The sequence below is a fragment of the Carassius gibelio genome, chromosome A22 (assembly GCF_023724105.1).
Source record: "Carassius gibelio isolate Cgi1373 ecotype wild population from Czech Republic chromosome A22, carGib1.2-hapl.c, whole genome shotgun sequence".
Classification (NCBI taxonomy): domain Eukaryota; kingdom Metazoa; phylum Chordata; class Actinopteri; order Cypriniformes; family Cyprinidae; genus Carassius; species Carassius gibelio.
In genome coordinates this window covers 7,071,207-7,143,295 of record NC_068392.1, presented here as the reverse complement: position 1 = coordinate 7,143,295, position 72,089 = coordinate 7,071,207, and the positions used below count along the sequence as shown (strand labels likewise).

At 36.6% G+C, this 72,089-nt stretch overlaps 1 protein-coding gene and 1 long non-coding RNA gene across 2 annotated transcripts in view; both read left to right on the top strand.

Annotated features, from left to right (window-relative positions):
* LOC127942731 (uncharacterized) overlaps nucleotides 1-665 on the top strand; it is an 8,515-nt gene extending 7,850 nt beyond the window's left edge. The window contains exons 2-3 of the long non-coding RNA XR_008149383.1: nucleotides 1-58; nucleotides 365-665. The exon at nucleotides 1-58 is cut by the window's left edge and continues 52 nt beyond it. This is a non-coding gene — a long non-coding RNA (uncharacterized LOC127942731). The remainder of the gene's footprint in view (nucleotides 59-364) is intronic.
* Nucleotides 666-11,557: 10,892 nt separating this feature from the next.
* On the top strand, nucleotides 11,558-38,985 carry LOC127942726 (opioid growth factor receptor-like). Its single transcript, XM_052538649.1, has 6 exons — nucleotides 11,558-11,741; nucleotides 13,225-13,350; nucleotides 31,663-31,701; nucleotides 34,948-34,989; nucleotides 37,434-37,925; nucleotides 38,070-38,985. The coding sequence occupies exons 2-6, from the start codon at nucleotides 13,263-13,265 to the stop codon at nucleotides 38,078-38,080; spliced, it is 672 nt and encodes a 223-aa protein (XP_052394609.1). The 5' UTR covers nucleotides 11,558-11,741; nucleotides 13,225-13,262; the 3' UTR covers nucleotides 38,081-38,985.
* The last annotated feature ends 33,104 nt before the right edge of the window (nucleotides 38,986-72,089 follow it).

Genomic DNA, 72,089 nt, shown 5'->3' with positions numbered 1-72,089 from the left:
CAGACGGTTTCACGGTGGTCAGGCTGATCAAACGCAGCCCAGATGACGGACTCTGCAGGTCAGTGGAAGTGGAGAGGTCAGAAACACACACAGTCTCATAAACACACTCTCGAACACATTTCGAGTCAGCGTGAAATCCCAATTGACCTGATTTGCTTTTCCTCCCTGATTCCTGATGCATCATTTTCTGTCACATTACGGAAATAATATGGCTTGTAAATGTCGTTTCATGTTGACTTTGAAGCACACAATCTCATACACCGTGCTTTCACAAATAAATGCACACGCAGCAGGTGTGACGGAAAAGTGCCGTCGCTTAACTTTATCGCTTCTTTTCCTCTCGCTTTGCTTTTTTTTTCTCCAGATCCCTTGAAGATCAGACACCAAGACAGGCTTGTCAGTCAGCAGGAAACATACCACATCTAACCCTTGAGACACCTTCCCACAGGAGGGAAGCCGTGAGAGAGACTCCAGGGTGTACCTGCAGCTTTATCTCTCCTTTCATAAATCCACCGACTGCCTGACCTTTGACCTCTGGTATCTGTAGATGCCACACCTGTAAGGCATCACTCAGTTCCGACTGACTGCATTTATTATCTGCATTTATAACAACTTTTTATAAACCAATGGGGTGAATCTCAAGGTTGTGTCCTCTTTCCCCCCAAATAATCTTGAAAAAAAAAAGTTACTAAAAAACAACAAATTACTTATTTACTTCTGCCAGACGCACTCCCGCCAGTGCTGGTTGGGCAGCTGCAGAGTCATCAGCTGGGAGCCACCCATCCTTGATGTTTTGCTCTTTTAATCCCGGAACATCTCTAGGTGGTCTCTCCACCAAGCCTTGTCTTTTCTGCATAGCCAGAGCCAAAAGCTCCATTGCTCTGCCTCTTCCATCAGGTCTTTCAGGGCCTTCTGTAGCTAGGGGCCTCTGACTCCGAGAGTCTTAAGGAATCCCTGCATGTGTGTTCGTGATGGTGATTTTAGTGGCATTGTTCCGCCTTTAGATGGCGACAAGAGACTGTTTTACGAGGTTTGCAGTAAAGACTTTTAAGAGAAAGAAAACAAAGAGACTGGAACAAAAGTTATTTTTACTTAGCAGCTTGCAGTTAACAAAGGCACTGAACAGCACCGTCATCAGAAATCGCCCTTAACAGATGAAAGGAGAGTATGACAAAGATATCGCTTTCCTCTGCGGACATTCAAACTAAAGTTTTATATGTGAGACTGAGGTGAATGAATGCTGTATCAGATGCTGGTAATCACACTCGCTGAGTTAATCTCTCTACATAATACAGTGAGCTTTTAATACAGTAATGCAATAAGCTTTCAATGACGCTACTTACCATTCCTTCATTACTAGTTCTAAAGGGACGTTTTCAGATTAGTAACAGAGGTTTCGAGCTCAGCTGCTCAAACTGAGATTTGAATCCGTGGCGGAAGGAAGTAGTTCTGCACAAAAGAGTATTAAAAGACACTCAGTTTTTGTTTTTCTTATGTATTTACACACACGAGCCGTCAAACTGTTGTACAATTAATAATTTATTAATAGTATAAAATTCATAATAAATGAATAATTTATACAATTATTTTATAAATGTATAAAAAAATATAGAAAATATTTATGTAAATTAATCTATATAAATATGGTAGAATTGGTTGAACCCCAATTCTTCTCAAACTCATTACTTTAATGGCAAAAAAAGAAATAAAAATGTATGCAGATTTAAATGACAAAACCAAACATTACATTACATTGTTTTTGAGAAATCTTAAACTGTGAACTTGGAAAACTGAAAAGTAAAATGAATGGGCACATTATAATGATGATTGTTTATTCTAATTGCTATGCAAAAAGTCTTAATGATCCTTATATAGGGCTATTTTTATTTTATAGAATTTACTTTTTTCCTCATCATGTTTTTAAGGTGAAATGTGGATTTTCATCCATTGAAATAAAGAAACAGAAAGTGGAAACCACTAGGGTCATGCCACCAACCACTGAGTGTCAGTTAGTAGCAGCTTGAAATCAGTCCGTAGTCAAGCTTCTACTTCAACACACGCTGGAGAGTTTCTAGGGAGGAACATTTTGGTTTTTAGCTTGATGAATGAGGAAACCAGGTGCGAACCCCAGTCACCTAATGCACTTGTCTAAGAGGTTGTTTTGTCAAAACCCCCCTGAGTGGAAAGGAAAAGGTGTGCGCTTTGTTTTGGTAAGGTTAATGTGAGCTCCTGCTTTCCTCCGTGAGAACAAAATGAGCCCCGTAAATATCACAGATCCAGACGGTACACAAACAAACACGTTCTGCCAAGATCTAACAAATTTTAATTAATTTTAACTAACAGAGTTGACAATGCGTGCAAAAGACCTAGATACCTTATCATGGGTAATGCATTAAACTTGTAATGCATTTTTCCCAATTTAGATTGGTCCAAATAACCATTTTCCTTTTATTAATTTAGTTATGAGGGTTGCGAGAAATAAACAGTGATTCACATTTGGTTCTGATTCAGGTTTAATTAAATATATATATATATATATATATATATATATATATATATATATATATATATATATATATATATTTATTTATTTATATATATATATATATATATATATATATATATATATATATATATATATATATATATATTATTTATTGTCTTTGTGTTATTGTATAATAGTTTTTTTATATACATTTTCTCCATGAATAATATAAATATAGACTTGGGGTCAAGTTCTTGTCACTGGATCAGTTTTTAATTAAAAAGGCATACATGTCACTGTTGCAGAATCATGGGCAGAGTATCAGGAGGATAATTAAGCTCATGTTTTGATTGTTTAAGCATAAGTGATTTTAATTGATGAACATTAGTTTGTTTATTTCTGTAACAAGGTTTTGCAGCCTCGTTAGTGTGTGTGTGTGTGTGTGTGTGTGTGTAGCTTTGTTCCTACACATTATGTGTCTTCATGCACAGAGAGTTGCAAAGCAATCATTAACATTTTAATCATTATTTTTTTATTATTATTAGAATAATAATAATTAGGTCCAAATTTAAGCTCAAACTAATTATTTGCGGTTTTGTAGATATTTATTGTTAATAGCTTATTATTCATAATAAGTGTTGAAAATTGCATCCCAAAAAGCTTAATTTTTATTACTGAAATAGAATAGTGTTGTTGTTTTTTCTTCTGTTTTACAGTAAGGAATACTGCAATATAATGATTTTTATTAAATCAGCATTAATAATTATTAGAGTTATTAATTCAGCGTTATAGACAGTGCAACAAACTTCCAATATAATATAATATAATATTTAGTTTTTTTTTTTTTTCATGTTAGTAATAAGAAAATCCAAATTATCCCAGTTATAAGGATAGGATTAGTTAAGTAAAATGTGAGGAATTCTCATTTATTTTCAGTTTACATTTCTTAAATGAAATATGACTGTGTGACCCCTTTACAAAGTTGCCGAAGGACAGAATATGCCTCTTCCTCATTGAGTTCTTTCACACGCACACACACATCCGTTTGGCCCATGTTGGCTTGGATCACATCTTCAATCCCCTGCAGGTGTGCGTTTGCTCTCAACGGGAGGCCCATGGTGTGAAGCCTCTCTTAATGCCTGACTGGACCTATCAAAAACAGAGACACCTCTTTCAACCATCTCAGCTTGCATTTTTCCTTTTATTTAACCACGTTTTTCCTCCTCTTATGCCCCAGCTGTCTCAGAGGAACGGCTTTGGTATTTGCAGCAACCCGACCTCATGGGGCAAAACCAAGCAACATGGATTTCCATCCCACCGCTGTTAGCCTTTCCAGCTGCCTTTGTGGGTTGACGCTCGTCTCTTTTCGGTTTCCCATCAGTTGCCAGTGTGAAAAAGACACCAGCAGACAGAAAGAAGTGCGCGCCTGTGCCAGAGGATGAGATTCGCTGATAAGACCCCTGTCGATTCCACAGGTGGTCACTGATCGGGGCTGAGAGCTGCTCCAGTTATCATCGTCTCATTATAGCCCCCTGACAGCCACTAGGAGAGAGTAAGAAAGAAAAAACCCAAGGAAGAGGAGAGGAGGACCGTCAGGAAGACAGCGAAAGAGAGATAAATGAAAGAGAATCACCTTCATCCATTCGTTCTTGGCCCAGTGTGAGTCCTCCTGCCATTGCCTCGTGAGAAGACCAGGCTGAGGTTTCTCATTATATCACATGGTGATATTTTACCTCAGAGTCTCACCAAGACCAAAATATCCCCTGTTCAAAAGCTGCCTTCAAGCCAGGTCTGAGTTATTGCAGTTACGCGAAGAATCCACATGTTGACTGTAATAATCTTCCCTGGAGTAGTTAAAGGGTGCCGATGCTACAAAATGCTAATGCTGCCAATAATAACATTTTTAAGCAAAAGTCGCTATTTGGTCTCTGATAAATCTCTTTACTGTCTTTACTTTACAGGAAACCTTGAGGACATGTGAAATACAGTATCTAACTTGATATTTAACTTTGAGATGTTTCTCTGAAAACTCTTTGGCAAAATACAAGTGAAAAACAAATGAGGCAATGAGTGAGGTCTTTGGATGAGCTTTAGTATCTTGACAAATCCGAGCAAAGTTTGTTGAGATCTCTCTGGAAACTCTAGAGAAGACACATGTGAGATTATAAACTTTTTAGACTGCAATTTCAAACAAGAAGGACAACCGACACACTCCTAGGCTACGTTCACACTGCAGGGCTTAATGCTCAGTTCCGATTTCTTGAAAAAATTCGATAAATTTTCAATTAAATGCGACCTTTTGTGATCTCCTGTGTGAACGTGAAATGACCCAGAAGTGACCCGCGTAGAAGAGTATTCAAAGTATTCAAAGGTGAACGACGTCACTCGTTGTTTGCGGAAGTAGCTAACGTTAAACATGGATGTTTGTATTTGGCTCGGAGGCTTTTTATTTTTCGCTGGCATTGGAGCCAGGATCGTCTGTAACCACACCCGGTCATTTCGCTGGAAATGTTTTCGTAAACCACCCGGTTCCGATAAGAGCCTTCGAGTTTGGCCTGAATAGAGCGGTCACCCCAAATATTAATTAAATCTGTGACCTCGCTTCCCTTCCATTGACTGGTCTCAGCAGCATCGTCCGCGATGGTTGTTGTTTATCTTCTCGTTCCCGCCTACTTCAACGCAGAATTATGACGTTTGTAGCGTATCAATGACGTACGGGTCGGATACATGTGGCCTGGCCGTTCAGACGGAGGTCGCATTTCAAAAGATGGGATACGTATCGGATTCAGGACCACATACCCAAGTGGCCTGGGTCACATTTGAAAAGATTGGATCTGTGTCGTTCAGACTGTCATGAAAAGATCAGATACAGGGCGCATAGGGGCAAAAAAATAGGAATTGGGTCATTTCAGTCTGCAGTGTGAACGTAGCCCTAGAGGACCATTGAGGTTCAACCCAAAGGGGGTCCTCTCTAACAACTGCACTTTAGCTCTAGCCATCAGTTAAAAATTGTAATGTTACAAAACGCTATTGATGCTAATTGTAGCTTGACATCATTAGCATTTACGGCTAAAGGTAATGTGTTGGTTGTTATAAAGGTCAAGCTCTTCTAAAAGGATATGCTTGCTGTTTAAAATTTAGTATCTTTGAAAACCCCGAGGTAAATCTTATACCAGTCTGGAAGAGAGGAAAATCGAGAAGAAAATGAGCCTGGGAAAAGAAAACTTCTTGAGGGTGAAGTCCTAAACTCATTCGGTTTCACCATCAAAGAAACCGCTCATCTTTCTTCCTTTTTTTACTTCCTCATATCTTTGATATTCAGATGTGAGGAACTGTGAGAAATGCATCTTTATATTTGTTTGGAACTTAGAGAGCAAGTGAGCTGGATGGAAATGTCAGCGGCGTAAATACCAGCATTTGTTCTCCTCCTCGCGATCAATAGAGAGTATCATTGTATTCCCTGTATCCCTCCACATAGCTCAGGCATGTAAAGTTTCTAGAAGTTCCCTTTGATCGCCCTGGCTCCTTTTCAGATTTGAGCATGTGTGTTTCCTGATTGTGTCCTTATCTGTGCAGGATGATGAAGAATCATTCAGAGAAGACAAGAGACAAACTAAGATTTATTTTACTGTATGTGTAAATTCAGTCATAATCCTGTGTTCTCTTCTTTTTCTTGTTGTAGAGCAATGAAAAGACTAAACTACACCAATAGGGTTATAATTTCTATTCACAGAGCAATGAAAAGACATGATGGAATGAGAATAACAGAGAAGTTAACAGTACCTATTAACAGAGGGATGAAGAAAAGTGATGAGAAGAGTACGACTGAGACAAGAAAATACATAAAGTTGTCCTTTTATGAATAGAAGAGACAAGATGAGACGTGACAAGAGTGTTAGTCAAATAGCCTTTATTAGCAGAAAAATAAAGAGACTCTTCTCATCCTATGAGAGCTGAGATGAGATCAACTGCGAGGTTTTACTCTCTTATTAGGAGAGAGCCGAAACAAAAAAAGAAATAGACAGTGGGGCCTAGTAACCAAGATTTATTACAGTAGAAAGGCTCTGATGGACAGAACAAAAGAAACACAGAGGAACGCGTCTCAAAATCCAGTCATTTCTCCCCCAAAACTGTCGTATTCAAGCCACTTCTGCCTGTCCTCATAATTCTCCTCGGTGCATCCCCCATAAAACACATCGCCCATTATAATGGGAGCTCATGCGATAAGAAATAGTGGTGTGGAGAGAGTGTATGAGAAGAAAGGGTGTAGTGATACGTGTCTGTTTTAACCTGGAGTCTGGGTCTTTCTGGTGAGATATCAACAGCACCACCTACTGGAGGTTTTGGGGGTTTTGTTTTGACACACTTCGTTTGGACTTTTTCTTCTTTTGCATGCTATTCAAGCATTAAACCGACTTATGCAATCCCCTTTTATCTCGAGAAGAAAAATATTTATCCAACGTGCAACAACGGCGGTTTAAAAACAACGATTGGTTTAAATTTCACACTTCAGAGGCGAACTCAAGCTTCCGTTTAATTAAACCCGCGCCGCTGTCCTTGTCGGAGTGATGAAAGAGGGAAAAACTCGACATGTTTGAATCTGTAAAAGGTCCTCTGGGTTGACCCCCGCAGCCATTGAGTTTTGGCCCACAGTGTGGGAGAGAGATAATTGGCTCACTTTTCGTTAGCTAATTTGCGTTTTCCTCGTAATTGTCCGTTTTCGTTATTAATTTGGACTGTTCGCGATGTGGTAATGAGCAGTCAGCAGTCACATGAAGGGGCCGTGGGTGGTGGAGGACACGCCAAATGAATTATATTACAAATAAAAGGATTTTCACAAGCAAGGTGTGTGTGTGTGTGTGTGTGTGTGTGTGTGTGTGTGTGTGTGTGTGTGTGGTTTGGCATGAACTTGTGTGGCTCTCTGATGATTTTCGGTTACATTTATGATGTGGGTCAGATGTGGCTACACCGTCGTTCTGCTAATAAACACACACACACACCGAGAGAGAGAGAGAGAGAGAGAGAAAGACAGAGAAACATGAGATATTGCGTTCCAGCATGTATCCCCAGCCCAGAGGAAACTCAGATGTTGCTCTTTTATTTTCTTTTTTATCCCAGTGCCGTGTTCTATTTCAAGTATTTTTGTCTCAGATGTTTCTCCTAAAATTTCTTTTAGGAATTTTGAGGCAGACGACACAATTGATGACATGCAGTTGAGATTCAGTTTATATAAATGTGGCTAGCATATCTCATAACATTTAGTATCCATTAAATTTTATTTCCATTAATGAGAAACAACAGAGACATTAAAAAGATTTTGTGAATACTTGGCTACTTAAGTTATCATCCTAAAATAGAATCACTAGTCCAGTTTAATGGATAAAATTACAAATTTAAAAGAATTCTATTTTTTATTTTTTTATTTTTTTTTTTTTTTTTGTTGTAATGTTTCCTTTATTATTGTCTTTGTCTTTGTCTCAGGGTTTTCTCCTCAAATCTTTTTGGGAAAAGTATCATTCAAAATGGATGAGAGCATTATTGGTGTAAAGTAAGAGTATAGAGTTAAAATAAAGTGGCATCACATAGCTCAGATAATTTATAGTTTTGGGAGAATTTGATGAGAAATTTAGTTCTGAATGTGAATGTGAATAGCATAGCTTAAATTTTTGTTTATCAATTTAATGAACTGTATTTAAGTTCATATTGAGATTTCTGGCTTTTGCTCTACATTTAATCGTGTTGCTGTCTGAGAGAAACGTATTTTCTTTTTTGTTCTTTCAAGAGCTTTTAAAAAGTCAGAGTGGTTTATTTTCATGGTCTCTTTTTATTTTCTTTCATTCTACTACTCACATTCTACTATCTGTCTTTCTTTCTTTCCTTCCACCTTCATGTTGCCATTTCAGTATGTAGGGCGCACAAATTCGGAATGAGTGTCTGCCTCGTTAAATGTTGTCATATGTCTCCCTTCATTGCACCTTTTCCTACATCTTCCCTTCTTTCCCATCTCTCCCTTCTTCATTCGCTTGGCATCGTTAGAACCTTTGGACAGTCGTGTCAGACAGACACACACACATATACAACCTGAATATCAGTGTAAATTTTGGCAGAAATGTGGAGCACATAGATGACAGCATGTGAGACAGAGAGAGTTTATTATCTAGAGGCTTTCCCACTTCTTTCTCTGACTGACTTAAGCAGGATTCGTTTTCTAAAGCCAATTTGCGCCACCATTATGGCATTTGAGACTGTTTTTTTTAGGGATCAAAAAAAGAATTTTGTTGTAGAAACAAAATCAGTGGTCTTTTGACAAGTATTTGCTTTAGCAGTGAATTTTAGCCTATGGTAACTAGTTTAGTGATGGATGATATATCGGTTACCATATTGGTTATAAAACAATATGTATATATAATTTTCATTTTTCATACTGTACCTCATAATGTTGTGATTTATAGCTTGATTTTACCTTTTTCTTTTATTACTAATTTATTTAGACAAAATGGTACCGTACTTTAATATCGGCCAATATCGGTTATCGGCCACAACATGAAAATAATTATTGGTTTATCTGTATCGCCCAGAACTTCAATTCTGTCAGTTGTGATCATAATCTTTGCAAATGTGTGTCATACAATATGGCATATTGACATATTGTTTATGTCGCACAATCTGGTTCACAATATTTAATCCCAAACAAACAAAAAAAAAGGCATAAAAATTAGAGCGCCAGAGAAAATGACTTAAATGACATTGCTACAGTAGTGCCAATTCTAAGTAGATCTGATTCTCCTTATTGATTTATCTCTCTTTTTACGCTAAGTTAGATGCCAGCAGTACTTAGCAGCTGTTATTTTAATCAGAAAGTTGGCAAAAAGGTCCAAACACATAAAGAAGGTCCAGTCCAGTGACAAATTTAGCTGTAGTTACAGTATTTGAAAGAAGGTCAGAATAAATGGAAAAGTAATGTGAAAAAGATAATATAGACATTCCTATGCATACTGTATTGAATTTCTTAGAGGATACCGGAATTACCCAAAAAATAAATAAATAAATGCTTTGTTATTTTTTTATAATAGAGATTGTCTGTCATGTTTGATTCTGACAAGACTGAAATCAGATCAATACATTTTGTCGCTGAAACCCCTGAAGTCTTCCATTATCTTTTTTTGATCAATTTCTATTCAGACTAAACATATTTTTCCTTCTTGATATTTCACTGAGCATCCACTTCAAACTGATGAGGCTCGTCTGCAACATTTAAATACCAAGTACTTTAGGGGTCATATTATACATATGAATCATTCTTTATGTTTTTTAACCAAAACACCTAAGGAAGCAAGAACATTGTACAAGATTGAGGGTTAGTAAATAATGACAATATTTAAATTTGTTGCTGTACTGTTTGCTAACATTAGAGTTTCAATGTACTTTTGTCCATCTTAACATTGGCAGTTGCACTGAGAAACGTACACCCATGCTAATTCTTTTTCTTTTTTAATACATTTGCTTGAAAACACAATTAGTGAAGACATAAAGTCATAAAATAAAGTCACTATGATCATTGTTTTCCTTTCTGTAAGTCACAGAGAATGCAGCGGGTCAGTACGTGAGTTTCTCACTATATGATCCAGCAGTAGTTGGCGGGGGGTGTCTCGACGCTGCCCGAGTCCCCTAGCTCCGTGCAGCATCTGTGGCTGCTGACAGCCAGCATCAGTTCATTTCTGAGCAGAAAATGGCTGTAATTAAAAAGCCATTCTGGATCCCTTCAGAAGCCTTCCGCCCCTCGCCGCCAAGAGCTTCCCCTTTGAGGGAAATAATGTGAATGAGCGCCGTAAACAGAAAGCTGATGTCTTCTTTCTTCATTCGGAGTATATCTCTCAAATGCATCTTTTATATACTTTAAAGTTGGGACTGAATCTTGTACAAGACATCCGTAACATCATAGCCAGAGTTGTGTGCAGGCAATGCTATTCACTTAATTTCGAAAAACATCTGTTTACAAAAAATCTGTTTACATTTTATTGACCATACTTTTTTTTCTAAAAATCATTATTTTCTGTGCGAATCATACTGCAAGTTTCATGAAATCGCCAATAATAACATCAAGTCTTTATATTCTATGTTGCGATGTAAATATCTTGTTTGAAGGACTTTTAGATACTTTTCACTGGGAAATCATTTTTTTGCATTAAACTTTATATAAAAGTCAGCTTTTACACTTAAGGGGTGTTTTGGAAATGATCTGTTAATTAATCATTCTAAATATTTAATCAAGAGATTCCTGAGATCCTGTGTCTCGCATTTGTTTCATGCAAGGGCATTTTCTTTTTCTCCCCATTTTCTATAGCAATTTACATGTCTTCCGTTTTATATCTTCACAGGAGAGTCAGTGTTGACAATTTGTTTTGCCACCGTGCACATAAAAAATGGATTTTTGTATTGCTTTTTGTGTGAAATGGCAAATATAACTTTGTACAGCCAAGTGTTTTGACAGGAACCGAGGGATTGTAAAAGAAGATCACTTAATGAAAACTTGGATCTAAAGGCTCAGGCTGTCAGAAAGTGTGAATATCTGTATTATGAGTCCTGGGTTTGAAGAATATATCCTTAGATGATTTGGAAGATGTTAATGAAAACAGATCAAATAGTCAATAGTGTTGAATCGTCACGCTTAAAAGTTTTTTCAACTTCAAATTCTACCTCCTGTCCAGTTTAATGTGCCAAGACAAGCTATCCAGAGGTCGCAACCCATTTTACTTATGCAATCTCATTTTTTTTCTTGGAGACAATAAGTAAAATTATCCACTGGATAATAAAAAGTAAGTGTTACCTACCAGAATGGATGTTAGCCAAAAAAAAAGAAAAGTGCAAAGCAAGACCAGAAATGCATTTGAAAAGTAACTGGGGATATTTAGATTTCAAGTTACTTGCAGAAACAATATCAAGGCCCTAACATCTGCGTGCTGACTTCACCAGTTCCTCCACAGCCAACTTCCTCCAAACACATGTGTTTATGGGTGTGGGTCTTTCTTTCTGGAGCCCCTCTTCATATCTGCAGCTTATTTGAATTCAAAGGGTGGGGCTACGCATTCAGTTAGCAAACATTTCGTATGTGAAAAACGCCAGAGAGATTGAGCCATCCAGATAGACAGCCATGGCCCTGTAGCCATACGTCAAAGTCAAGATATCTGCCACAGAGCACCAGTCGGTGGACGTCATCTAGGCAAACCAAGCGAGGCGACCTGCTGCCGTTGGCCTGGTAAGTTTCAGCTCTGTCATTCACTCACTTTGTTCAGTTTTTGCTGTCGTGAGACCCTTGCGTTGCTTCGTGAGGACACGCTGCCCTTTCACTGGGACAGAAGTTGAGCACATTAGATCCACGCTGCAGGCAGCACCTGCATTGTAACTAATAGCCGGTCTCATTCTGTCAAAGAAAGCTTTCAAATATGACAAATAAGACTCATCACAGGCGCCTGGTCTTCAGTGACATTTCTGGCTTTTCCCGGGAAAATTTTGAAATAATCCACAACACCTTAATTAGCTGCCTAGTGCACGCATTTCCTCTTTATGCTGATGTTAAGAAGTTTGCTGAAGCGGAAGTTTAAAAATGAATAGCTTGAAAATGACATAGCAATTGTATATATAAGTCCTTTTTTAATTAGACTGCTGGTTTCTTCAATTTAGAGTATACTGTAAGTGCATTTCTAGTCAGAATTTTTATCTTTTGTCTAGCACAAAATGTTTACAATGCTGCAAACTAAAATAGAGTAAAACAGTAAATTGTTTATTATTTATTGATCATTTTCACACATTAGAAGCATGTAATTAGCATTTCACTCAAATTGATTTCATTGCAACGCATGCTCACAGCTGAATCCAGTAGAGTTTGGTTTTAGTTTGTTGCTAAGCTAACAAGCAAATTTGCATAAATAGTATTTTTATTAGACCTTGACTTTTATTGCTATTTTAATTAAATTTTTTGTATTATTATTTATTAAATTAGTGAATCTCTAGTGGAGTTTCTTGTTGTTGTTGTTGTTGTTGTTTTCCACATAACTTGTCACAATAGAAGCACAAGAAGGACATTACACACAAATATAGATTTTGTTATTTTTTTAAATAAACTAGATTTCCAATGAATATTTTAGAGTACTGAACAAATTCAAATGTTTTGCCACAACGTGTTGCAACAGAAGCACAAGATTGACATTACGCAGACAATAATTGAGAAAAAAAATATATTTATAATTATATAATTATAAATTATATATTAAAAATATATATATCGGCATATCTCACAATCTCACAATCTGTATGTTAAAATGTGAAAACCTTTTAACTTAATATAGGCCTAATATAGACTCAAAATTAAAATTCCTACGTGTATGTGAACCACAAGATCGTGCATCCTGCTCAGTGAACAGATGAATGTGTTCTCAACTGATAACTTTGAGTGGTAGTCCATGTTTCATCCAATGATTCATTTACGTATATGTGTGCAGCAGCAGCCAATCAGCCGCCAGATCTGGCTTGGAGATTCTGTAGCACAGCCAACAGCTTCGAAGTCTGATATAATGTGATATAAGACTGTCTGCACTTTCTGATCGCAACTGATGTGTCAGAGCGAGCCGAGAGTCTCATGCAGCCGTTTTTGAGTAGATGAACCAGTACAGAAGCAAATACAATCTAATATGAATTTGTATTTAAAAGTCTGATATCCCAATGTTTCTTGACAAATACAGGAGCTTTTACAGTCAGACTACATACCTACAAGTCAGTCATGGAGACCAGTACCGTCCTGAGACACTTCCAGATCAAACCTTATCCAGCTCAACAGGCCGTAACAAGGAATTTACCCATTGACACCCGTAAGTCTGTTTCTCATTATTCTGAATAACCATGGGGCAGTTTATACATGCTGTCACTCTTTATGTTAAAGGGGTAATCGGGTGTTGATATGGGTCTTAATGAAAATTCTTTAACATAGTTTGTTTACAATTTTTCAATCGTAGAGAAAACGTCTTTTTTACCGTCAAAAACAGCTCTTTTCAGAGTAAGCCATTGTTCAGCATTTTCCTTTAAATGTTAATGAGCTCTGCTGACCCCGCCCTTCTCTTCCAAGCTGCTCTCTGAGGGACCGTTTACTTTAGCTGCATTCATAGTGAAACTTGCTAATTAGCACATTATTATGAAAGGTGATTTGCAACGATTCGTTAAAAAACCTTAGACTCACTTATTCGGTATGAAGCTGGATAACAAATGATTTGCTTAAACATTCTTGTCTACATCTACTCCGGTGGTGAAACAATAGCGTACTGATGACAGCTCACTCAGGGCGGATCTTAGGTAAGACGCCAGTCCAGTCTGTGCTAAAACCCTACTGTCAATCAAACTACCATGGGAGGGGCCTGTTTTATGACATCACACAGTAATCTGAGATCAGCTCGAATTGAGAAAGGGGTAAAGATTTTAGTAGATTTAGAAAAAAAAAACACTGGGTGGATTTGTATTATTATAGGGTGGTTGTGTACACAGACTGCCAACACACATTTCAGTTACTCAGGAAAGTGTGTTGATTCTTTAGACTCCTTGTGTGTGGATATAGCAGGCAGGATCATGAAACAGATCTACTTTTGTATCATGGATAAACATTCAGTAACATTCTGTTAATATATGTATATCTGACAGGTTATGGCTGTGCAGTATATCAATATATTGCATTTCTCCACAGCCTTTAATGTCTTTATGTCATCATAAACAGCAAAGATTCTGATTCAATACCGGTCCACATGCTATTCATGCAAACACCACATATTCAGCCAATGCTTTAGAAGGACTTTGGCTTGCGCTCTGACTGGCAGGAAAGTGGAGTGCCTGTATATTTTGCTGTTGTCTGAAAGATCTCCATGTTGGAGCAATAAAAGGCTTTTCTTCCAGTTGCGTTCCTCCCTTTAGCCGTTATAGAGTGCATCTCGCTAAACAAATTGCACATCACTGTACCACGCGGGCCAGCGTAGAGCGAGCAATGTTTTGAAAGCTCGAGATTATTGGGCTGCCATACAGTCTGCAACTTACCAAGAGAGTTGGAGAGCATTGTATAACAGTTATTGTGTGCTCACAAAAAGGACCACTAAAACCCCATTTGGCCCATAATTGTTTCTCTGTGGTGCTTTTGTAAAATATAGTTTGCATGGTGCTTTTGTAAAATAAAGTTTTCATGGCATTTTCATGATAAACTCAAGTGTTTTGACAGCTAGTAATTAATTCAAGGGAAAAATGTTGTCCAGTAAAGTTGTAGTCACATGTAGTTAGTCATGTGACTTTGTGGCGTTGAACAAGCTAAAAACCTTAAGGCACTATTCAGGCAGTGATTGTTTTGTCATTTATAGGTGAATTTATTGCTGTTCGTTCATTGTCCCGGAGAAAAAATCCAAACTGATAATTATTATATCCCATTATTTTTTAATCTTTGGTAAACCATCAATGTTTTTAGGATTAGCTTTTAAAGAAGTCATTTGTTTTCACTCTTTCAAAATGCCTGCATTCTTGTGTGTAAAGAATGAGATGAACTGTATGTTGGAAGATTTAGTTATGTCTTGCAAATAAAAACACAAAATTTCATTGAATTAGTGAGTTGTCGACTCAAGAACCAACTGCACCGATTCAAACTGTCAGACATTCATTTGAACAGATTCGAACAAATCAATTAGTCCACAACTAAGTCATAAAATGGATTGTTTGAAATGTTGACAATCCATACTAAATGGAAACTTGCACCTTTTACTGTAAATATTTTCTGTTAAAGGAGAAAATTACCTCATGTCCACGTTTTAACGGCTAGAAAGCTTTCAGGATCTTTCTCTTGTCTGTCCTGCCCTGAGATGTCATGTAATGATACTTCTCATTATTTGGAATTCATAACGAACTGTGTTTCATCTCCAGGCTGAGGTTAAAATGGATTTGAGATTTATTGTTATTGTGCCTCTTCAGATCTGCAGGGCATCCCCGTCATTTCCCCGCATGCCAAATCGATTGCACTTTTGAAGTCACCTGAATTAAGAAGCCCTCCAGATGAAAGCTTTTAAAGTACATACCGAGTGGACAGGGAATTGTGGGATTGCAGTCAATGGGGCATGTCAGGGTTTCCATGGTTGCCATCTCCATGGAGACGCGATATGAGAGAAGCATCCTTGCTGATATGGGTTCAGATTACATGCGAGTGGATATTGGCTCTATAAAATCATCAAAATCATTTACACAATGTGAATTCACTGGTAAAAGGTGAAGTGATTCAGTGGGTTATCAACTCGAGACCCATTCAGACCAATTCAGTCCGATTTGTGAATTGTTCAAAACAGTTCGTTAGTGTACAGTATTAGTCAGTTCATTTGATGAACGAATTGTTCAGTTGTTTGATAAACAAGTCATTCTTTCTAATTTGTGAGTGAATTGATCATTTCATTTGGTGAATCAATTATGTCCATCATTCTATCATTTCTGTAAGTCATTCAGTTCAATTTGTGAGTGAGTCAACCAGTTTGTTTGGCGAGTGAATCATTTAGACTTGTTGTATCATTTTTGTGAACAGGTAATTCGGTCCAAATTAAGAGTAAATTAATCATTCCGTTTGATAAATGAATCATTCAGATCATTTATCATTGTGAAGTCCAATGTGTCAGTCAAAAATGAATCATTCAGACCAGTTTTGTGAATTGTATTATTATTTATGTGAACTAGTCATTCATTCTAGTTTGTTTGTGAGTGAATCAATCACTTCATTGGGTTAATGCATCTTTCAGACCAGAACCTGATTCACTGAAAAGATTAGACTTAAATAAATTATTATTCACAAATTAGTGACTGTTACTAATGGCGTGTAATATTAAGACCATTGTTATGTTCCAAAAAGTTTCTTTGTTCATTGAATGTTCTGTTTTACACACAAGAAGATCACATTGCTTTGACTTTAATGGCATTTGTTGGTATTTACTGGTCTAAGGTGTTCTAGAAGGTTAATCAAGTGCACTACAAGGTGGTGGATTTCAAAGGGTCGCTGTTTAGCCGATTAGCATGCTCTAGTTAGCAATCTACTACAAAAAAAAGCACCTTTCTCCTTTGACTTCTATTGAAATGTGGCCACATTTTGCTAATATATATATATATATATATATATATATATATATATATATATATATATATATATATATTTGTTTTCCAGTGAAAAATTTTCTTGAGAACTTACGTTGGCTTTTGACCTTACACTTCAAGATAGCAAAGGACTTGGAGGACCTTAAACCTTCTTGGTTGACCTGCTAGGCAGCGTTTGGTCAAGTTGGTAAGGGTTAATCATGTTCTGAAAACCAGACTGAAAGCCATAACCTAGGTTGAGAACTTACTTTTTCATTGGACCAATATGTCGATAAATCTGCAAATGTTTCCACTGAGGACACGACAGGAAAAAAACGTTAGGAGTTTAACATTTCCACTACTTGCTTGAACTTGGAATGACACAGCCTGAGGTAGGGTTACGAACACAGCAAAGCATTTCACACATTCGCTAAAAGAAGGCCGGAGGCATTAGACGACATGAGCATTCACTTTAGCACGGTCCTCGATAAAAATAAAAAAAAGTTAAAAACTCGGGTGCGGGGTGAGATATCCTCTCCTGTTGGCACTTTCTTCACACTTAGAGCAAGAGCAGTGGAAACATTTGATCCTGCGTGAAAAGGAGATAGGATAGGGACAGGAAGTATGTATCAAGTCGCTATTTTTCTGTTGTCATACACGCAGAAAATAATCGGCATGTGTGTTCACATTGCCGCAGGAACAATAATAGCCTAGGAGCTCGGAAATAACCTAAAGTGTCATGTACAGTGTACACTCAAACATGCTTCTAGAGCAAACGGGACTGAATTGTAAGAGTGTGTGCTACGGTCTCTCTCTCTCTGATACACACACACTGTGTGCGTCAGATTAAGTGGGAGTGGTGGTTTATCGTGAGCTCTCAGGGAGTCATGGACGCTGAGCTGGAGGACGCACACAATGTGTCTTGCAGGCCTGATAGCAGCGTCCTCCCTGCTACGTGTCTTACTGTCCATGAGTCTGAGACCACAAGAATAAACACTTCTGTTTGAACGTGTCTAATTTAATAAACTTTTCTTATATTTACATATATGCTAAATACAAACAAACAAATATATATATATATATATATATATATATATATATATATATATATATATATATATATATATATATATATATATATTACATACAGTATTACTGTCAACATAAATACAGCATGGTATTGTTAGCTTGTAAACAATTTTACTTATTTATTTATTTTAATAAGTGAATAATTATTTTAAGTGAACATACAAGTGACTTTTTTTTTTTATTTAACAAATCTTATAAGTGACTGAATGAGTCACTGACTAAACGGCAATTCAAAAAATTGACTTCTGAGTCAAAAAACACAAAAGAAGTCAAGGAATGATTAAGAAAAAAGTGTTTTTAATAAGGTCTCAGATGTTTGGAATGAGTATGTGTATTAATTTCCCTTCCGTCACTGTTGTGCCTACAAGAACGGGTTTCAGAGTCTTTACCCAGAATCCCACTGTCCTCTTGTCTTCCTCGGTCATTGAGCAAGGACAGTAGGGGAAACAGACAGTGGCATATTTCCATTGCATTCTGGGATGCGAGTAGACAGGAGTGTTTGGAGTAATTTTCAGCTCGACTGTGCTGTACATCTTCAAGCAGCAGGGCTAAAGCTCTGGTGGATCTTAAAAAATTAAATAAAAATTAAAACTCTTTTGCAACACATTTAATCATATTTATTTATTTTTTTAAAATGGGTCCACATGCTTTTTCTTTAGAAGCATGCATTTAATTATTTATTTTATCCTTGTTTTAAAGACATGGTGTACATTAAATCTCCTGCATAAGAAATTCCTTACTGAAAATATACAAAAAAACCCTACTTCAATCTCTTTGTCTTATCAGCTAAATATGGAATGTGCAATTACAAGTGTGGTTTGGTCCAACTGCAGCTTTACTATCAAATGAATTGAAATGTTCTCACACAGGAAACAAAACCTTTCTTCACCTTTTGCTTCCAATTTATTCGCTGGGAATATTTTATTTATTTATTTTTCCATATTTAGTGCTTTCATGTGATTTTACATAATAATATTGGTATATTTATTTAACAAAATATTTTAAATGTGTTCTGCTCTTGTAAAAGAACAAGTCTTTTGTTATTTTTAAGATATAACGGCACTAAAATGACTACATATTGTTGAAATGCCTCCAGCAAAATAATATTTTGAATTATTTTGTAAGCACATACACACCTTTCATGACCTAATGACCTTTTCAAATGCATTTTAAGAAATGTAATAATATGATTCAAAATAAGATTTTATATAATTTAGTCTTACATAAATAATAATAATAATAATAATAATAATAATAATAATACTATGATAATAAAATATAATTTGAATATTATGTCATATTTTGTGTCTGTGGTATTTTCCTGCATGCAAGTATGTTTTTTTATTTTATTTTATTTTCTATGCAATATGTTTATTTGTCAGAACAAAACAAAAAAAATTCTTCTCCTTTCATTTATTATTCTAAAGTTTCTGAGAAAGCTGTCAAAGCACGGCTTCTGGAAAACATCATACATTTTATCTTCCTATTCTTTCAGAATTTTTTTTTTCTTCCCTATAGCGGATGTGTTGAGTGAAAATTGATGACACGCTTTCTTATCAGGCGTAAAGATTTCTGTTTTGTTTTATCTGCAGTAGAAAAGTAGTTTTGCAGGAAGGTAATTTTATGTAGTGTTCACGCTCTCGGCCCCTCACTGAAACAAGTTTAAATAGGTTTTTTATTTTACATATAAATACAGAGTAGATATGTAAAATTTAGGTGGTCAGAGTGGATATTTTCATTTGGTGCAAAATAGACACAAACAATAAATGTAAATGTAAGCAACAATATATGCACTTCAAGAGCACGTTTTGTTATAATCTGTTGACAAATTCATAAATATGTTTTGATAAAACAAGCCAAGGACCATGTTGGTTATTATTATTATTATTATTATTATTATTATTATTATTATTATTATTATGTATTTCATTCATTTATTCATGTCTTTCCTGTTTTTTGTTTGTTTGTTTGTTTTTAGAATATATTTATTTTTAAAAACAAAATAACTAGAAAGACATGAATAAATGAATGAAATACATAATAATAATAATAATAATAATAATAATAATAACAATAATAATAATAATAATGTGTGTATACATAATATATGATTTCAATAAAATATACATGTACAATTGTATCACTGAATTCTAATATCAATTATATTACTTCATATTTACATATATGGGTTTAAATATAAAATGTATAAAATCATTTTAATAATCAATTAGTAATAGTAGTAAATTGTATTCACATTTTAGGAGGGATTTTATAAAAAAAATGTAAATGCACAATTGTATTCTAATGTTGTGTTTGTGTAGCAATTTCATTCAATGTTTTTCTTTCATTATTTTTTGCATAATTTAATATATTATGTATTCAACATTATTTATATTTATAAATTATTGAATATAATAGAATAATTACACATAACATATTTTAATTATATTATTTTATTATACTTTTTTATTTTATTTTTTAATTAGAAATTATTAATTGTATATATTAGATTATTTAAAATGTATTTAAATACATGTTTATATTTTTATTTACTAAAGGGTTTTCTTTCATTATCTTTTATCCATTTTTTCTTTTTTTCTCTATCTCTCTCTCTCTCTTTCCTTCTTTCAAGATAATATGAAGCCTGTTATGAAAGTTAACTTTTTTTTCCCCTTTTTTCATGAAACTTACATTTCATAAAATGAGAGCAACTATAGCTTGTAGTTTTGATAGAGACATAGCTCTTGTTTGACAGAATAAGACAGTCTGACATGCTTAGCTTCAGTATGAGAGAATTTTTCAGTTACATCTGACAGGAATCATCTGTCAAAGGCAGCCAAAAGTAATGCTGTAATACCGTAAAATACCCAAATAACCCACCTGAAACCTTCTCTGCCCTGTTACCCTTTCTCCGTCTCTCTCTCTTCCACTACAATAGCACCCTACTGAAGTCGAAGCTTGTAATGCCCGTCAGTGCTGACGAACACATCTGACATCTCCGACGCAATCATGCGTTTGATCGGCGTCTACATTTGCGCGTGCGAGCTCGGTAATGAAAGCTGGAGCTGGTGTGTCCGCTCTGTCAGGGCAGGTGTCTGGAGAAGTGCTGTGCCTCCTGGTGAGACGTCTCCGTGTTTCGTGCCAGGCTGGAAGGGCTTTGACAGGTGGAACATGCAGGCGTAGACTCTCTGAGTCATTCTGCGATTTATCATAGAAGAAGAGCTCTCTCATTAAAGGAACAGTTCCATAGAGGAATGCACAAGCATGCGGCATGGTACTTTTGTGAACGGGGTCGGACAGTGACAGGGAGGAGAAGATTCAAGACATTATTTTTTGTTTTCTTTGCTCTTAAAACGTATAATTGCAGTTTCATAAGTTTTAATGATGTCCTTACTACATTTCTAGCAGGCTCACCCCCTTTTTAAAATATGTCGTCACCTTTATTAATATAGTCATGTAAACTGGATTAGATTACAACTTTTTAACCAGAAATGATCCTTAAAATCTATCTGCTACCACCGCTACTTTATTACAAGATCCTACTGATCCTATGATCCAGACAATAATTTCAGATAACATTAATTTGAAAATGTGTTTAAAGATAGTTGTCTTAAGACTAACATAATGATACTAACACTCAAAAAACTTTTATTTTGATTTCATGAGGGACTTTTAATTGTGGTCTTAAAGGAACAGTTTGTTTTGAATCCCCCTCGAGTTCTAAGATCTTCTATCTTCCCTTTGAATCTTTTAGGTGATTGCTTTGAATAAGTTAATTTGGAGATGATTTGAATCATTTTACCTGACTTAAAATATTTAAAGTGGTTATTGTGAGTAATTTAACATAGTCTTTTAAGTCCATTAAATGTTTGCTTTGAATCATTTCAGGTGGTTGTTTTGATTCAAAATGATCGGCTGTCGTTTTGAGGCATTCAGGGAGGACGATTTGAATCTTTCAATGCGGCCAGACCGGGTGTGCCTCACACGTTCTGAAAAGTGAAGTTGCCGGCTCTTTGATCGCCCCCTGGTGGCTGGCTGCTGTAAAAGTCATAAAGTCACCTTGAGCCATTGAAATGGAGTCATTTTGAAACATTTGATAAAGCCATTTTGAGTTGTTTAGGGTAGTCACGTTATTATTTTAAGGTGGTCGCTTTGAGTCATTTCATTCAATTAATGGCTGCAAGTTCAGGGTCACTTTTTACAATTTCATTTCAAGGTCACTTTAAGGTGTTAAAGCAGGTTAGCCAACCCCTTTTCTGTCTCATCTGCTTATTTGAGTATGTACCCATTGTGTCTCATTATTAATTGAACTGCTTGAGAAATAATTGTCATAATTTGGGCCGGTGTACAGTAAACCCACTTAAAAAAAAAGCCTGAGTGAGTCATTCTGTCTCTTTCTTTCACATTGTGCCAGAGTTAAGGAGAAAAAGGAGAGCATCTGTCAGATATGTGGCGCTCGGTGGCCCAGAAGTACCGCCAGTGTGTGTAAAAGCCCGTCCAAACTCTGTGCACCAAAAAGACCAGCTGTAGATTTCAAGGTCTCTACTGTATGAGGCCCTCGGAGAGTCAATGAGACCGCCTCGGTGTGCCACAGTGACAGCTGAGAAAGTGATGGCTCAGATAAATGAATAAACTGCAAGAAGAAAGAGAATGCATCTAAATCAGGCCATGCCTCATACGATGAGCTCATATGCTTAATTAAAAGTGTACTGTACTTATCTTTTAAAGAGAAATCGGGCAGTAACAAGAACCATGATTGTGGTAGTTTTGGGTTCATATCTTTGAGAAATCACAGACATTACTTTTTCAGTGATTCTTGCCAGGTGCAATGGGATACTGTTCAGAATAAACGCTGAAATCTGTCTGCACTCTTGCCGTCTCATATCGAGCTCATTACACTGAGAACGTTCACCGGCTCTCTCTAATTGTCATTTCCCGTTTAAACATGTCAAAACAGAGCAGAGCAGTCACTGTTAGCACTAGCTAGAGCGAACAGTCGGGAACCTCAAAACATGGATTCCCGCCACAGCTCTTTGTGTTAAATTAGATCTCGCCAATATGACACATTGTGCTCGTGACACTCAGACGGCTCAAACGTCTTGATGCTAGGGGACTATATTCAGAAGGAACTGTCAGTAAGGCTTCGGTCAATAGTCCTCACAGTGTACATAACGAACATGATTCATGTGAGAAATTACTATTGGCAACCACGGAGGAGTCAGCTAATGTGCTTAAACCACTCAAAACACCTTTACAACCACATTTGTCCTTTAAATATACTCAGAAAATGCTACCGATTACATAGCATTGTGGTAAAAAAAATCAGAATACACTATAAACCATACCACAATGTGCTAATTTAACTTTGAACACAGTAATAACTGCATAACTATGCACTGAAATAACTTAAAACGTGTTGCATCAATGTTGTAAACATAGTAAGAACACACTGAACACATTAGCAACTGTGTATGCGCGAAATCACTCCAACCACACTACATATGTGCTAATTCCATTCAGAAAACTCTAGCAATCACATTGGAATACACTAAAAAACACTCTAGTAACCATATACCAATTTACTAAAACCATTCAAAACACCCTAGCAACTGCAAAGCAGCACCCTGGCAACCAGCCACAACAATTAAAGCACCCGCAGCAGTCTGAACTTTAAAAAATAATAATAATAATAAAATAAAGTTTGATTTTAGGCAGGCAGTGTTTTCAAACCTTCTGAATAATGTTTGCTAAATGCTGCAGCTCTGTTGATTGAATCCAAGCTCTGCAGTTTTGTGATGGGTTTTTTTGTGAGCTACTGATCCACAGTGCGTCTTTTAGCTCAACTGTTGACAGTGTCGACATAGACAGGAATATTATATTGTTATATGTGACAGCAGCTGAAGTCTAGGCAGGAGTCGTCGTGAAGTATGACATTCTGAAGACATTTCCTGCACTGGAGAAAGCGTTTTGGCACACAGCAGAGCTTCCCACTCACCTAAGTGAACAGTTGTGTTCTGGTGATGTCACTGGTGCAAACGGCCTTTTTAAGTGACTGATTCTGTGGCGTGTGTGTGTGTGTGCGTGTGTGTGTGTGTGCACTGTGCAACCAAAATAAGAGTCACGGGGAATAGCACTTAAAGATGCTGTATGTAATTCTTTGACTGTACTGAAACATAAAAAAATACCATATGTTTGCAGATATTTATGAAACATGCCAAGTTCATGCTGAGTAAAATCTGAATTGGGAGTTTTTAACATGCAAAAATTGTTATTGTTAATTTGTTGATCTACTTTTTATATAAATTGGAATGTATCTTAAGATGGGAATTCGGAATTGGAAGATATAAACTTGCAATGCTGTGAAAAAAAAAACTCAGAATTGCACGTTTGTATCTACAGTATACGTTTATTTCTCAGAAATTGTGAGGTGGGGTTCTGAATTGTAAGATAAAAGAAAGTCACAATTACATTTTTATTTCTTTGTGGAAATGGGTTTCTATTGCGAGCTGTACGCATTGCATTGTGGGATTCAAAGTTGAGCACAATTCGCTGTAATATTCTGGATATCATATTATCATATTGTGCAGAGCTTACATAGTACATACTGCAGAAAGAGTAGTATGGTAGTATGCTGTACTGAAAATAGCCCATGACTTAGTATCTCAGTGCTTTCGGATAATTGTAGAAGTTACTGAAGTAAACAATTAAGCAACACCTCTCCAAAAATGTTGTTGACAAATATGACTTTAGTCTTGATCTAATCTTGGTCAGAACATCCATGGTTTCTAGAAGCCCGAACCATCCCTAAATATCTCAAAATAAGTTAATTTCATGCTCACCACCTGGCCAGTTATTCCAACCAGATACCATTCCCGCTCAATTTCCTGTCGAGACCTGCAGTGCGACTGCATATTTAAAGCGTGTGTACACCTCCTGTACACACCTGTGAGGACTACAATAATAGCGTTTGAACCCATGCTGTGGTCTGCAGATAAACCAGCCCAGCATGGTGAGGTTTGTGCAGTCGTTTGGCAACAAATATGCTGGAAGTGCGCGGGCGTTTCTGTTTCAAGTAGGACACTGTAGTACAAAACTTGTTATTCGAATATTATTTTTTCTACATTATTTTGTAATAAATGTTTCATTAATTAATTTATACTTAATTTATAAATTCTCTTTATACATTTCTAGATATTTTTATTTAATTTCCACTATAATTTCTTTGTCACATATACATAAAAAAATAATATGAGTAACATGTTACGATACCCTGCATTTTCAGAAATAATAGATTTTCCAATAAACCCTGTGGCTCAAGTGGTAGAGCATTGCGTTAAAAGCGCAAGGTTGTGGGGTCGATTCCCAGGGAACACATGTTAGGTAAAAAATGTTAGCCTGAACACACTGTAAGTCGCTTTGGATAAAAGTGTCTGCTAAATGCATAAATTAAATTTATAAAAAACCCATCTCATTGTATTGCTATATTTGGTGTTCCAGCACAAAACAGGCGCATAAGTTTTTATGATTGTAAAATGTTGGCCTTCTGCACACTACTTGCCAGAAGATTAATACCGCTTAAATGGAAAGACCCCCTTCCCACTATTTTGCTTCACAGGATTAAAGAGCTCATACAATATCTTAAACTGGAAAAAATAAAGAATAAACGGTCACACTTTATTTTAGGGTCCAATTCTCACTATTTTTTGCCTCAATTATTCCCTTATTTGCTGCTTATTAATAGTTTATAAGGTAGTTGTTAAGTTTAGGGTATTGGGTAGGATTATGGATGTCATTAATTATGTGTACTTTATAAGCACTAATAAACAGCCAATATGTTAATAATAGACATGCTTATAAGCAACTAGTTATTAGTGTGAATTGGACCATATACTACAGTGTTACCGAATAAACTCTCTTTGAGGGTTTACCCAGAAATTATACGCAATCTGGCAACCTTTTTTGTCATTTTTTTAGAAAATACAAGTAGGAAGTACAATACCAAAATATGTTTAATTGTGTTTTTTTAAACAATCAAATAAATACCTTATTTCTGATTGGTAAAGTGTTGGGGAATGTTGGTGTTCTTTAAGTTTTTTCTTTGATATTATGAAATCTTAAATAAACATGTTAGCATACGCTTTTGAGTCATCTCAGAAAGATACTTCTATCTTCACTTCAATGTGCCTCATGGCATGTTTTCTGAGAGAGCGGGTCGATAGTGAGAATGTATGTACTCTATGTTAGCTAAGTTGTTTTGTTGTGTATGTGCGCTATAGCGTGGAAAGAAAAAGTCACTTTCAGCTCTCTGAGGAAAATATTACAGCCTCTTTAAACTTTTTTTCCCCAACCAATCATCTTGTCATTTTGATTTATCTAAAGTGTGTATCTCCCTGCGTGTGTTTGTGTGAGAGGGAGAGCGAGAGACTATTAGGTGATGGTTTTATGAGGAGAACGGAGAGTGTGTACAAACGACTTCCACGGGGGATGAACTTATGGCTCTGTCTCTTTCTCACCATCTCTCTCACTGTGTGAGTAAGAGAGGAAGTTGCATATCAATACACTTGAAATTATATCTGCAACTTCAGTAAAGACCCCAATTTCCACATGCAGGTCCATTACTTAGAGGCTAATGCTAATGTAAACGTTTATAAACTGCTGTTTTCGCTACAACGTAAATCCACTTTCATTCAGTGATTTAGGAGAGTGTTCCGGGTTTAATACAAGTTAGGCTGTATTGCCATAAAAAATCATTTAGACTGTCTTGAGTTTTGTATCGCAGTTTACCGAAATCAAACAAAAATGGGTTTTATAGCGTAATGGGGCGAGGAACTGTATCGAGTAAATGTTGAAGTACAGATTAAATTCACTTGAATCAACTCCTCAAAATGGCTAACGTGTGCTCGACTCCTGATTTAGTGCAGCTAGCATCTTTCTCTAAGCTATATTGTTTGGAGGTTTTAGTACTTAAATCCTGCATGCTAAAGATGAGTGACAGTTTAGTGAATTTCCCCTATGCTATTTTGAATGTACAGCCACAATGCTTAAGCTGCTTATGTAAACTTGACACTTTATTTTAAAATTGCTAACTAGCATTGTCTGTGCAAAGTTGTGCCCAATATATTTCATATCCTGTCACGACCTGCCATGTAAATCTGCAAACTTTTGTATAATACATAATTATATTGCATAACTATAACAAAGTTAACCTGTCTGCAAAAGTATCTTGTTGCAAGGATGAACTCTAATGTTTTTTAGTTTTTTTGTTTGTTTGTTTTTTTGCTTATGTTACTTTACAGCTCATATAACACATTTTAGTGTATTATTATTTTTATTACGAATAATTATTCCAATTAAATTTTTTGTAAATTTCTTTAAATATTTTTTTTAGATAAACATTTAAATATAAACCTGCTTTTTAAAATAATGGCAAAAGAGCTTTAGACTACTGGTGGATTTAGGTGTGGGCAACATGGGCAACTGCCAAGGGCGGCATCTTGCACAGGGGCGACCACAAAAAAAATTACAATTAATTGATTAATAAATAACTAAATGTATTGCTTGATCAGGTTTTTAGCACTCATTTGCACCGCACGTCAATATCATGTTTATTTGTGTGGGTCAGTTAACCTGATCAGGACCCGTAACATTTTTAAGCTCAAATAAAAAAATTTGTTTTTATTTTATTAAGTAATATCTTTTAGGTTTATTATAAGTCACATTTTAAGGTAAACATTGAAGCATGTAGAAAAAAATGTACCTGAATTAGCACTTTTCAACAAAACAGAACTATCTGGAATTACTTAATTGATCGACATCTATTGTTAATGTATTACTGCAATTGCAACGCTTGTTTGTTTTTGTCAGTTAGGCGATTAGTGGTAACTGTCGCAGATGTAAAACTTGTACTGAACCCAGATCGTTCCTTTAAACGCGGCCTGCACACACATATACAATCTCACTCTTATACACAAATTCATTAAAATGCTCTCTGTGCTCCTGATGGCTGATTGTTTACTTCCATTACCACTGATGCCAATAACAAGCGGTTCCCGACCTGTGTGCCAGGAACCTCCCGCTAACATCACCCGCTTCCCATAACACACTGTGGCCCTGAGCTCATTAAGTAAAGTCAGAGAAGTGGTGATCTCACGGCAGAAGCAGCCCACAGTCTTCTTGTTGCGTTTATAAAAAACAATTTAAACTAAAAACGTTGTACTTTCAGTAGACCTTGAGCATCGACTATCGTTATTAGGAGCTACCAATGACTGTAACCCCTTACTTCAGTATAAACATCTAAGCATGGTTGTTAGTTCTAATTATCCTCAGAAAGAACTAAACAAATGACTTTCTTGCCACCTCAAATGACTAGCTAGTAATATCCAAATAGTGCATTTAGCAAGAAAAACTAACGAGGAAAGAAGCTCTCTTTTTGGTTTTTCCCAGCAGGTTTGGATTGAATATGGCTCAGCGGTCCCGGAACGTGATATTTTTATGTTAGCCATCCTCTGTTAAGTGGCAGAAACTTTGGCCGTGTATGCGTACTTGCTATACAGCCACTGTCGTTCGCATTTCTTACATCTATCAATTCCTACTTCACTTTATGAATAAGAAATATGTTTTTCTCATCTTTCCATTTCAACTCTTATGTAAGAAATGGAATCACCCGAAATGGAAAGACAGCAGGGCTTAAAAGTCATTTTGGAGCCATTTCCCCACTTACGGGGGAAAAAAATACATCAATAATACAACAAATCCTTAAAAAACCAATACAACCAGTTTCAGCGCAGAGGATTCAAATTCTGTAAATGTTGGGGCATTTGATATTGATGGGCCGTTAAAAACCAACCCAGCACTTGAGGGAAAAAATCTAACTTCCTAGGAATGAAACACAAGGATAAAACAATACGATGCACACTGGAGGCCTGGGTTTGTAGAAGTTTATAAGGATGTATGGGGTTTTTCATTAAGGATGTATTGTAAGGACAGAAATACATGTAGTTTGTCTTTAGCTTGTCAGTATCATCTCTCAGTCATCATAAACTGGGCTGCACAGAGTATGTTCTGTATGTGACAAACATACCCATGTTATTTGCTGTTAGACCTGTAAAATATGTTTGCTAAACTATTTTAACATACAGTTAACCTACCTTGAAAACTAGTTCGATTTGTTAGTTGTTTCGTGTTAATTTGATGTACCTAAATTAGGTTTCTTTGTCGTCCTTTCTTCCCATTCTGGCCATTCTGTTGTTTATTTTTGTTTTCTTTGCTTTTGAATTCTCTTCTATGCTTTTTATTTAATAATTTGCTTAAGCTCACATTGTTTTTGTTTGTTTATGTTTGATGCATTTTTAAATATGATATTTTTTAGATTTTTTTTATTATTATAGTTTAGCATGTATTTAATGTTAATTGAAAGACAATTGCTAAATGTTTTATATAGATTTTATTATTATTATAATTATATATATATATATATATATATCCCTTATTTCCATTTAGGCCATTGGGTTGTTTTGTTTTTGTTTAGCTTTGTTTTGCTTTACCTTTGTTTTTTGTTTTTGTTTTGTTTTGTTTAGTTTTTGCCTGTTTTGTTTATTTTATTTCTCTTGATTTTTTTGTATTTTTTAAAAATATTCTAATATAGTTTTATATATATATATTACACAATTTATTACTATTATTATTATTTATGTTTTGGTGTGTATTCAGTTTTGCCATTCAGTTATGTTTTGCTTAACTTTTTGTTTTGTTTTTGTTTTCTATTGTTTCTCTTATTTGTGTATTTATTTATTTTTATATATTTACTAATTATAATTATTATTATTATTATTTTATTTATTTTTTGTGAGGTTGACGTGCAGTTTCGGCGAAAGCTACTTTTAAAATTAATTATTGCGTTACTCCATAAATAAAGTAACTATTCACATTACTTAGCTACAATTTATGGAAAGTAATGTATTATGTTACTTCTGTGCTACTTTTTGTCACCTGAGCTGGACTTCCTTATTTATTTTTAATAACAAAAAGCCCAAACATTATATTTTTGCCAACTGTAAAGGCCCTTACACACCAAAAGTGAAATTAGTAAGCCTCAGGCTGAAGGAAGTGCTTGTACCTCACTCTTAATTTATCTCAACATGGGGACAGGAGAGCTGTCTTGAATAAATGTAGACGTGTTACTTATTTTAAAAAGTAACTCAGATATTTTCTTGTAAAATTAATGCGTTACTGTATTAGTTACTTGAAAAAATGTTAATTAAAATGCGTTACCGCCAACACTAACAACACGCTTTTTGCATAACTTGATCTCACTGGCTGCAATTGGTCAATTATATACAATACCTGCATCTTATTGGTCAAACTACTTTGGATGTTTTATTGCAATATAAAAATCCTGGCCACGACGTTTCCCCTATGAACGGCACATATGGCCACCCTACCAATGCAGGATTCAATGCAAATGTTTGCATTAAAACCAAATACTAATTTAATTCGGATAGAACAGGAGGGTCACAAAAAGGGGAGAGCTTGTTTTTCCTCCTAGTTAAACACTTGAAAGCCGGTCCATTCCCACCAAAAGGCTTTGCAATCAGAAAACTGTCTGTCGGCCGTCCAAACAGAACCACCTCTCGGCTCCATTAATCTGGCAAAATCCATCAGAGAGCGTTCATCAGGACCCAAGCGAGCCGTCTGTCAGCACGCCTGTCTTAAAGAGACAAGCGCTGTTTGGGCCTGACAAACAAAAGATGTTATTTTGACAAATTGCCCACAGATTAGGGACCTCTTTGAAAGCGGGGGCCCCTAGAGGTGAGCCGGGAGCGAAACTGCTCCAGGTGTTTGTTTGTTTGTTTAACTCGGGCTGAATGTGGGGCAGGGCTGGAGTGATGGAGCGACTGACAGAGCGAGGGACCCCGGCTCTGTAGGGGACATGGAAAGATCAACAGAAGCCATGTTTGTCAGTCCGCATCAAAGAAAGGCTCCCAAAACAACTTAAGTCAACACTCGGATGACAAATGTTCCATATGTAAAGCCTTGCCTTGCTTTGATTCAAAGTCAGCATGGATTTGATGCTTTTATGTGAGATTTTTTTTGTTTTTTTTTTTTTTTGAGTGTGTGTGCGCTAACAAAATAGACGTTTGTAAACATCAGTTAACTTGAAACTAATTCCTACATTTTTCATTTAGGTCTTTTTGTATTATTCCATTCCATTCTATTCTATTCTATTCTTAAACAGAGTAAGTTAGGAATAATTTGTAACCCTGTTATTTATTCGGACATTTCTTTATTCAATTTTTTATTTAATAAGCTGTAATTATATTATATTATGTTATGTTATATTATATACATATCGCTTATAGTTCTTTTCATGGAAACCAGTTGAATTAATAAACATTTTAAAATAGTAAATTGTGTTACTATAAAATGTATTAATTTTATTATTATAGATCATATTTTTATTACAGACAGAGAAAGAGTGAGAGTTGAATAAAAAATATTAATATAGGACTTATGTCTAAAATGTTTATTTGTATTACATTTTTATTTAAAATAAATGAATTATTATAGGATATTATCACAGATAAGAGAAAAAGAGTGAGTAAATATTAATTTAGAACTAATTTGTAACATTTTTATTTTAATAAATAAGTTATTCTGTTATATTACCATAGAGCGCGAGAGTTGAATTATTAATTTATAACATTATTATTGTTATTAAATGTTTATTTTAATAAAGGAATTATGATCTACTTTATTATATTATATTACATTTCATTACATTATACAGTTGAATTAAACAGATTAATATAGGAATATTTAGCAACCCTGTTACTTTTTCTGGCATTTTTTTTTATTACATTTTTGTTATTTAAGAATTTTTATCATATACATTTTATCATAAATTTGTATCATATATAAATGACTAGACTATTAATTAACTGTGTGTGTGTTCTTGTGTTTTTCAGCCAGGAACACCACAGCCACCACGGAGCACCCCACAGTCGGTAAGAAATCCTTTTTAGCAATTTATTCAGCTCACATTCAGCCCAACCGAACACAGCTGAGTTTTAACTCATTTAGCAGAACGTAAACACCAAAGGAACAGGAACAAATCACAGAGTCTGCAATGCATCTCTGCAGTGAGACAGAGAGAGAGTGTGTGTGTGTGTGTGTGATCTCGCATCCAACAGATGGACGTGTGTAAATGAGGCAGTGACTGATGAGATGTAGAGCTGCTGACGAGAGCTTTAATGAGGCTTGGAATCGAGGGGGGAGGGGGTACAGAGAAAGGATACACAGATAAACGAAGGAAGAGAGGTGGACGGAGGGCAAAAACATCTCACTTAGAATTGCATTTGCGCTCTTTATTCACAGAATTAATCAGCTTGAGAGTTTCCTCTTTCAAACACACACACATACACAAAACCTAGTGTGTCTGCTTGCCTAATGCATATTTAGGCAGCTGCCCTTTAAAGCTCTTTTGCAGTATTTTTATTTTTTTTATTAAGTTCCTAGACGCTGTTTGTTTTCAACGACAGCTGGAGATTTGAAGTGATGTGAGGTGACTTTTGGCACGTCTTCAGTATTTAAAAAGTGACTATGAATGGAAGTAAAATATTATCATTTTACACATATATATGTATTTATACTTTCATCTAAATAATATAAAACAGATGCATTTCCAGTCTAAAATTATTCCAAGAGTATCACTAGAATGATTTTGTAGCAAAAATGTACCATTTAATTTTACTTTTTCTTTATTTTATCAAAATGATGACATTAAATTATCATTTAAATAGATAGATAGATATATAGATAGGTAGATGGCATCAGGAGTGTCTATGATGCCTAGAAATGCTTCCTACTTTATCACACTAGATTTTGAAACGGAGCCACTCTCTCTCTCTCCTCTTCAATTTAAGGAGCTTTATTACCATAATGTCCTCTCCTAGCCGCCCCTTTCTCTCTCTTTTTGACGTTTGTTGTTTAATGGCTTTGAGTGGGCAGTGCATTTGAAGCTCTGATTAATGAAGCAGTAATGATAGGCTAACACCTGAATGTAGCAGGTAATTAAGCATTAATGAGCTGTGCAAAAGCATTCAGACACGCAGAGACTCCATCACACTTAACAACACACCACCGCCGAGGGCTTTAATTGCTCAAAGGTTGCTCCTTCATTGCTCAGGAGGCTTCATTGAGATCTCACTGGTGGTTCATTCATTCATGAAACTTGTCTCAGATTATGTTTCTCCTAAAATTGCTTTGGGCCAAAAGAATATGAGAAACAGGACCATAGTCTATGTATGTAGAGTAAAAGTGCAGTCAAATTAGAAGAATTTTGGCAAAACTTTGTTGCCAAGACTAAAGGTATGTTGTCTTTTGTCACCAGTGTAGTAATGCATTCCAAAAGCAGAAAATTAACCAATGTAACCAAATCTGCAATTGGGAAGTATTTCACCGTAACAGTTGCATGGAATTCTGCCTCAGTTCAAGCGGCACGTAAACCGATCATCTTTTTCCCTTTAATAGTTATAGCGCAAAATAAACATGAATGAACATCAGAAGTTATCTCAATTCAAACGCGGAAAGACGTCAATACACACCATTTTTCAAGTTCAAGTCCACAGACGTTAATCTATGTATTCTTGTTTGTCGGACAACATGGCAGATTCTGCGTTATGATTGGTCAGATTGCCTGTCAATCAAATCCCAGCAAAGGGCCAATTGTAAAGACCCTTTCGCAGCAAGGATGATATCTATAAAGTTTGTTCTAAAACCATGAGAATAGTGAAGCCCACACCACAACTATAACTAAAATGACACAGGAACACAGGGATGTAGGCTACAGTTAGAATCTGATGAATGATAAAAACATTGACAACCAATCAGAATCCATCCGACTTTAAAGATCTTGAGCATTTAAAGTGGCAGACAACAATACAGCTGAGCGCACTTATAATAACAAGACCATTATTGTTCTAATAATAGTAATGTCAACTAATAATAACTAATAATAATCGTTCAAAGGAAGAACATTTCCGTTTTAGTATATTGTTGTTGTTTAAACGTACCCTTAGTTATTATCGGTGTGAACAGGCCTTAAATGTGACTGCATCTTAAGAATATAGAGCTCTAAAATTAATGTTAACGGCTTACTTTGGATAATTTGGTGGCAGAAGAATATGATGAGAAATGTTAATTTTGAGATCTTTGACCGGTATCTGGGCATAGGCATTATTGAGATTTGTTCTTGAACTCTATAGTAGATGGATATTCTAAAGAAAAAATCTCAAAATCATGGCACTTTTCAATGTGTTTTCCATTCAGTCTCATTGCTGTCTAGAAGAAACAATTGAGGTTGGTTCACCCAAATATTAAATTTTCAAGCTCAAGCTCAAGCTCAAGCTCAATGGTAGTTTTGCATGAATAAAAGATGTTTAAGTCCAATCAGCACCATGTTTGGCATCTTGTTATCAAACGTCTTTGGTTCCTTTGGTGTCCCTGATGTGCCATGTTTAAATAAAACCAAAAAGGTAGAATATAAAATATATATAATTAATGTTATTGAAGTTTTATAATAAAATATTCTTTTTACATCAGTATACATCAACATTTTATGTTTAATGTGTGCTTGCAATTTCTTTACAATTATTCATTAAATTTACTAGCAGTTTCTGAGTGAAAATTATTTCAAAGTAAATTATACCCTATATTTTTTCAGTGTACTTCAAGCAAATAATACCTGAAATTGTATCTTGTTTTTCTCACAAAGCTATTATATGACTTCAGAAGACCTTCAATGTAGTGCGCAAGTGGTATGAACTTCTCCTATCTACATTATGAAAAAGACTATTTCAAAGAAAACAAGTCATATGGCCTTTGAACGACAAGAGGCTGAATAAATTAGTATTAGGTAACTATCCCTTTAGAGGGTTCACATTTGTGTGTTTTGTGTCTTATGGTAAGCCCTGCAATAAGGAAAGGTGGCGTCTATCTTAATCCGAATGCAAACAGCTGCTCTCCACTCCATGGAATGTCTTCATCACCCAAATTATCCTCTTCATGGCACTTCTTCTCCAAGATCTGTGCTCCCTCCATTAAGAATACAACACTAGGAGTGTTTTCAAGTGCAGCATGTGAGACTTTCATGTAAAGCAGGTTTCTGGAAGGAGAGGGAGAAAAACCATTGCATCAGTTCAGTGGGCAAAAAAAAAATATACTGAATGTTGTTAACTGTGGTTTTGTTTCAGGTATGGCTTCCAGTATTGAATCAGTGGACACCATTATACTGGGTAAGAATGCAATCATATTCAAAAGATGATCTATTCATCTACAACTCTTTACAAGGCCACCAGCATCTTGATGGAGGATGAATTAGTCCACAAATTAGCTTTATAGTAAATTCAGCCTCACAGCCAAGCCAACTTTCCACCACCCAATCAACCAATTGTTACCCTGGACCACAAAAAGTTCATTTATTCAGCTTTCAGATGATGTATAAATCTCAGTTTAGAAAAATTGACACTCAAATTTGACACACAAAAGACCAGTGTTGGGGGAAATAACTTTTAAAAGTAATGCATTACAATATTATGTTACTCGCTAAAAATGTAACTAATTAGGTTAGTTACTTTTTATGTAAAGTAATGCGTTACATTACTTTTGCATTACTTTTTAAATATGAGCAGGTCTTGATTGCTTTTAATATAACAGTCCCTTCAGAAAAACGCGATTATGCGATTTAATGCTTAATCAGATTTAATGCTTAATCAGCCAAAAGCCGCATATTTATGCGGGGTCGCATTTTTTCAAATACGCCGCTCTTTTGCCGCATAAATTGCCGATTTCAGAAAGCAAAATATGCGGGGCTAGCATGATTTCATAACCCTGTACCCTCAACCCTGTATTTTCGTTGCAAAAAACTCACATATACTGTATATTAGCAGAAAGTTGAAAATTGTTGCATTTACTTCACACAAGTAAAGCGCCATTTTCCCCCGATTGCCATGGGAACCTTATGAAGTGACGTAATTACGTGATGTGAACATCATCTGCAAACCCTGCGGTGAAACCAGGTTGAAACTTAAAGCACGCAAATCATTCTTATTTGCCAACAAAAATAAGCGCAAAACAACGCGCGAAGCAGCTTCCCGATTTGTTACATAACAGTGGAGCCAAATTATATCGCGAGAACTTTCCCGCCAACACCCCCTTCTCACTAGGCTACTAACACTGTTGTAGTTTCATTCAGAAGTTGATGCAACTTTACAGTTGTAAGATTGCACTTTTTTGTTACAGAACAGTACCAAAAACTTACAGTTGTAATTATATTAGTAGTATGTAAAATAATTTACGTTGCAGTAAGAGATTGCAACTTAAATATTCTGTGATTTAGTATGCTTGCTTATCATAGGAAGTAATAAGAAATTACTCTTTACATTAAGGTAGTAGCCTAGTGAGAAAAAGGTGTTGGGGGAATTACCTTTTTTTCTCTTTTTCATCAAACCGCAGTTTTTGCAAGTTCACGCAATTTCATCGTATTAAATTGCAAAAATATCCCGCATATTCCATCGCATTTATTAAAAAAACGTGCCGCAAAATCAAGGATTTTTGCCCGCAAACAATCATTAAAAAAATCCGTGTTTTTCTGGAGGGACTGATATAATAAGTTCTATTTATTGCAAATGTTAAAGCACTTTAACACTAAAAAGGGAAATGAATACACCTTGGGATGAAGGAAAGATAAATTCATGTCTGTGCATTAGAACGCAGGGGAAGAAGCTTCAACACTCTTCAGCAATACCAAAACAACTAATCACAATTGACTATCTATCTATAGTCATTTTTGCATATTAGAATGGTTGAACTTAATCATCAAAGGTCAGCAGCAAAGACATTAGTTGATAAAATGGGATTAGATACATTTGTGTTATTTAACATATTTAATTAATGCAGTTTCATAACAAGGTTCGGGAGGAGCACGTCAGATACTTAGCCTAATTAGCACAGGTGGAGCCACTTAAGATAATCAACCTTAGGGTATAAATACAGCTGAATTAGCCTACATGTCTCCATTGATGGTTTATCAGCATCCCCCCTCCACCCCATCTCCTCCACTAGAGTTCATTTTACACTTTTACATATACGGGGGGGGGGTACTCTAGGTTCGGGCCATTCCCGAGCTCGGAGCCCCTTCCCCGGACAGCACGCCAAATATGCATTATAATACTTCAGCTAATTATATGTAAGTGTGAACTCGTGAATTGCAGGTTTGTGTCATATGCTGAGTTTGCATTTCACCGTTTTAACTCATTTTGATGACTACTAAATTTATTTATTTTTTTAATTTTTATTTCACATTTAGTCTAGAACTACAACATGTTCACACAGCGCACACAACGCCTCTGTACATATGTCTCCCAATATGGGGACAGAAGACTTGTCAGTCAATAAATGGGTAAACAAAGTAACTGGCTTTACTTTTTTAAAACTCGGATATTTTATTTTTAAATTAAAAAGTAATGCGTTACTTTACTAGTTACTTGAAAAAAAGTAATCTGATTACTTGTAATGTGTTACCCCCAGCACTGCTTAAGACTGGTTTGTGGTCCAGGGTCACAACTGGTCTTCATGTCTCACCCTTTCTAAAGTGGACGCTGTTTTTTATGGACTTCATGACTATTATCAACTTGATTTCATATGTTTCTGGTCTTCTTGTGATTGTTCCCTCACCCAGGAGTGTCTGTAATAGCAGTTGTTGTGATAATACTGCTAATTATAACCATGGTTCTCCGCTTCATGGCCCATCAGAAAGGTACATATTACACCCATGAGGAGGCTTTAGCATTTAAGAGTGACCCTGAGGTGCAGGAGGTCACCGAAGATCCAGAAGATCGGGAAGCTTCAGAAGCTTCAGAAGCTCCAGAAGATCGGGAAGCTTCAGAAGCTCCAGAAAATCCAGAAGATCCGGAAGCTTCAGAAGCTCCAGAAGATCCGGAAGCTTCAGAAGCTCCAGAAAATCCAGAAGATCCGGAAGCTTCAGAAGCTCCAGAAAATCCGGTAGCTTCAGAAGATCCGGAAGCTTCAGAAGATCCGGAAGATTCAGAAATTCCGGAAGCTTCAGAAGCTCCAGAAGATCTGAAAAATCCAGAAGATCCGGAAGATCCAGAAAATAAGCAAGACACGGAAGACCCGGAAGATCCGGAAGACCTGGAAGATCCAGAAGAAGGTAAGAGGCTGCTCAACATCCATTATTTTCCCACTCTTGCTTGGAACGAAAACTGAACACTGCCTGCTAAAAAATGTATTAATAACTTTTTGTCAATGACAGCAGTTGTATTTCTCATAACAGTGTCAAAAATCTGTTTTGCAGAGGAGCCTTAGTATCTTCTGGCGGGAAGCCTTTTGGGACGTTTCCTGTGTGAAATGTATCACTGTGCGCGACAGAAGGATCGGTCTTGGTTCTTCTTCCTTTTTGCTCTCCAATTACATATGCCTTTTCCAACAGATGTCCTATTCGGACGGCTTCACACTCAACCACTACTAAAATAAAACAGATTTCCATGTGGAGAAGCACTTGTGTGCTAATTATTTTACTTTGTGTTTTAAAGAGTCCTTAAATTATATTAAAATGTGAGGGGGTTTTATACTGTAAACTTTTACCCTTATGAATTAACACATTAATGTTTCCATGTAGAATCTTTTATATTTCCATACTGTGAAGTTCTTTGCGAATATTAAGTGTGTTTTTCATAAATTAGTTAATTTACGCTAACTTTAGTGACTGGTGTCACGTGTATCTCTTTGTAGAATCTCCTGTGCAAAGATTAAGACACCAGAATTGAATTAAACACCTCCACTTGATTCACTATCCAGGTGGTTGTCAATAGCTACTCATCACATATGCCAGTTGTTTTGGAACATCTGTAGTAATGAAAAAAAATATTCACAGGTGGAAGAAGAGTGCGAGAGCCTTCGGCAACTGTCCATATTTAAATTACATTTTAAACTATATTCCAGTCCAAAACAGACATTTAAAAATTGAATATTTTTGATAAAGCAAATACACCCTTGGTTCGCATAAGAGACTTCATAAAAGAAAAAGAAAAAAATCTTACCAACCTCAAACTTTTGAACTGTGAGTCTTCTTTTCTTCCTTCTCAGATTCAATTATATAAACCAAGTAACAGCTTTTATTATCTTTGTGGTTTGTTTGTCCATATTTTTATGCTTTATTTTAGGCTACAGTTTGTTTTGCTTGTTATGAATAAAATGAGTGATGCAGCAAATGATTGATTTAAATTAATTCTTGAAACATTTTGCATGTGAACAGATATAAGTAAATGCATATTAAAATTATTGTAATATTTATTGTAGAACTCCTTGTCAGATCTTGCTTCTGACACCAGTGAAGTTTAAATAAAGCTAATAACAGAGACCATGCTATCTTATATTTGTCATATAGTTGTATACAGAGCACTCATTTTATATAGACTCTCAAATTCTAAAGGTTTCAGGGTATTGCAAATAAGAATCCATGGAAATAAAACTTGCTTCATTTTAAATATAGCTTGATATTTATACAATCTTGAACCACATAGCTGAGGCTGCGATATCTGTTTGCTGACCTGAATGTCATATGGATACAGTCTAGAGCTCTAAAAATACATGTTTAAGAGGAACCGCTAATGCTAATGTAAACAGTGCACGGCGGTCCATGCAGGAAACAAAAGCAAACAAAAGAATTGTTTCAAAAAAAGCCGACTACGCAAATCAAAAGCCACATCTCAGTACCGCCACAGAAGCCAAAAAAACAAACCAAACACCCGAAAACACAGCTCTCCCTTAGTCTACAGCAATTTGTGGAAACTGGTACATCTCGCTATACGACAGAAGCCAGTGACCTGATTAGGACTGGATGAAAACAGTTTTAATTAGCGGTGAGCAGCGTCACCCCCTCGGAGAGTTGAGCTGAAATAAAGTGTCAACAACAGCAGGAAACTTTCAAAGAAAAACTCCAATATAGCATATGCGCTAGGGGAATTAGCCTGTAGCCGAGCTTGCAACTATCATACGACCATGCAAAATACAATTTAGCATTTAGAAGCTCAAACAAAGAGTGGATGGGCAAATACATCAAACTAAACGGGATATTTCTGAGGCTCTCCAGAGATGCTACGATGTACAGCGTTCAGACCACCACTAAACCTTAAGCCAAAAACAGTGTCTAATCATGACAACTCATGTTTGATACGGCTGGGTGATGTGATGCCTCAAAAACATGTCAGAAATGTAATAGCTTCGCAAGATGCGAAAATTAACTTTTCCGAGGTGTTAGCTACCGATTTGTTTATTTGTGTTAAGTAGGTTAATGACATCCCCGAAAAGTAATTTCCGCCAATTTTCTGCTGCGGACATGCAGCAAACGAACCAGAAAGATGCTTCTTTTTTTCTCCCTGAGAAGACGACACAATAGGGCCAGTTTGATCCAGCTCTATTTGGACGTAGATCACCATCAAAGGCGTCAATTCGCATTGATTTCTCATCTCAGGGGAATAATTTACAGCGAATAAAAACGACAGATATGAAAGAGCAACTTTCAGCCCTCTTTACAGAGAGGCTGCCTTCAAGTAATTTGCCATAAGATTAAAAGAATAGTTCACATAAATAAGAAAACTGTATCATTCACTCGCCCTTTTTTTCAACTGGATGCAGAAGAAAATGTTTTTTTGCACATTATTTGCATTTTTCACTATTGGCTGTTAATAGTATCCTTTTTTGCCAAGGTCCAAACTAGCCAAAAATATTTGTTTGTGTGCACTAGGATAGGTTAAATGCAGAGCAAAAATTCAGAGTATGGGACACTATATGGTTACTGTATTTTAACCATAGTAACTACAAATTAAGCATGGTTTTGCTACTCTAACCATTATACAAATGGTAATCAATACGCCAAAAACAAATTTGGTTTCTACTGTTACTATAAGAAAAGCCATGATAAATTTTCATAAGGATTTGTTAATAAAAATAATAAGGATTTGTTTGTGTACTATGCTAGGTGTTGTGCATCTGCAAATATGTTTAAATCTTCAGTTTACTGATGGAAGAAGTTAGTTTATTCATCAGAACATCTGGCTGTTTGGGCTGTTGATAAGGGGTAAAGGTTTTTAGCCTTGAATAATGAGTTAATGTGATTTAGCAAAGCAGCTTAGCATGGATTTGAGTCTTTTCTATTTTCATGATGCCAGAGTTGCATGTGTGTGTGTTCATAAGTCCAGAGGGCAGTTGTGAGTGGCATGAATTTAATCCAATTTCTCCATCTCCAGCACTCTGGAGCCAGGCGTAACTCACCCCAAAACGATCTCTTCCTGTCATGGGAGTTTATGCTAATGAGAAATTAGGACAGGTTGGGGGTGAGTAAAAATGTGGTAATTCCTTTATTGTTTCATTATTTGATCAATTGCCATTAGTATTCCCATGTTCTAAAATTTGCACCGTCCTCAGTCCCACTCCAGGGTCAAGGGGGCCATATATCCTCTTCTAAATGGGATAGCCAGAATTAGCGATAAAGCATTAGCATAGGCCACCATGAAAACTTCTTAGCTACTTTGTGAAAATGATTATAGGTTATTTCCAGCCTTTTTTTAAACATTCTCCAACTTACAGTATGAGAACTTTGATTCAAAATCATTGGCTGGAAATGAAAAGGTGCCTTGGCAAGAATGTATCTGGGTCATAGTTTACCCCATTTTATTTTTTCACCCAATTTATTTATAAATTGTATATATGAATATAAAAGTATTTATGGTCATTTTTAAATGAAAGCACAGTACAGTATAATGACTGAGGTATAATGCAGAAAATGTCTTTAATGACTCAAGTCTTCTGAGACTGTCGTCTTTACAAAAGCTGACTTCATACACTTAACATAAGGCGAAAAAAGAGACAAGGAAAGAGTTCTGTTTCATATTTTTGGCTCCCCTAAGGGTTTGAAGAAGTGGGCTAGAGGAGAGCCGCTCAGCCTTACGTCAGCTGGAAACAATAAACCAAACGGAGTCATCCATCATGAGTGTTTGATTCTGAAGACAGCACGTCAAATCCCATTGATCTCCAGGAGAACCTTCAGGATCGCTGACGGGTCTCTGACGATGCTCTGATGTGACAGAAATTCAGGTATACCTCTTTCTGGCAAACTTTTTATGACGTGACCCCAAAAGAAATGATGTAAAAGCCTTGTAAGAACTAATGATGATATCCGAAACCAAGTTTTGTTCTATTTAGTGTTCATCTAACCAGTTCATCTCCCTGACTCAGTGATTCAGTCTTGTCAACGGATGATGAATTATTTGCTTTGAAAAATTTGCTGAATATGTATTCCCCCCTTAGGCCATCCAAGATATAGATGTGTTTGTTTCTTCATCAGAACAGACTTTAAGAATTTTTTACTTTTTTGTTTCACAGACGAAATGTTCATACAGGTTTTGAAAGACATTATGGTGAATAAATGATGACAGAATGTTCACTGTTGGGTGAAAAACAAATAAATAATTTATAAACTCCTTTGTTACAATAAAGTTTTGGGAGCACCATGGTCATTAAAAAAATAAATAAATTAATAAATAAATATATATATAGATATATATATATATATATATATATATATATATATATATATATATATATATATATATATATATATATATATACACACTCCCAAGTGCATGGTTTGCAAGAAAAAGAAAAGAAAAATGTGCTTTATGTTGCTGACATTTTTTGCTTTTGATCCTTTATGGGATTTTCAAAATGTCATTTGAAATGGAAAGGTGTTGTGCAGTTTGAAAGAACAACAGTTGAGTTGCTGTTTCTCTCTCGGTCTTTTGAGGACACTGCATATACCTTCATAATGCAAAATTAAGCCAAGCTATTAAGGCTAAAACTCTCTAGGGTTTTGATGATTTTTTTATTTTTATTTTTTTTAATACTACGGTTTAAAACTACCACCATGTATGTGGCAGAATTCAAAGAAGAGTCTTTCTTTTCCATCTTGGAAATCACAGTTATTGAAAAGAAAGGTCAAGGGAAAAAATGTAATGTGCGCGTCAATGCAATGACTATGCTCTGCGTTTGTTCTACAGTTATACAGTAAGTCATCAAATTACATATGCTTTTACAGTTCGGTTCCAGCTCGGGGTTTTGTATTTTATTTTGTATATTTTGTAACCTTTTGTATACTATTATGAAAAGCAGAATTCCTAGTGTGTAACAATTCACAACCTTTGTGTAACCTCACCTTTAATGTCTTAAAAAATCCATCTATTAAGATTATGGAGTTAATAGATTCTTAGTAAACGAGTCTTACCTCGGGTTGCACAGGATTCTGAATGAATGATGTTGAATCGCAGTTATCTAATTGAGATATAATCACCTAAAGAGTCCCAGACATTTTTATATCTGCTCTGGAGTCATTAACGGCTGAGATTTGTAACACCTGCTTAGGAAAAGTGCTGTGTCAAGAAAAAAAGATTAAAGCCAAGAGTTCTTTATTTCTATGTGAGAAGATGTCTGCACACACACACACACACACACATGCTCACAAACGCACACCCTCGAGGCCCTGCCTATTATCTGTCCGAGTGTAAAATGTTCCTCAGAGCAATCGATGAAGATCAGGTCCAAGGAATTGATAACCTTATAAAGCCTGTAATGACTTTCCTTCCTCAGCAACGAGCAATAAAGTTTTTATTATGGATCTCTCCGCTCACTCCATGAGTCTCGGACAGTGAGGGATGTTAGAAATTAAAACTCAGAGAATGTGATTGTTTCACCGACTGTGGACACACAGATACAGTGGACGGAAAGTTCATTTCGCTGCTGAACTGAATCTCAAGGTTACCCTGAGCTCCCATGTTGTTTCTGTTAATGTGGTCTGGGAAAAAGCTTAAAGCTTTTCATTAGCAGTAAAACAGTAAGTCAAGGTCAGTTTGATTGGTTTATCATTTGAAGTATGTTATTTGAATGTAATCCTGACCAACAATTTGAGAGTTTTTTATCTTTATCTTATTCATGCAGGAGTTGCGTTTGAATGGTTCTCAAGAAAGATCAGGATACAAGGAAAGAAAGGGATTGGAAAACATCACCACATGAAAAGATTTAGACATAACAATCACAGTGGGATATACTTTATTTAGCATAGTCTGACATATGACAATGGGATAATAAAAAATAAAAAATCAAGTTTGTAATAGGACTTGCTAAAGTGTAAAAAGTTATTAGATTTTGATTAAAAGATTGCAAAATATTTCTTTGGAATAATGCACAACATGAAACTGTTCAAAATATGCCAAGTGCATGCATTAAGAAAGTAAATACTGTCGGGAACATCGCTGAATCAATGTGAAATCCCGCTGACAAATTTATATTGATAAAATATAATGAAATAGAGTGTGAACCCAGAAAAAGCCAGTTAACAGATTTGATGTCAGTTGTCGGTCAGGCACAGTTGTAGTCGGCGTGTAATTGGCACTGGAGTGAATGAATGTTGGAGTGTGGGAGCTGTTTTCAGATTGTCCTCTGTCAAGGTTATGAGACTTGGGGCAAATGAGCTGACATTCTTCATTCTGGGTTTGAATAAATGCAGCAAGACCTGTCATTCAATCTGGACAAGAAATATCACAGATCTCTTTAACATAGTTCCTCTGAGAAATCAGATTATGTAGAGGACAAATTGAGAGTTTTGGTGACTTAGTCTTCTCAGATTTGTCTAGAGAATATTAACCCAGTCTACAAGGGACCAAAAACATTTCAACAGTCAGAACCTGAAACTATGGGCCAGGATTATGTTAGAGACTTGGGATTTTTTGACTTGGATTAGTGAGCAAAAAGATCTAATAGTCAGAACAACCATCAATTAGTCATTTAGCATTCTGACCAATTTTGCAGTGGCAAGTACCACAAACACTGTCCTGGGGAAACTTTTGAGATTAACCTTATATCTAATGTACACTTGTTTCTGACACTGAAAAATTGTTGAATAAAGTTATTTTTCTTTTGTTTTCTTTGCAATGTCCTTAGTTATCTTTGTGGGACTTGGAAAGTTTCAACTGCATTGTTGTCTATGCAGGGTGAGAAAAATCTTGGATTTCATCAAAAACATCTAAATTTTGTTTCTGAAGATGAACATAGGTTTGGAATGACATGAGGGTAATTAATGACAGAATTTTCATTTGCTATACCTTAAAAATATATATAAAAATATTAAGCAGCATAACTGTTTTCAACATTGATAATAATAAGAAATCAGCAAATCAGCATATTAGAATTATTTCTGAAGTATCATGTGACACTGAAGACTGGAGAAATGATGCTGAAATTCAAATTTTGAAGGAACAACATCTGAACAATAAAATTTAATATATACTCAAATATTGGGAAATAGTAGCAGAAATTCTCAATCAGACAGTTTTCATTAGACAGTTCGTGAAGGAATTACCTTATTACTTCGATGTTCATGTGCCCCATAACCAATAACTTCCCTCATGGAAATCATGGCTCTTTTCACATTAGGCTGAAATTTATTTAGTCTATCCAAATATGTCTGAATCCATCCCAGTCAGAAATGAGCCATACATGACATAAATGAGAAGCGACGGACTTCATTTTGAGCCAGTCTGTAGCGAGCACATGCTTTTCTGATAGAGCAAATCCATTTCAATTCTATTGAAAGTTTCAAAAGAATAGATATGTGTTAATTTCATACTCCACTCGAGAGCTCAAAGTAATCTGGGCTTAGCGAGTCCCTCTCATGAGAAGCACGAGAGGGAGGGCGAAGAGGATAGAAACTGTTCAAACAAAGTGAAGTGGATGAGACATTAAATTAGAAATGTTCTGTTTGGAGGCCTGGCAGATTCCAACTGACGTGAGTGTGCAAAGGGCTTTACATAATTGTGAAACAAAAGGTGAAAGACTGGCACGGTTTTAGCTAGTTGTTTCACTCCGGAATCCAAGTTGGCTGCCATAATGAAGATGTCCTACGTAACATTGTACGGCCTTGTAAAAGAGAGAGAACATTGTAAAAAAGAAGAGGCTAAGCGGCCACCACTTGAAAAGCCATTTCAGCTTTGATATGTTACGGCCATACGTTCTGTAGGATAAGCAGTTCCTTTCGCAAATTGCACAACAGAGAGAAAGTACTTCCAGAGGACTTTGTTCAGTGGAGCGTAGCCGCTAGGGCACTAGGTTATGAAATTTAATATTTTTGGCGGCTGTTCAAAGAGAATAACACAAGAAAAGACGGATGCTAGTCTGCAAATGCCAGGCACAGTCCTCAGTACTCTTCTGAATGTCACAGAGAATGAGTATGCACCGTGCAGTGGACAAAGTATGGTGTTTTCGTCCATGTGTGATCAATAGTTACTATGAAGTGGTCAACATTTGGTTGCTTAGCATGGCCCAAAAAAGAACAGAAACCAGCCTGAGTTGGTTGGCTGGTTTTAGTTGGACTTCCAGCCTGGTCTTAGCTGGTTTAGTAGGCTGGCTTTAGAGAGTTTGACAACTTTTTTTGTTTGTTTGTTTGTGTTGTTTGATTGTTTTCCAGCAGGGAGATGTTTATATTAATTTATGATACATGGGCTAAGAACAATTATTAATGGTTATTTTATTTCTTGCCATATTAGAACTTTTAGAAAATTGCTTGACCATGTACTCTTAATCATTAAAGTATGTTAATGTGTAAAGTTACATAATTAGACACTTAGACCATTAAGGAAACACCCACTTCTAGAAACCCAGACCTCGGTTTAATGTCTCATCTGAAGGACGGTTCTTTTTAACAGTACAGCATCCCTGTCACTACACTGGGGCGTTAGGACCCATACAGACCACAGGGTGAGCACCCCCTGCTGGACTCAATAACACCTCTTCCAGCAGCAACCTAGTTTTTCCAGGAGGTCTCCCATCCAGGTGCTGACCAGGCTCAGCCCTGCTTAGCTTCAGTGGATGACTAGTCTTGGGCTGCAGGGCAATATATTGCGGCTATGTCTTGATAATAATCAAAGCACAGCAACGTTAAGTTAAAACTACTTTAAGGTAAAGTAAAAGAATGAACACAAGAAAGACCATGTAGATAAATGAGCCGGGAGTTTTAATGAATACCTTTGTTGTTCTTTTGAAATTTAAAGTAGGCCCCATCCCTCGTTCCTCAACTTGATGAAGAAAACAGCCTACCATGCTCAGAGCAGAGGCGGAGCAATCCGTCTTCATCGTACCACAGTGGAACGTATTCCTCTACGGGGGAAAGTAACTGCTAATTGCAGTTAAACTTTTTTGCTAAAGTATCGTCTTGGCAAACAATCAGTTCGTTTTGCAACAGACAGTGGAGACAAATCAAGGAAAACTCAACCTACATGAAAGAATTAATCATTCAAACATCAGCCCTGTGCGCAGAGGGCATTGTCTTTCTGTGATGAATGCTCGACTTGAGGTAAGAGGTGAATAAGTCTCAAAAGGTTTCATCTTTTTGGATTTGTTTCTGAATGGAAAACTTGACAACTTTTGAACTGCGTACATTCTCATCCATATTGCAGGTCGTTCTTACCAAGATCTGCTTACTTAAACAGGTAGTGGCTATCAGATATTTAAAGTGACTATCCACAGTTCTCTGACAATATTACAGGTAACTAACTACTTTGATTTGACTTGGACACATAAAACAAATAATGGAACAGTATATAAATACTTTCATTTTTGTTTGTTTTGTTTTGTTTTTGAGTGCTTGGGTATCAGAGTATGTATTGTTGAGCAAGCGTACTCCACACTGCATTTGATCAAATCGCACCTTCAAGGTCACTGTAAAAGCACAGTCTCTCTCTTTCCATTTTATCTGGAGCATTTTTCAGTTGTGCTCTGTTTTCTCAATGAGATAACGTGCCGTTTCCCCTAGCTGTCTCAGCAGCTTTAAATGCATGACTACCCATTCCAGTCTCCCTATAGGGGAACAGAATGAGTCTACTTTACTTCAGTGGGGTCTGCCGCAGGTCGGCGAGCCTCTCCAGGGGACAGCGTGTTTAAACATGCCACATCCAACAAGCCTCAGCTTGAGTGCAGATTTCACAAATCATCATATCAGTTAAAAGCAAAAAATATGCGTGAACATGATACAATGTCATTTTTCAGTGCGCAAAGAGTGACAGATATATCTAGAAGGCATACATACACTGACTCTCATGAATCAAATGTGTTTTTACTTTCTCTTTATTTTATCAAAATGATATTAAATTATTATTAAGATAGATAGATAGATAGATAGATATATAGATAGAGTACATACTGTACATACACACATACTGTACATATATACACTGAATATGCATACAAGCCAAGACAGAAAGTCAACTTTCTAAAGCGCTTTATATAACTGTTTCACAGCAGTTTCACAATAGTATCAAATTCTCAAAAACTGATCTGCAGTCTAAACAAGCAAAAGACACACAAGAGTAATGTTTACATTTTTTCACATCTGTGTTTAAGTTGGTGTGTACGGCTAATTATTTTACGCTTGTGCGTAAAGTTACTATGTAAAAATACCACTTTTAGAAGAGATAAAATAGTTTTGAATTAAGTGTTAAGATATGTGTAATGCTTTGCATGTTGTGTGTGTGTTGTGAATAGAGTTTTGAGAAATGGAGCTATAGTTAAAAAAAAAAACATTAAATCAAAATTGTTGAATCCATATAGGGGGTTTTAAACCATTCGTAATAAATTTTATTGATTTTTCACATAGCAAATATGTGTGGGTGGCATTTGAGTGCTAATGCACCTGAGCACTTGGAACAGGATGCATGATAAAAAATAATCGTGTGTGGAGCCAGCAATGCTAATCAATACACTTCCAGGCTTGCCTGCTAACATTAGCTTGAAAGGCTAAAGTGGTAGATCTTTGAGATTAAATTAATTGTGTTGGCTGGGACTTGCTTTGCCTTTGCTTGCATTTGTGTAATTAAACAGACAGGTAGTCCCAGTCTAATTATTTAGTTCTGTTGTTGGAGTTTAACTTTGTTCTTGGCTATTTGTTCATTTATGTGTGTAGCCTATATGTGTGCATGCACATGTTGCTATTTTCTCCTCATTATCTCAAAGTCTCTCACAACCGCTTTGCCATTTTTGTTTTTGTAAATGGAGAGAAAACACAGTGCCTGATCAGGCTATCAGTGCTGCTACGAGCTTGAGTAAGCTAACATAATGAATGATCAAAGAAACAAGCTAACTTGCTAATGCAGGAGCGGTAGGCTGTACGTGGTTCATTGCGAGGATAGCACATACAAATAGTAAATCTTCAGTTGTTCAAGATACTTCAAGGTGATGTGTGTCTTGATTTTAAAACACTTTCTCCTATTCCAACTTAATATACAGAGACTGCTGGCCGTCATTGAGACTCTTCTGTGCTGTTTGTTGCTAATTGACATTTTTGGTGACTGGAAGTGATGTGAGGGAATAAGAGCCGAAGGGGGGTGGGGGGGTCTGAATCTTTCCAATGAATCGTTTAAGCCAGTTTCCAAAACTGGTCTGAACAATAAGAGTTGGTCTTGAGTCAAAAATGGACTCGAGAATCCGAGAACACCTTCCTTTAAATGTCTAATTCACAAGACTTGACTGGTGGGATGAACAGCTAGTTACTTTATTAGCCAGTTAAATAAAACACACCGGAAATATGTTAATGAGTTGACTGTATGACATTTTCAAGATAGATACATAAAAAAAAACATTTGTCTATATCATATAATTAAAATGTGAAAAAGGCAAAAGATTATTACTTTAGTATTGGTTAATGTATATACGAATAATATTTATGCCCACAATGACTGTTTTTTTTTTAAATAAGCAGGGCCCAGTTCCCCAAAACGTTCTTATCGCTAAGTAGTTCTTAACCTATTCCTTAACAGCTCTCTTAACCTTATGGCACGATTCCCGACACATTCGTCGGGAGATCTATAAATCTATAAATGGGTAAGCATGGTGGTGTCCAGTAAGCGACCAACTATGGCGGCCATCCAACGTGTCCTGGTATTGAATCAAATACGGAGCCGAATGGATGCCAGGGATTAAATCCTGGTGGATGGCACACTCATCCCTATCGCCAATCCATCAGTGATTGATCAGGCGTAGGCTACTTATCGTGAAAATGATACGCGGCCAGAAACATGCAGGTAAGTGGACCACAGCGGTGTGATCTCCGCCCTGGTGGCAATGTCCAGCAAAACTTCAAGTTCCTCTGACGAGAGGCTTGGTGCCCTTTTTACGTTCTTCCCCAGCATATTTTGTATCTAACTCTCTCTCTCTCTCTGTTCATTGTAGATAGGTTGCTTTTTATTGAAAACATAAACCAATTGCAGTCAATACCGCATTAAACAGAAGTAACTGCAGCTGCTTGCCAATCAATTCTGATTGTAAAGTACCTTACCATTAATATAAAAGTGTATTATATAATTTTTAGAAGTCATTAAAACCCATGTCAAGAAGCGGCACAAGTGGCACAACGGGATAAGGAGGGTGGATGATTAGTGGATGGTTCGACTAACCGTCACAACATATCGTGTGAACATATTACTGACCAGTTGATAATTTAATTTATAGTCTATATTCTACTGATAACTTAAAATATGTTAAAATAAATGTTACTGTAATAATTTGAGGAATGTTTCATTTGCATAGAACGTGTTGTCTTTCTTAACGATGTATTGCACCTTCGCGTGAAGTGGAAAATCGATTCCTGAGCAATCGATGCCAACTAATTCAGCACCTTCACTTTGGACAGCGCTCTTGTAATGTCGGACGTAAGAGGCAGCATGCTAAGAAGCTTCCTAAGGGAACTTCAGGGAACACACTTAGGAACATAAACAACTTTGGTAAGATATATCTTTCGAGGTCTTCTTAGCGCGCTAAGAGTGAGCATTATCGGGAGACCGGGCCCAGAATTATAAAAATGTTTCAAACAAATAAATTGTTGTGATTGCATTTGGTGCAGGGCAAACACTCTGTTGACTCTTTTTTCAGCAAGAACACAAATTATAGTTCCCTAATTCATTCGCACAGTCCCCTAACAGAATTTAAGGCAACAGAATGACCCAATTTAGCAGGGATACTCCCATAAGCATGAAATATTGTTGCTGCTACATTTCTGTGGGTCATCTTATTATGGATTCTTATCACCATGTGAAGTTTCCATGCGCAGTATGTGAGAGCGAGATAAGGCTGAGGTTTAAAAACATTTTAGGCCCAGACATTGTGATAAAAAATTATAACCTCTCTTCTTATCTTTCAAGTGCAAGAGAGGAATCATCTAATGTAGAGGTAAGTATTTGTAAAAAAAAAAAAAAAAAAACACTAAAGAGTACTGCTTTGTTATTAGCTGAGCTGTTGGGCTGCTTTGCTGTCATTGGTTCACTCATTCCATGCTTCACTCTGATTGGCTCACAGGTAGCCAGGCTCATAGCGACGACTGTTGGGGATTACCGGAAAGCTGCCAGACCCACTGTTTACATTTCCGAGATGCCCTCAGGTTTCTGTTTACATCAGAAGCTAGGAATCCCTGCAGTTATGTGTCTTTTTCTTTTTATGTGGCTCGCTGGCTTATATAGAGGTATTTAGCAACATGAAGTTAAATTATATCTAAGAGCAGCAGGGAAAGGAAGGGATACGTTTCTCCTGTCCCACCTTATGGTGAGTGACACTTCATATTAGCACATAATGAGGAGTGTGATCATCGGATGATGGGGTCAAAAAAACTATTTAAGGCTTTAATGACTATAAGTAGGGGATAAAGCTATGCTCAGTTTAAGGGGGAAATATACTATTTATAATTTCAAAAAAATGAAGGAAACTAGCATACATATACACACAACAATGTAGTTAACTTGTGTCCTTCTTTAAAAGTCCAGTAATATTTTGTGGATTTTACAGAATTTGATATTATTTGATATTATATGATCTTAGCGCATGGTTAAAGTGCATTCAGGGCGTGTCCGGATCCACTTTTGCTAATTTTAATGACAGGAAAACTGTCGGCGTGCCCGGGCACATGGTCTAAATGGGTTGTCCCTATTCTCTTAATGAGTAATGGGTGTTTTTTGGGAGAAGCGTGCAATAAACCAATCAGAGTCTCAACTCCCATCTCCTTTAAAAGCCACTTGTGCTCGCCCCATGGCGGGTTCGCTATTTACATGGGAGAATGTAATTTTTTAGAAATTAATTGTGTTTAATGAAAAGGTTTCAATATGCTTCATTGACCCCAAAATTTATTTTCAATGTTTCTCCAGCTTTCAAAATATGCCAGTGGTGGCTGTCTATTATGATCAAACCAAAATGATGTTCAAAGCCCATGTTTAGATGGTGAAAAGTATCTCTATATGACAAGTGATTGTAGGGGGAGGGCTAAAAATTAAGGGGGATTGATGACGTATTTTAGAGGCAATGGAAGTTATTCCATTTTAATGGAGGATTACGAAGACAAATATTTCCATCTTTGGTATAATGTGCTTCGTTCACATTAAGACTAAGAATATGTGTTGAGAAAATAAATTGAGCCAATTTCAAGTTGACTTTTAAGCTCTAGTAATATCTTTTCTTGCTTAACTTTTCATAGTTAGCTTCCGTTCTCGCTTGAATGATTTCCTTTCTACTTTTATAGACACCCACAAGACTCAAAAGGCACAAGTGGAAAGAACAAAACAGAGATGGAGAGCGTGCACTAAGATCTATCCTAAGTAATCATTCATAATGTGTATTTTTTAGGTGTAACTCACACAGTGTCTCTGTGTCTCTTTTGCATTTGTTGTGGCTTCAGCAATCATCTCCGAGGAGGTGAGTAATGGCCACAGCGGGGTAAGAGGAAGGCATCAGATATTCAACACATCGAGTCATCTCTCCTCTGCTGTCTGTACCTCAGGAGGATCCACAGACTTCAAGAAGACATTTGCCTTGCAGATAAAGATGTGCCCCTAAAAAAGCAATACAAGAGAGATGCTTTGAAGATGAAGGCGCCCAATCTTCGTCGTATTATTGGAAAAAGTGAACAGAGATCGTAAATGGCATGTTTCTGTCCACATTTGAAGCTTATTTTGGCCAAGTATTTGCGAACATTGGGTCACAACGTGTTTGTCAGCCGTCACCTGTAGGAAATTAATTGTTAAAACTTGTTCACACAGGAAGTAGCCTCAAAGAGGGTATTAAACTTGCCCGTCCACTCCTATTTGTAGTGATGAACTTTGGGGCCGATAACTCGCAACCCAAGTGTCCAATTACAAAGTAGACTGCGGGGCCACTTTAGATTTAATTAAAGGTAAGAAAACTAATATTACTTGTCACCGCAACTGACAGAGCACGATCATGGCGAGGCTTACTGCTCGTTAGCGGATTGGGGCAGGAAATTGCACCTCAATGATGTACTGTTATCATCATCCTGACAGACCATCATTGAACATTATGCAAAATGTATTTATACGCTGAAAGTGAGAAGATAGGGAAGGAAAGAGAGAACTGGTTGAAAGAAAATAACATATAGTACATGATTTTTAGTTTGAGGTGATGTTACAAAATAACTTCATAAAGCTCATTAATATTTATTTTTTAAATAAAAATCAAAAGTGTATTTAAAAAATGAAAAAATATATAAAACAAATTTTAGGTGGGATTAATAATTATAAATCGTGAATAGTTAGAAAAATGTTTTTTTTTTATATATAGATTGACAGCACTATAATTATTACAAGTACCTTTTTTTAAACAGAAAATTGAATTCATATTAAAATACATTTAATTAAAAATTAAATCACTTTATAAGTGATTTTCTTTTTTATTATTGTGCATTTAAGTGTGGCACCAGCTTTGATGTAATTGATTTTTAATTAATAACATCCTTAATGTTATGGTCTTTTTAGGATTTGACAGTTGTGGTCCTTGGAAATATCAAAATATTCTTTAAAATATCATTTTATGTTCAATAGTAAAATTACAACAAAAATAATTTGAAATGACATCAAGGTGAATACATGATGTCGCTTTTCAGTTTTGCATGAACTATTCCTCTAATTAAACGGAAAATGATAGAATATAGAATATAAAAAATATGCTTTTATTTATTTATTTATTTTTTTATGTCATGATGTACCCTGGACATGTTTTCATGAGGCTCATAAAAACCTTAATTGGTTCCAGTCAGTCATGACTGAGTGTACTTCCTGTTTAAAAAATAACAAATCAAAGACAACAAAATATTTTTCTACTCATTATTTTTCGACCTGCGTTGATCCATTAAATGTCAATTATAATCATCTATTTTTCATAACATAAAAAACCATGAGTCAGGGATTACAAGAAGGGCAAAAAGAGCAAGAGAGTGCCGACTACATGGCCTCTAAAGACTGCAGAGGTGTATTATAAGCCGTGTCCCTCGCCACAGCTTTAATTGGCTCAGTTTCTCTCTTGTGTCAGATATCACAATACCATGAATTAAAGGCTGCTTTATTACCACCCGCATCTCCACCACACGAGCTCTCCTTGACTAATTGAAAAGTGGTGGAACAAGGAAAGCAATTTACTCACCTAGAAATTACTTTTCATGATAACAATGCCATTTTTCAAAGCCAGGCGCTCCCGTCCACAGTCGCACTTCTTAAGAGGGAACCATTATTTGTGTCCGAGGGAAGAGAAAAACCTATTTGCATTCCATTACAAGTCCAATTGGCACCCGGCAATGAGGAAAAGTATGGCGAGAAGAAAATGAGAGATATATATTTCACACCATCTTGGGAAAATCCTGCCCTTTGTGCTTAAGTCGTGCTGATTCTGTGTTATTGGGGGGAGGGGAGGGGGCTTTATAATACATTTTTTATTTATAATATTTTTTTGCTCGATTATGTACATCATGCTACTTGAAGGGGAATGGCAGGATCTTGAAAACCAGATTCAAATCAACATTGCCTGAATACATACTACAATTAATTTATACGTTTTTCAATAACTGTAAAACTGTAAAATTACTCACATCACTTTACACGAATTGCAACTGTTGCTATAGTTCATTGTTAATGTTAAACATGTTTTAAAACATGACTTTCTTTCTTTTCCTTCATTGGATGGAAAGCAGCAAGGACATTGTGTTTAGACATATCATTTCAATGCAATGTATTGTAGTGCATATCCTTTTTCATTACATATCACTTCAAAGCAACTTTACAGTAAATAGTACTTTAATGCCTCCAGTAACCAGGCAAAATGTAACTGTGACACAGTTTTGTTTCCCAGCAGACTAATAAAAACCTGTGCACCTGGACTCCCGGACAATGCATAGCAGTCGGGCAATCTGTTTTGGCTTGTGATTTTTACAAATGTGTTTACGTTTTGTGTGCAATACACATTACACTGCGGGCTGTGTCTCAGGTTATAAGACACAGGATGAAGAACTGTTAAAACCATCTCATTTGGGCAGCGCTACAAGGAAAAAAATATGAATTCAAGGTGTAAAACTGTTACTGTCTTAATCCAAATCTACATGTCAAACATTGTATTTTAGGTCTGGAGAAGTCTATAGTAAATTTAATATAAGGTTTAAAAAAACGAATTTTTATCGTATTTCAGTCATCACAACCGAATCTTTGTGTCATTAAGATCAGACAGGTCAGGGAGTAAAATAAATTAATTCATGAATATATTAGTCTATTTGAGCTCATTAGAGTGATGAGATGCTAATTTATGATGAGTGAAGGTTTATTTATAGCCCAAGAGTTGTGTAAGCACATCTCTTTAGACTTCTAAGTGAAAGATAGGGATCTTATATCATCTCTGTGCAAGTAATAAGTATCTGATTGTCTGGAGCAAAACTTTGGATAGATGGTGCGTTCCGGCACTTAAAGCTTAAGGGCCCTGCTGTGAAACTGTTTGCTTAGAGAACTCTGGTTTAATACCTCTAACACGAGAGGAGTTGTATCAATCCAACGTAGACTCAAGAGGGAAATAAAGAAAATAACTGGCTTTTGGTTTCCAAACAAGAAGCAAAACTTCAGCTGAGCAAGCCAAATCCAACCTTTCCTAGATCTCATGGGACAGTCACCTATAAACTATTATAGCCAGAAGTTTATTCTCAACCCAAAGACAGGAAGTTTTTGAAAATACCATCTTGTCAGTCCCACTTTTTCTGTACATTTCAGGCTCGATAACGTCATAAAAGTGTGACTGACTGCACTGCACTTTTCAACAGAAGGAAGAAGTGATTCAAAGGTCACTAGAGGTTGAGTGAGTACATGTGCATTTCCCTTTGGTGTTCCCCACGGTATCGCTACACAAATATTGAACTTTAATAGATTTTCTAGGTTTCTGGGTCTTGAAACAAACTAAAACTTTAGCACTCTATGGGAGGTCACGTTTCAAGGAATGGCCTTCATGTTTTCTTAAGTTGCTCAAGGATCGTGTGTAACCCCTCCAGTCCTAACCACTTCGCCTCGTGCTTGTTCTGAGTGGGACTCGAACCCATGTCACCGGCTTGGGAAGCAGGCATGCAAACTAGAACACTACAGACCACAGCCTCTATCGCCATTCGCTAGTGCACCTTTTGAGATTAGGGAGTGAGGTTTACATGTGCAGCTCTTACCAGATGGCCTCCGTTACATTTACAAGTACAACGTAATTTGTACTCCCACTGGCTCCCACTCTCATTTTTCCCGTTGTTTGCCAGGTTGTGTGTGCAAGTCAGTTGACTTTGCCAAACCACACTATGAAACCGTTTGGTTGAGAAGGTTTCAGTGACACATAAGTCTATGAAATAAAAAAGTGTTGCCGCTGAGGTGACCTTTTACAAGATTGCCTCCAAAACAATTTCTACTATCACCCCATTGGTCATGTTTGAGGTGTGGCAGTGTTGATTGAAGTCTAAGGACCTACTGCAGTCTCTTTATCATCAAATGTAACTAACCCTGTTCCTGGAGGACTACCATACTTCAGAGCTTAGCTACAACCCTAATGAAATACAGTAATGATGTTCAGGTCTACTTGAAAAGATTTAGATGAAACAAATAATATAAAGTGGTTCCCCAAGGATCTGTGTTGAGCCATAGGTGGTTGTGTGTTTTTTCTGGAATAGAAAATCACTTGTGCAGTGTTGTAGTCGAGACCAGCTCATTCGAGTCCGAGTCCAGATCGAGTCCAGAGAGGGTCGAGTCCGAGTCAAGACCGAGTTCAGAAAGGGTCGAGTCCGAGTCAAGACCGAGTTCAGAAAGGGTCGAGTCCGAGTCAAGGCTGAGACCAGAGAGATTGGGTCTGAGACAAGACCTAAAGAAATCTTCAAGAGTATGTCAAATGTTTGGTGGAAACAATAAAAGTTAAAAGGGCCACATAGTATGTGGTGTAAAGGTAATTTTATTAGTATTATGAAGTGTTACTTGTCAATATTAAGTGCTCATTTTCACATAACATCGTTGTACCACTATACACATCCATATAACCTTTCTAGTACACATAATATTACTGTACGACTCTATATTGTAATTCTACATAACACTTCTAGTATAAGTAACATTACTGTACCACTATACCTGTAAATGTTCAACTGTAACAGCTTTTACATAACTTTTAACCTTGAAGCTTAACTAATGACTGCTAATATCCTTACAATGTATTGGATTATGTGCACTTTAGATGTTGTGAAGATTACAGATGGGCATAATTACTTTTCAAAAAAATAAGTGAGGAGACCATCCAGCTACCCAACCAAGCACGATGTGGTCTCATGATCAATCCACCCCGACTAAAAACACTCTACTGGTGCAGAGGAAGCGGGGACTGACAACAGTTACCATTTTATCACTTTCTGTAACAGCAACGGATAATCTAATGCTAATTTCCCTGGATGGTGCGTTTTAATGCAGGGTAAAATACACACTAGTCGAAGTTTTTTGAGTTACGGAGGCAGGAGGGTAACTTAATGCCGGTGACCAGAAACGTGGTGGCTGCTTCGCGTTTTCTGTGTCTTTACACACCAGAAGCGTGCCTGACGCGGCGCTTGGCGCGCTGCTGCGGCTGTAGGTGACATAGAGGGAGGCCGCCAAAAAACCAGGCTCTTTATTTTTTTTATTACAATATCAAATTTATTTTTTTATTTTTTTTACACACCTACTGATAAGACACCGTCAACAGTATTGACGGCAAAATAGAGTATGTTTGACAGGTGCAATATTTGAAAATCGACCATTATTAATTTATTTTTAAAATTACATTTATATCTGAATTTATGTCAACCTATAGACTTTCAAATATCAAAATGTCATGAATTAATATGTATTTGTGTACAAAATGACATATAAACATATTTTCCTAGTATATTTTGCCTGGAAACGCTTCCAACATGCATGCGTGTCGCGTGAAAAATAGGCGTCGGTTCTATTTCTAGCATGCACGGGTTTTCCGCGCGTCTCACGCAGGCAGTCTGCAAGATCTAACCTGTTAACATGGGAGCCGAATTAAAAACAGACACGCCACGCATCCAGTGTGTTGCTCGCCTAACGTCTCACGTCAAAAGAAAATCACCAGTCATTGGATGTGTCAATCATACATCAATTTAAATAAACATTAACATACAGTAATAATCATGAAATATTTGGATTGGGACTCGAGTGGACTCGGGCATAAGTCCGATTCCTAATATGTTCGAGTCCGAGTCAATACCGAGTCAAAATGCACACGAGTCCATGACAAGACCGAGACCATTAAAATACGGTCTCGAGACCGAGTCCAAGACCGAGTCCGAGTCTCGAGTACTCAACACTGCACTTGTGCATTTCAAATGAAAGTTTTAAAAGTTTTTGTTGTTGTTGTTTATACCCTCCTGAGAACCAAAAATAAAAGCTTTGTGAATTTAGTATGTTTTCATGTCGTTACATTACATTGTATAGAGCATGAGAAAAAAAAAAAAGGATAAATAAATTTTTTGCCAACAGGTTTGATGGACTAGCGTTGAAAATTATGCAGTAAAATAACCCTTCAGGTGTAGGGATGGTACCCCTGATCCAATACATATGGCAAGGGAAGTCGTGACCTAATGGTTAGAGGGTTGGACTCCCAATCGAAGGGTTGTGAGTTCTAGTCTCGGGCTGGACGGAATTGTGGGTGGGGGGAGTGCATGAACAGCTTTCTCTCCACCTTCAATACCACGACTTAGGTTCCCTTGAGCAAGGCATCGAATCCCCAACTGCTCCCCGGGCGTCGCAGCATAAATGGCTGCCCACTGCTCCGGGTGTGGGTGTGTGTGTGTGTGTGTGTGTTCACTGTGTGTGTGCATTTCGGATGGGTTAAATGCAGAGCACAAATTCTGAGTATGGGTCACCATACTTGGCTGAATGTCACTTCACTTTCACTTTTTCACTTTTACACAAAAATGGATGGCATTAGTGAAAATCAAAGTCAGATCTGCCTTACAATAATGCAAGATTCTGGGAATTAGAAAGTCTAATCATACAACATCCACATACCTGCATTGTCCACAAATCTCTCTGGTGTTTTATAGCCTACTAGTTCAAAGCTAAGTTCCTAGAGCCACAACACTGCACATTTTTATGTCTACTTTGTATGACACACATTTCAGCTCTTGGAGTTTCTTCTGAGCTGAATCAGGTATGTTTGATTAGGGAGACTTACAAAATTTCAGATAACCTGGATATGATTGGAGAGGGCATAAGTTGCTTGTGAGCTACTCAACTCCACTCATAATACCTCTTACAAGCTTCACCCATGAAATATTGAACAAATACCTTGCACATCAGGTTAAAGATAAAAACAGAATATATAGGCCTACCCTACATAAACATTTCTTGGCCAGAATAAGTGACCACAAGTTAAAAGTCTGGCTAATCTAGTTGATGTCCACAGTGGGTTCTTATCAAATTTTCGTGGGTAGTTATTTTCTTTGGGGGATACGTAAATACAGTATGTCACAGTAATTCAGTGTAGGCATGGTATACAGTAGGTTTGTGCCAGAGTGCACAGGTGTTCTGACTATATGGGTCTTAAATGTTGCCAGGAACAAATTACCTGAAGCCCTGCAACTATGGATCTAAACTTATCACTCTTACACATGAATGTTATTAAACCTTTTCCAATGCACCATTAAGCCTTGGCAAAACGGCTGGAAGGTAATTGCAACTCATTACACATGAAATCCCAAACAACACACTTTGAGATGATTGAAATTCAAGTGGCTGAATTTGAAAGTCATATTTTATCGCTAACAGTTTTACTGCCATAGAAAATCACTTGTGCATTTCAAATGAAAGTTAAAAAACTAAACATTTGTCCAAATCTGACGCTATTAAATCAATTCCCTTAACAGCAAATTTGTTAAAAATGAGTGAAAAATTTAAAAAAAAAAGTTTTTTTGTTGTTTTAAACATTTTGCTGCATCCAACATAATTACAATATTGCATAGATCTTAGAATTTATTAATTTATAGAAGTGATTCTAGCCTAATAAGTATAATTTCAAGCCAGTTGTATTTCAAGAAACGGCTCAAAAGACTTTGTTGGAGTGAAATTCCCAAGACATCCTGCTTTGTTCCTTCTTTTTTAATGCTACAGTGGCTGCGCATTGATCTGTGTCCAGAACAACATGCTGTTTTAACCTCCCTACTTGAAAGAATTGAAGTGCACAGCATACTGTGGTGTCCATATTTATGAACCTGGCAATAATAGAAGAAATGTAAGTCCACTGGGTTTTCTGTGCAATATGTTGGTTGTGTATCTGTGCCCACCAGCCGTGCAAACAGGAAACAGTTTACGAAAACAGGAAGTCAAGGAGGAACAGAACTCTGGCCTGACAGTTACAGCTCAAAACAATATAAACAAATGTTAATGAGTTTAATTTCAGTTAATTTAACGCCTTATTTTAGTACAGTTATATAAATGTATACAGACACAATGTACATTTTTGGTTACAATTAGCAGTCCTAAAATATTAAATAAAATTACAGAAGATAAAATTAAAATGAAATATTTAAAAATAAAGGTAATTCAGAGTAATATTTTTACACAAATTAGTTTTTGCTACAGTATCTAAATTTGAATGGGATTTCTTGCAAACCTCCAGGGATTTGTCCTGGTGGTTTGCAAGATACCCAAACAGTGAATCAAGATGCATCTGTGTATGTCTGTGAAAGAAATTGTGGTGTTATGATACGGTGGGAATACTGAGGCCTTAGGGCAGATTTCTGTTTGTGGGTGTTTGTGTATTTCTGCGTGTGTTTGTATAATATAATGAAGCCTGAGTTCACCCTAGGGCACAGGTTTCTCCTGGGAAAGACAGCGAGTGGCTGAAGTCAAAGTTCAGAGCTTTACGTGGGCGGCCAGAAATATACACACACTCACAGAAGAGTTTTGATGTCTTATTTATGGTGCTGTCATTGTTGAGCAGGCTAAGAATTTGATAATTTTGTGCTGAAGTAGAGTTTACTTAAATAAACACATTACATAAACACATTTAGTTGCCTTTTTTCCTCCTCTTTGCTTTCTGAATGGCAAATTGTTGAAGAAAAAAGTAATACAAGTTAATAAAAGTAATCCAACACACAGGTAGCATAAATTCAGACGTTGATGAGACCGGACAACAAAACAACAACAGAACTGAACACACATGCCCTAAACATAATGATGAACTCAAATCAGTAAACATAACAACAAACTAACAAGGGCAGGAAAACAAACAGTCCAAACTGAATGACATGTGCCTCACTTTCCAGCATTCCTTCTGTCATATGTCCATGGGACGCCTAAAGATTCTCTTTCATCTTTATTTCTTTCAGAAATATGCAAATGATGTACAGTGTATAGATAACATTGTTTAAACATATTGCATAAAGTAAAATGGTATATTAAATCATTTTGTCATATATTTTATGAATAAATAAACATGAATAAAATATAATTTTTCAAAATATATATATTTCCTTTTTTTTTCTTATGGTCTAAACAATGTAATGACATGAAAACCTACTAAATTCACAAAGCTTTTATTTTTGGTTCTCAGGAGGGTAAAAAATAAAAAATAAGGGGCCCCAATACAGATCCTTGGGGAACCCATTTATATTATAATTTTTTTTATCTAAATAATCTCATGAGTAAATAGTGACACATCTTTCTTTTATTCCTTTATTACAATCATCACCTTAGAGAGACGGAACCCTGCTAAACCTTCACCACCAGTTGCCTTCATCTGTGTGCGGTGGATCTTTCGTCTCTATATGTCGTGCTCCACCCCAGGAGGCTTTTCCTTCACCTCCCCGGTCCTCTGCAATTAAGGCTGACAGGACAGCTTGCTCTATTCCGCTGATGCCAGTACTTATCAAGACAGAGGGAGAGGGAGAGAGAGAGTTTATGTATGTTCATCCATCAGTCAAGGCCCCTTTCCAACCACCCACCCCGTCTCCATCTATGCTGATCTGTCTAGTGTTCTCAGTTTTTCTTTTGTATCTTAATTTTACAACTGCCACATGGGAGACTCGATTGATTTAAAAAGAGTTTTATCTCAGTATATTGCCCAGCTAGCAGCACTATACTATAAAAATCACTGAAATACACTAAATAACACAAATTTGGGGTTAAATAAAATAAAAGTTTAATCATGAAAATTTACTTTTATTATTTTATACTATACTTATGTGCAATCTTTACTACTTTACAGTAAATCTGTACTTTTCAATATTGGATAAAATATGTTTTCGCTTTGTCATGTATCTCCATCTTTTACAATGGGTTCTAGAATTACTAAAGAATTATTATTAATATATGTTTTTACAAAAAAAAAAAAAAAAAACAGGTGAAACAGGTTCTCTCTTCATCTACCATATGAGATCATTTTTTTTCAGTCAGCCTGTTGCAATGCATTCTAGGATTATTATTTGTAAAATTATTTTTTATATAAACTATTATTATTCTATAATTATTTATTATTTCAAATTACTTGATGATTTTCACTTTTGAATCAAATAAGTCCCCAGTTGCAGTGCCAGTCGCAATGCATTCTGGGATTGCTTTCTCTGTGAATGATACATGTGATGCTGTTATGGAATTTAGTTGTATGAACGAATTGCAGTTTCTTTTAATTACTGCTTTGTGGGATGCTCCCCTGGATGTGGTGCTCCTACATGCTTCCTTAGGCCCTTTTTGAAGAATCTACTTCCTGTTCGACTTTCTATGGGATAAATACCTCCGACGTGTCATGTTCAATATCAACGCAGCAGTTTTCCTGTGTCAGTCATTCTGTCTCCCACACCCAGCTGTTATAATCAATCTAGTCCTCCTCCTTCCCAGCATGCCACCTGTCCCTGCTGTGTCACTTCCTGGAGATCTTTGTTTTAGTGTCTCTTCCTCTCTTAACAGTGAATCGATAGATATCAGAAATGACAGCCTTGTATTCTCATGTCAAACACTTTATCATAAAGCCTCCAAAGAGTTGTATTGACTGATGCAAGACAGACAGTTAGCAATACACCAACATCAATTATTAACATCGCCTCTTGTGAACAGACATTTTATGAAATAGAAATGATTCCTTTTATAAAATCCATTATCGAAACCACATGCACTTCTTCAAGTTATGAATGCAAGTTAGACTCCACCGAAATAAGTACTCAACTTTATTCCCCGCTAGGGATTTTAAACATTTATACGCCAGAGATGGAAATATCACAATAAAAGCCAAAGTATTGGACGAATAGAGGGAAGAAGAGATGAATATTATTTGTTTTGAGAGTAATCGTGTATAGTAGTGTGTTTACAGTATGATACTGCCCTCTAGTGGCTGTGGTTGTGTTTGATGTGTGTAGCTATTCAAAGGTGGAGAACAACAGAAAGGTACTGTCAGTAAATGGACAAGTCTTTATTTTCAGGGAGAAATTGATGGGCATTTAAACATTACCATGTCTTTTTACTGTGTAGATTGACAAGTATGTAAGTATGTCAAGATAATGTCTGCTAAGAATATTAATGTCATGTAAATTAGCTTTGAAAACAGACGCGTCAAGCTTTTATCACCACCTTAAAGTTCCTTCAAACCAATCAGTTCATCTAAAAAAAATTAAAAATAAATAGGAAGTCTGTCTTTTGAAATCATTTTAGTCACTTCAGAAGCATTTCAGCTTTACCCGAGAGTTTTCCTGTGATAAAGAGCCACCTAATAATCAAAGTGAATTATTCCCTATGCTTAAAATCACAGCATTGGGTTTGTACGCTTTAAACCAATATCTTTTTCTCTTTGTGACAATATCTGGGCTTGTGTGTGTGCTTCTTTTTTTCATGCAGCCTAACTTAAAAAAATATATATATATATATTTTTAACGCCACACAGTTCCTGCTGTCAATTTGTGTGATGAATTGCAGTTTTAAAGCGGTGCAAACATCTGTTTAATGGCATGAAAAATATGTACACAAATGCAGCATGTAAAGACAAAGAAGAATAGACAGAGAGAAAGATGGAGACTGCCAGGTTGTTTTAAGTCTTTCACCTGAGATACAGTATTGTTCAAAATAATAGCAGTACAATGTGACTAACCAGAATAATCAAGGTTTTTCGTATATTTTTTTATTGCTACGTGGCAAACAAGTTACCAGTAGGTTCAGTAGATTCTCAGAAAACAAATGAGACCCAGCATTCATGATATGCACGCTCTTAAGGCTGTGCAATTGGGCAATTAGTTGAATTAGTTGAAAGGGGTGTGTTCAAAAAAATAGCAGTGTGGCATTCAATCACTGAGGTCATCAATTTTGTGAAGAAACAGGTGTGAATCAGGTGGCCCCTATTTAAGGATGAAGCCAACACTTGTTGAACATGCATTTGAAAGCTGAGGAAAATGGGTCTTTCAAGACATTGTTCAGAAGAACAGCGTACTTTGATTAAAAAGTTGATTAGAGAGGGGAAAACCTATAAAGAGGTGCAAAAAATGATAGGCTGTTCAGCTAAAATGATCTCCAATGCCTTAAAATGGAGAGCAAAACCAGAGAGACGTGGAAGAAAACGGAAGACAACCATCAAAATGGATAGAAGAATAACCAGAATGGCAAAGGCTCAGCCAATGATCACCTCCAGGATGATCAAAGACAGTCTGGAGTTACCTGTAAGTACTGTGACAGTTAGAAGACGTCTGTGTGAAGCTAATCTATTTTCAAGAATCCCCCGCAAAGTCCCTCTGTTAAAAAAAAGGCATGTGCAGAAGAGGTTACAATTTGCCAAAGAACACATCAACTGGCCTAAAGAGAAATGGAGGAACATTTTGTGGACTGATGAGAGTAAAATTGTTCTTTTTGGGTCCAAGGGCCACAGGCAGTTTGTGAGACGACCCCCAAACTCTGAATTCAAGCCACAGTACACAGTGAAGACAGTGAAGCATGGAGGTGCAAGCATCATGATATGGGCATGTTTCTCCTACTATGGTGTTGGGCCTATTTATCGCATACCAGGGATCATGGATCAGTTTGCATATGTTAAAATACTTGAAGAGGTCATGTTGCCCTATGCTGAAGAGGACATGCCCTTGAAATGGTTGTTTCAACAAGACAATGACCCAAAACACACTAGTAAACGGGCAAAGTCTTGGTTCCAAACCAACAAAATTAATGTTATGGAGTGGCCAGCCCAATCTCCAGACCTTAATCCAATTGAGAACTTGTGGGGTGATATCAAAAATGCTGTTTCTGAAGCAAAACCAAGAAATGTGAATGAATTGTGGAATGTTGTTAAAGAATCATGGAGTGGAATAACAGCTGAGAGGTGCCACAAGTGTGTTGACTCCATGCCACACAGATGTCAAGCAGTTTTAAAAAACTGTGGTCATACAACTAAATATTAGTTTAGTGATTCACAGGATTGCTAAATCCCAGAAAAAAAAAATGTTTGTACAAAATAGTTTTGAGTTTGTACAGTCAAAGGTAGACACTGCTATTTTTTTGAACACACCCCTTTCAACTAATTGCCCAATTGCACAGCCTTAAGAGCGTGCATATCATGAATGCTGGGTCTTGTTTGCTTTCTGACAATCTACTGAACCTACTGGTAACTTGTTTGCCACGTAGCAATAAAAAATATACTAAAAACCTTGATTATTCTGGTTAGTCACATTGTACTGCTATTATTTTGAACAATACTGTATAACTGCTTTCAATATCTTAACCCTATCTCTTTCCTTTTTAACCACATCATTACTGACACCTGCTGGTCAGGCTATGGTTTACATTTACCCTCGAGCATGGTGTTTTGTTCAAGTCAGTCTCTCTCAATGGATTGACAGATTTTAAAGACAGTAGGCGTTTATGCATGTGTGTGTGTGTTTCGGTGTGTGTGTGTGTGTGTGTGTGATTTAGCCCTTCCTATCTCTGTTGCGGGAAACCGCAAAAAAAATATTCCCTGGCTCTTTCCAGGACTTTAACAGCTCCCTACAGAAGCACTGCCAAACTTCCCCCTGATTTCAGTGAAGGACCTCACACCCAGATCTGACTGAGAGACTGACTGACAGGAAATGGAGGCATTTGGCTCTCACAGCTATGCGTCGGTGCAGTGCTAAGTGTCATAACTCTTGGAAATTGTCGGCATGATCTGATGACAGTCAATCTTCCACAACATTGATTCCTCACCCATCTGCGAGAACTTTAACTGATACCCATAAGCAAAACATAGAGTTCACTGTCTAAGAACAGACTGCGTTATCCTGTTTACTAGCCTCGCCTGTAGCTTAGCCTCTTTGGAAACCTCCATTCTAAATTTTCCTATGGTTTACCAATCGTCAGTCAAACTTTTCGCATTTTCACCACACAGTCATTTTCTAAAAGGTCTGTTTACTCCACTCACCAAAATGCTTGATTCCCTGTATAATGCAGGCACCCGAAGGCTTAAAAAGTAGCATGTTCTGATTGGTATTTGAGAAAGAAAGGTCATCCAGTGAGCACGAGTAATTCAGAACAGATGCACCCGGCAGACAGTTGAACTGTGACCAATGCTGAGTTTATTAGCAGGGTGCGACCAAGGAAAGAGAAATAACATTAGCAAGAGTTGTATCCCGACTAATGCTAACAGAATGTTTTGGTTTGCTTTCCTCCCAGCAGTTTTCCGTCACTTACATCAAGCGGGAATTCCTACGTGTGAGTATTGTCTCCGCAAAAATAAGTCTGACAAACCAATGTCAAATTTCCTGCTGAATGACTAGCTTAGACTACCAGTGGTTTTCATGCTAGTCTAGGTTGGTTTAGATGGTGGACTAGGCACATGTTTTTTAGCAAACTTTCGCAGCATGAAATACAACTGAGATTGAGGGACGTAAAATATTTCAATTCGTAAGAAAGAAAGAAATTTAATTTGAATTTGCTGTATCATTGGGAAATGTCAGAATGTGAGATTATTGTTTCTTCAACACGGTCAAACATAAACGATTGTTGGTGTCGCAGGGTTCCTACGTACTTGCCCTTGGAAGGCAATTTCTTCTCTACCTCTGTGAGATCTGTGCATGCCACTGCTAGGGAACTATTTCAGTTGTCATGATTGTCTTAACGTGTATTGTATATTTTGATGTAAAATATTGATAATGTCATACATACTGCCTTGATATTTGTTGAAGATCTCTTCTTTTAAGGTTATGAGAGGCCAGTAGTTTGACGTAGAGGTCTTCAAAACTGAAAGAGGGTTTTTGGAAAAGCTTGAAAGGATAGGTCTTGTGGTTGAGTTGCCTTGGGCGGTGTTCAAGGGCCTGAAATAGGTTGTCCGCAGGTTCCACTATCCGTGCCGAGCTTCAAAATGAACAGCTACAGTAGACATCAAACACATTTGAGACACAGTTCTGCTCCTCATTATGAGGCAGGTAAAGGTGGGGTTGAAAAGGGCAGTTCAGGTCTGAAGGTGCTAGACTGACCTTGTAGTAAGAAAGCTGTACGGGCTGGAGGTTGTTAGGTACTCTGAAAGAGATTATGGTGATTAAATGAGTGAGTAAATGAGGGTTAGCATTAAACTGATGTGCAAACAATGGCCTAGCAAAAGAGGAGATCAAAGTCAAAGTGCAGAGAGGTGGAAGAGATGAATCAGGAGAAAGAGAGGAAAAAAGGGAAGTTAGGCATGACTGACAGCTAGAGGGAAAGGTGACGGAGATATTGAAGGGGGATGTTGGTGGATGCTGGTATTTAGCGCATTGCCATGTGTTTGCTAAGGTGTTGCTAAATAGATGCTAAGATATTCTGAGTAGCTTTTTTTCAGCTTGTTGCTATGTGTTTGCTAGGATGTTAATGGTAATATATTTTGCGTCATTTTTAGCACTGTGCTAGATGGTTGGTAGGGTGTTATGATTAGCTGCTAAATGGTTACTACCATCTTCTGAGTGGTATTTATGTGGTTGCTATAGCATTAGGGAGCATTTGTGGCCTAATGGACAGAGAGGGGGACTTGTAACCCAAAGGTCACAGGTTGCTAGACAGATGCTAAGGTATTTTTTCAATCTGTTGCTAGGTGGTTGCTACAATGGTATTTTCTATGTATTTTGATGGCATCTTAGCACTTTTCTATGACGTTGCTATAGTTCTCTATTGCTAATTTGACTGCTACAGTGCATCTCTCGGTTTCAAATTACAAATCATTCAAATATTTTACAAGAAAATGCAATGTTTTATATTACCAGTATAGTGTGATAATCTGTTGCTAGTTTATTGCAATGCTTATATGAGCAATGGTCTGTGGTTAACATTAGCAATTTTGCAATGTTTATATTAGCAGTAGCTTATTGCTAATATATTTGCAGTAAGGAGTTGATGTGTGCCTTCTGTTTAGTTTGCACCTCTCTCTCTCTTTCTCTCTGTCTGCCTTTCTTTCTCTTTTATACTCAAAGGTAAGAAATGACATGCTAACACGCAAGCATATTACAGCTGTCTAATGAACACAGCTGTTTGCCTCATTAATAGTCTCTTTATCAAATACCATTTTTTCCCCGCCTTGCTCCAGAAAGTCCTTTTTATCTCCAATTTAATAGCTTTAAACACATCTTTTAATTGCACGAGTCTGCAGAGACCAAACTGTTGTGCTCGACATTCGAAACAATGTAAGACACGCTGATGCTCCTATTTTGAGTAAGTTCTTATTGCACATGTGTGAATGTGAGTCCAGCATTGCGCTTTTGGATGGCAGACAAAGGGATCTGTACTGGATCGCCTTCAAACAACTACACCTCTTATATTTTGGGCCAAACGTCATGGTCTATTTTTATATCTCGCCATATTTGCTACAGTTGTATTTATTTGAAATCACTGGTGTGCGATCAGAATTTTGGTTTTGATTCCAGTGAATCTATGAACATTCTTAAAACAAGATATACTTAAGAAGAAAAATTCAACTAGATATGGCTTTTTTAAGACCGAGGCTACAACCACTACTTTTGAGTGTTGTCATTGCCCACGCTGAATAGCATCATTTGAGTATTTGTATTTGATGGAAATTTTATGTTTTGAGTTTAACAACAGACTACTAATGTAACAAACAAAAATGTGTCCGTGTTTTTCGTCCAAACAGCATGAAGTTTAAAAAAAATTGCTACTATGAGTCATGTTTCTGTGGTTTTACCATGTGGTGCAACAGTAGGCTTTGATTTATGCTGGGGTTCAGTCTGTGCAAATATTCGGGGAGTAACTTTGGATGTTTTTCACAGGTATGGAAAGAAGTCAGTCAAACACATGGATGTTGTTCACATAAACCAGTATGTGTGAGAGATCGAAACTGGCAGATCCATCAAAAGCTCGAAAAAAAAAAAAATACATATTTTGAAACAGAAGTAAACATTGGAATGTATTTTTTGCTGCTGTGGTCTGTAAAACAATCATTTCAATAAAGTACTTCGAAACTGACATTGAATAAAACTGACACAGGCTAAGAGAGAACATTTGACTCGTCCCCTGACACAGTATTTAACTCATTGTGGGGTCTTTTAGTGTCAGGGGCCACCAAGAGAGCAAAGACCCAATTCAATACATGTCAACTTCAATCTGTCAGGCGATGTGAGGAATCGTGCCAGCTGATACAATCACCCTGATACAACAGCTTAAAACAACTTTTTTTATCTTTCTGCTCCTCGTATATATCTTTCCTGTCTTTTTCTGCAGCTGCCAATTGATTCATTTCAGGATATGATGATTAATTAATCGCAGCGTATCACACATCAATATTTGATTACAAATTAAGATCATTTTAAATACATCCCATTATTGTGGCAAAAATGTAGTTAGTTTTATATAGATTTGATATTCGATGATATTAGATGAGATACTTTCGATATTACAATGAATAGTACCAAATTAACCCTAAATTTATATTTGAAGTATTTTAATATTTTCTTTGTTAATTAGCTGTTTTTTTTTATTTTGTTCTAAGCCATTATAATTCCACCATCTCTGGCCAATAAAGCAGAAACCACATTTAAGAGTTAAGACTAACATGTATACATTGTATTCATTACTTATATCACAAACCGTCCTAATTAATCACAAAAACCTCCCGCTTTTATGAAGGAAATGGTTTAATGATTTGTAATTTCAGCGCTATTCTTCTCCATCCAAACGATTTTAGGAAACAGGGTCTAAAGAAAAGGCGGGACTTCTGTCTTCCCAACCATCTTATAAAATCCTTTTTGCTCCAAGCCGGTTCCAACTTACTGAGAGGATAGCTGTGAAAAGAGGGAGATGGAAAGATGGAAAATGCCTGAATAATTACAGTATAGGTGATTTTTAAAGATGCTACACAGCTGGTGTGATTTAATACAGAAAATTGGATTTGTGTAGCCATACTTTTGATTATGTGGTCCACTTTACATCTTCAGGCCAATAGCTGCTCACTTCTCACTGCATGCAATTCCAGTTTGGTTTTCAAATCCAATCTTTAGGACTACCTGACCATTCATCATGTCAGACATCCAATTCACATTCCTACCCCTCAAACGTTCACTCTTGCTTCCAAAGGGGAAGGTTCATTTATTTTTTTAGCACAGAAAAAGCTAAATAACTTGTGTGATGGCATTTCCTTGGGATGTAATGGTTGATTAGCATTCCATATTATGATTTCGCATTACTCAAGATATAGGTAACTCTGTGGTTAACTTGAGCAGGTGTACCGTAGGATGCAAAGTGGAAACCAAGTTGACTTTCCATCAAAAATACATCTTAAGCGTATGCTAATGATGCTCTGGAAATGCACAGAGCCAGCAGTTCCCGCTGCCGAATCAAAAAGTTCCTCTGCTGGAATGAAGGAGCATGAATTCAGATGCTCCTTCGCACATTCTGTCAAGTCAGTTTCCAAGGTGAGAACCAAAAGCTGACCTCGGTACGTAAAGCACTGGAATTTTGGACAGTTTTGTGGGTAAAGTAGTAAAGTGAATATCAGGGGAAAGAGAGATTGGCGGCTCTAATTGTGGAAAGAGAGCACCGCAGCTCAAGAACAGTGCACAGTCACAGTGTATGCTTGAACCCCTAAACTGAAAAATGGTTGCATAATTGGACATATTGGTTAGTGACTTTACTCCCACACAAAATAACACACATTTTCAAGTCTTGAATCAATATACATGACCTTAAAATGGCCAAAATGCCTTACTAATGAGAACCCACCCTGCTGAAAAATCCAGCATAAACCAGCATGAATTCCATCTTGGTCCAAGCTTGTTTTTGCTGGTTATTGATGGTATACTGCTGGTGTACATAGTAAAAGGTATGCCATTGCAGTCAAGAATATGAAATATAGTTGAAAATAGTGATAGCTTACACTTTTAACAGTTGCTGAAGTAGAGTCAGTTCAACCAAAGTCATGGGCCTAGTGCCATACAAAAGAAACAAAGACAAAATGGTTTATAATAATTCAACATGCCATAAAGCATTGGTCTCAAACTCAATTCCTGGAGGGCCACTTTCAATCCCATAATACACCGTGTGAACATTTTAGCTCAAATTCCATGGGAATAAATTGAAAACACTCGCTCCGCTGCACTCGCGTGCCGTTGAGCAATGAGAGCTCTGCATTTTTCGCGCCGAGAGTTGAAGAATATTCAACTTTTTGGAAAAGTGCTGTGCGCATCACTGTTACTTTTCAGTCATCTGACCAATCACAGTGAAGGAGGGGCAAGACTAATACAGACCAACCGTCACACCCTGCTTGTACTATGACTGAACTGAACAACAATGGAGAGGTTTATATTGCTTGTCTCACAACAGCATTCCAAGCTGGTCCCAAGTTGCAAAACATTCCTTATGCTGGTCCACCAGCACACCTTCTTCCCATGCTGGGAACCAGCAACCAGCATCCTATGCTGGGAGCCAGCATGCAATACATACCTTATTCTGGTGATCAGTAAGGCACTTTC

Excerpts from the sequence above, each read along its gene's own strand:
- LOC127942726 (XM_052538649.1), top strand. The coding sequence starts at position 13,263 with ATGGAGACCAGTACCGTCCTGAGACACTTCCAGATCAAACCTTATCCA. Across the intron at positions 31,702-34,947 it reads CACGGAGCACCCCACAGTCG|GTATGGCTTCCAGTATTGAA; the intron begins GTAAGAAATCCT and ends GTTTTGTTTCAG. Across the intron at positions 34,990-37,433 it reads AGTGGACACCATTATACTGG|GAGTGTCTGTAATAGCAGTT; the intron begins GTAAGAATGCAA and ends TCCCTCACCCAG.